This window comes from Sarcophilus harrisii, chromosome 5, assembly GCF_902635505.1.
Source record: "Sarcophilus harrisii chromosome 5, mSarHar1.11, whole genome shotgun sequence".
NCBI lineage: Eukaryota > Metazoa > Chordata > Mammalia > Dasyuromorphia > Dasyuridae > Sarcophilus > Sarcophilus harrisii.
This window is the reverse complement of record NC_045430.1, coordinates 267,819,916-267,887,015: the sequence shown is the minus strand read 5'-3', so window position 1 is coordinate 267,887,015 and position 67,100 is coordinate 267,819,916. Positions and strand designations below refer to the sequence as shown.

Sequence of the window (67,100 nt, the reverse complement as noted above, 5' to 3'; positions counted from 1 at the left end):
TTTGAAAATGTGGGTCTGCACATTGTGGCCCACTTTACCCACGGGATTCACGGTAGGCCTTTGTGTAGACCAGAGTTTTCGAGTGTTTAAAAGTGTTTTTAATATGTTGTTATCATGGAAATCATTCTCCTGGTTCTGCTCACTTCACTGTGTATCAGTTCAGACAAATCTTCTCTTTTGTTGTGTCTTAACACATTTATATGCCATAATTTGTCCAGTTGTTCCCCAGCTTTGGTTCCTAGTGCTTTGCTGTGACAAAAAGAGCTGCTATAAATGTTTAGGATGAATGTACATCTTTCTTCAATATTTTTGGAGGTTACGACCTCCTAGCGGTATTGACAGGTCAAAAGTCACTATTTAATGACTTAGAAAGCAGAGTTCCAGGTTGATTAGGGAGCACATGCTAACGAGGGAGACAATACTCCATTATCTTGGCCAAGAAACCCTCCCAATGGGGTCACAAAGAATTGGTCTGGACTGACATGACTCAATAACATGAGTAAATGGGTATATAGACATTCAGAGGAGGTGGGGCTGGGCTGGGTTAATCCCAGAGACTTTGGGGGGTTAGTTGATGTCATGAATAATGAATGTTTTTTTAATCATGGAGAACAAATTAGATATGAAGACCTTTCATCGGGCACGAATGCAAATTTTAAACTAGAAACTGCAGGGATTTTACACAGCAAAGAGTAAACTGAATTTCTGGATGTCCTGTGGCAAATCACAATCCTGCTGCCCCAGTTTCCTCAGTTAGAGAAATGAGAAAGAATGAGATTCAGCCTCAGAGGGGCTGCTTTGCATATTAATCACAACTGTAGTTAACGATTATCAATATTTTGAAAAGATAAAGGAGCAAAATACTGAATTTGTTGGCTGGCGGGGGGGGGGGGGTCTTTCCATCAGGATCTCTTGGGTACAGAAAGAAGAGAATCACTAAAGAGAGCAGAAAAAGGGAGCTTGCTTTGTACAGGGGAATCCATGTCTTTTAGACCCCTTTTCTGCACCTCCTTTTCCTCCTCAAAGCTCAGCCAATAAACACACCTTCCACAAAGGGTAAGAATCTCCTGTTACTTGCCTGGGCTATGCCCCTTAGACAGTAAACTTTTTTCTCTCCAAATTATGTTCCACATATACCTGACACACAGTCTTCTGAACAGAGCTTCCTCTCCTCTCTTTTGTTCCTCCCCTCACTCCAAAATATTCAGTGGCTCCCTATTACTTCTGAGATAAAATTCAGACTTAGACTTATATTGGGAGCCCACCACAATCTGCCTCTTATCTGTCTTTCCAGTTTGATTCTATATTACTTCCTTTTGCTTCCATTGTTCCAGTTAAACCAATTTATTAATCTTCCTCCTCCCTGCCCCCCACCAGGGCCTTCCATTCCAGGCCTCTGCATAGGAAGAAGCGGTCACCATGTCTTTATGATTCCAAGCCCAATGTTCTACCCAGTCATTGCACCTCCTAGCTACCTATTGATTGAAAGCAAGGGCATTTGCCTTTTTGACCGTGTACCCTCAGCACCTGACTGGGGCTGGCCCAGATTAATCTGAATTAATACTTATTGATTGAACCGAACATTCTGTGCAAGACGTTCAATATGGAAGACAGACTTTCCGTATTCAGATTCTGCTCTTTGAGATACGGAAACATAATTCCTCTTCAGACTTGTGGCGTCAGAGATGAGACTGGCACAAGAAACCCCACAATTAAATGTTCCAGTTATTACGGGTCATTAGATGCATTTGCTTCTCCCAAATTTAGGTATAAAGGAGAGCTTGAGATTAAATTTAAGCCAGATAAACCTCATTTCCCCAGTCCTTAACTAAAATAGAATCCTAGGGCTTTCTTGCTGGGTATTTTATTTCCATGAAATATACTATCATATTTAAAATAATAATAATTAGCTCCGTTCTTGAATCAAGAGAAGGATGAGGGTTTTAGATTAATCCTACTGGATTCGGATGTAGAAGAGTTGGGTTTAAATCTTAGTTTTTCTGTTTCCTGTAAAATGGAGATAACAATACATCTCCTTGCTATTGTCAAATATAACAAAATGCTTTGTAAATCTTGCAAAGTTGTGTCAATTCTAGCAATTGTCACCGTGTTTTATTTCCTATTTGAGATAACTGTGTATGTTTCAAATCCCTTTACTTAAGGCTGTAAGCTCCACAAGAAAAGGCTCTAAAGTTTGTTCTCATTTGGATCTTACTCTGGGTCTCTGGATAGTGCAGGTGCTTAATCAGTGTTCAATGACTTGCTGAATTCATTGAATTAAACCCGGAGCTCTAAGTTTTTGCAAAGGTTGAGATGTAAAAAGAAACAAGCGTGGTTTCAGGTCAGCTTCTCAGAGCTCTGGTGTAATGGGCTGAGGTTTGAGTTGATGCACTGAGGTCCCAAGTACATGAGGCTAAATAGTAATTGGACGATACTCTATTAATATACATGATTGGATAAAGAATGGTCCCTGCCCACTCTCTGGGCAAGTCCTGATGTAGTATATAGGAAATGACAATTTTGATGGGTGGAGACAGAGAGACAGGAAGGGAAGCTGGGAGAGATTGACCTTGGTTCCATACTCCTAGCTGCTGGTCGTGTGGCTGCTGGTCTAGCTAGCTTCTTGACTCAGCTGCACACATTGCTATCGCCGATTCTCTTCCACCTCCGATCCTTCTTCACTGAGAATAAAGATAGACGATTTTCCCCTAACCTGAATTCCTGCCTCCTGCTGATTTAAAAATACACGGTCTTCACACTCTGGTTCTCAGAGGATGGACTTCTCCTCCAGGTCCAGGAAGGACCGATTTTTGTGCTAACTGCTCATGGAACACCAGGGAAAGGAAAGCAAAGCGCAGGAAGCCAAGGCAAGCTTGGGAGAGCATCGGACAGTGGTTTGCCTCCTGGAAGCAATGCCTTGGATTGGCAAGCAGGCCCCTTAGGCCTACTTCAGGCCCGCTTCAGGCCCCCTTAGGCCTGCTTAGGACTGCTTCAGGCTTCCTTAGGCCCGCTTAGGACTGCTTCAGGCCCTCTTAGGCCTGCTTAGGACTGCTTCAGGCCTGCTTAGGCCTGCTTCAGGCCCTCTTAGGCCCTCTTAGGTCCACTTAGGCCTGCTTAGGACTGCTTCAGGCCCGTTTAGGCCCACTGTCTCTGCCTCAGGATTCAGACAGGAGCCAACAGTCCCACTGGGGCCCCGGGTGTGCAGACAGGAAGCTCCTTATCAGAAGTGCACAAGTGAGTGCTGAGCTGGCAAGTCTGAGCCAGACTATCAGAGAACACCCCTGGGGCCCTCCGAGGCAGCCCTTGCCCATGACCAAGCTCAGGACAGTCCAAAGTCCTGGGCCCTCTCTCAGCTGATCATGGAGGAAGCAGAACGCTGCCAAGGTCACTCACTAGAATCAGGGTCAGCCCCGTGGAGCTGCCGGGTTTCACTTGGGCCAAGGAGTAACCCAGGAACCAGGAAGGCAGGCGGCCCCCGGCGTGCTTCTGACAGTTCAAACAGTTGATCAGGTGACTCTGGCAGGCTCTGGGTGCCGAGGGGTCCACCTGAATTAGCAGAGGGAGTTTCCCCCCTGGGAGTTCCTCAGGCTCCAGATCAGGTGTATGTATGTGTGTGTGTGTGTGTGTGTGTTAGTCCTCCTGTTGTTTCTCTGGTTCATTACAATTTGGGCCGGGCCAGGCCAGGGCAGAACCTCCTGAGCAATGGGAGGGAGGCGCGGGCTTACCTTGGGAGCTCCACTAGCCTCTGTGCTAAGGGAGACAAGGTCCTCTGATAGACTCTGCCTCCATTGGCTCACCTGCCCCACAGGGCAACCCGGGGGAGGTCCTCCAACTATGAGGTGTCCTGGGAAGCCTTTTGGACAGCTCCTTCCCTTGACTGATCCATCTGGGTTCAAGTGCCCTCTTGGCCAATTATTAGCTGTGTGAACTTAGGCTTGGTTTCCTCATCACATGGGAGAGAGAGTCCTTTGCTCCAAGGTCAGAGCAAAGATGGCCATGGTCAGTTCTGATCCAGGCTGACCATGGGTCTGACCTCCTGTGGCCATCTCAAGGGCCGCCCGGCCTCATACTGCCAGAAGCTCACTACAAATTCACTGGAAGCTCGAGGCTCCCTTTGTTCAGGCAGTTCTGCCCCGGCCCGGCCCAAACTGAAGTAACTCTCAGGGGGGAAACTCCCTCTGCTAATTCAGGTGGGCCTCGCGTATTTGAGAGAGCTTCTGGGGCACCCAGAGCCTGCCAGAGTCACCCAGTCAGACGTGTCTGAACCGTGCCAGAAGCGTGCTGGAAGCTGGTGGCCAGCTGCCCCCTCCCTTTGTCGCTATGTTTCCCACCTTGGACCATATTTCCCGGGCACCAGTTTTTAGCCTCTACCTCCAGCTAGGATGGAAACTCCATCCAGGAAGCAATCATCCTTGAATCTGCGAGATCTAACCGTTTATTTATCAAAGAATACTTACCAAAATGCAAGAGGTCCTTGAGCCAATGACTGGAAAGATTTCAGAACCAGACCACTTCTCCAGCCTGTAACCCACCATCCTCCTCCTCCTCTTTTTCCTCCTCCTTTTCCCTTCCTCCTTCCCATCCCTCACTACAGGACTTGGCTCCTTCCCCAGAGGGGGCTCTTCCACAAGAGGAATGGACCCGGCTTGGCAGTTCTCTAGGTATGGGCCTAAAACCTCCTGCCCGTGAGGGGGACAGGACAGGCCGGAAACCACCTGATCCCCTTCATAAGACTCTCCTGCCTTCATTTATCTATGGGTTGGGGTGAGTCTAGGTCACTGACCTAGAGAGAGGGAAAAAAAGCAATTGAAGTTTAAACACACACACACAGAGTTTCTCTGTTTCCGTCTCTCTGTCTCTATTTCTCTCTCCCTGTCTCACTCTCTCCATCTGTCTCTGTCTCCATCTCTCTTTTTCTGTCTCTTTCCATCTCTCTGACTATCTGTGTCTCTCTCACACACTTTAATTTGAGAGAAGTTTTCTCCTTTTTTTATCCCCTCAGACAGAAAGGTCATTCCATCACCCGCTGTCTAAATTAGGAACCGGGTACAAAACAAGAACTTTGCAATAATAATGACTACATTTGGTGCAGACAGAGAGAAGAAAAAGAAACCCTTCTTTGCAGGGTGGGGGGGGGGGGCAGAGGGGCTGGGTGTGAAAGCACACGCGGTCTACGATGTATTGATTTGATTTGACTAAACTGTTTTTCCCTCTCTCTTTCTCTTTCTCATTGTCAGCTACAAGAGATCGTTCCTTGGGGAGAGGAAGGGAGGAAGGAAGGATATATTTGGAAATGGAGGTGATGAAAAAAAAACCATATCAATAAAAATGGAAAAAATAGAACAGGAAACCAAAGACTTCATTCGGCTCTATTTTTCTGCCCAGAGAGGAAAGGGAGAGGAATAAAGAGGGAGGTAGAGGAAGAGAAAGATGGAAAGACAATAGGATTGAAAATGATTCAGCTGGAGGACGAGGGCAGTGGGATCTTTGGTGTTCACTCCTTCTCAGTGGGAAATCAGGATTCACCATCTTTTTTTTTTTTTTTTTTTTTTTAAATTCCTCTTCCTACACTTTATTTTTAGAGACTGGACTTTGCCAGTATTAAACAGTGTCAGTGATTGGACCTTAATCGCCATTTTGAGGCCAATTCACAGACCTCTAGATTGAACCATAGGGGTCAACTCATTTAACCCTCTCATTTAATAGATGAGGAGATTGCTGTCCAAAGTGGTTCCACAGCTAGTGGCAGAAGCTGAATTCAAATCCAGGACCTCTGATTTCAAACCCTCTTCCTTCCCAATCTTGATTTTCCCAGGGCTCTCCAAGGCCGAGTATTTGCTCAGGGTCAAACTGTCCCAATATGTCAGAGCTAGAACTTGAACCCAGGGCTTCCTGAAGCCAGGGCTGCTCTCCACTGCTCCCCCTTTGTTTCTTGCACTCCTACTTTCTTCTTCCTTCTCTCTCTTGTTCCCAAAGCAAAGGCTATTCTCTGAGGTTTAGCAACAATCAAGCTGCTCACATCCTGAGGACTAAACAAGCCAAGTCCAGGGCCGGACATTTGCCTCCCTTTTCCGTTCCAACAACACACACAATTTGGCCCAGACTTAGGTCCAGGGCTCCATTCAGAGGCCGTACCAGACAGTTTAAGAAGGGACAAATGGTAGCGTTCAGAGCCTTCTATCCTATCACAGGGGTGGGGGGGGGGGTGGTCCTGGGGGCTTGTGGAGAGCCGATACACACCCATACATTGGCTCTGCTCCAGAAACAGGTGGAAGGAAAGGAATATAGCTCAATAAATGACCAACTTTTTTTTTTTGGGGGGGGGGGGAGGCAACTAAGTGAATTGCCCAAGATCACACAACCAGAAAATGTGGTTGAATTTGAACTCAGCTCCTGTTGACTCCAGGCCCGGTGCTCTGTCCACTGCAGCTGCCCCTGACTACCTCTCTAAAGCCAAGGGGCTACAGACATTGTTAGGGAGCCTGGGTTCCGAGCTCTGCCTCTGACACTACCTGACTCTGTATCATAATTTATCATTAATGTTTAACAGATGGGAGTCTCAGTTCCCTCATCCTTAAACTCAAATGGCCCAGCAGTCTCTCTCCTGGCTCTCTCTCTTACAGAGAGCCAGCACAAAAGGGGGGAAAGGACCCACAGGTGCACAAAGGTTTGTGGCAGCCCTTTGTGTAGTGGCAAGGAACTGGAAACTGAGTGGCTGCCCATCAGACGGGGAATGGCTGAATAAGTTCTGGTCTACAAATGTCATGGAATACTATTGTTCGGTAAGAATGATTTCAGACAGGTCTGGAGAGACTTACAGGAACTGATGCTGAGTGAAATGAGCAGAACCAGGAGATCATTATAAGGCAACAAAAGGATTATGTGAAGATCAGATGTTATGATCTTGGCTCTTTTCAACACAGCAGTGATTCAAGGTGACTCCAAAAAGTTGGAATGGAAAATGCCATTTGCATCCAGAGAGAGGACCATGGAGACTGAATGTGGCTCGAAGCACAGTGTTTTCACCTTTTTTTGTTTGCTTGCTTTTTCTACCTTGTAGTTTTTCCCCTTTGGGGCCGATCTTTCTTGTAGAACATGACAAATATGGTGTTCACTCCTCTGCAATGGGAAATCAGGATTCACCATCTTTTTTTATATGGGAAATATGCTTAAAAGGGTTGCATATATTTAACCTATAGCAGATTGCTGTTTTGGAGAGGGGAGAGGTAAGGGAAGGAGGGAGAAAAGATTTGGAACTTGAAGTTTTACAGAAACGAATGTTGAAAACTATGTTTACATAAAATACCATCGAGGGGAAAAACAAAGAATCGAGGCTCCTAAAACATTCCCCAAACAAAAAACAAACTCAGTAGCTTCTAATGCTCTTTTCAGCTCCAGACCCTGAGCACAGGCTCCATTCAGGTCCTCTCTGGGTTATCTTGGGCAGGTCACAAGCTTCCGGACCTCAGCCTCCTCATCTGTAAAATGGAAGGAGCATAGACCTAGACGGCCTCCGAGTCTCCTTTCAGTCCTAGGCCCAGAATTTGGTGTCAGAGGATCTGGTGGGAGCTCAGCTGTACATTGGGGGACTTTGCGAAACCAGGAAACTCCTCAAGCTTAAATTAGATCCAGGCCAGCTGAAGGAACTTCGAATCCAAGGAAAAGCCTTCTCCTCTCTCAGCAGTCAGGGAGGCTGACGGGTGAGGGGGAACTTCCAGGACTAAAACCTCTTGGAAAGCGTTGCCCAGTTCAATGACTGGCCCCAATTCTGGGGAAGTCGGCTCTGATCTCTCCTGGGCCCGAGAGGGGGCCATTTGTCTGGCCAAGGGTGCCCCCTAGTGGGAGTGCTGGCCACTCTGGGGTTGGGGCTGCAGGGTTGGAACAGGCCTGGGACCAGCCGATTCTCAGCTAGAACAGTTTGCGTGTCCAGCTTTCCCATCTATCGCTGTGCATCCCCCACCACACACACACCCCCACCCACAAAATGGGGCGCTCCATCTGGGACCAGACCCAGCAGGGGCCTTAAAGGCCGAGTCCCACCTCATTCCCCATGAGCTTGGAGTCCGTTTTCTATCCTCTGCCCCCGTAAGTCACAACTCCACATGGGGCCTCCTAACTGAACACGGGGGGTCCTGATATTGTATTTACTACCAATGAATGACCTGCCTCCTATGTCATAGGCCCACGTGGCCGGAGTAACAGACATTTCTCAGACAAAAAGGGATCCCAAGAGGAAGAGGTTGAAGCAGCCCTGGTCTACACCTGCTGCCTTTTTTGGGGGGGAGACAAAACTACAAAGACAGATTCAGGGATAAAATGTTTATTTTACCAAGCTTTTAATCATACGCCCATCTACAACAGATAAATATGATCCACAGAGAAGTAATGAATGGTTAGTAAGCTTAGTAATGGAAACCAAATTCTCCTTGCCCACAGGCCCCTTGTCACTGCACCCCCTCCCTTCCCCATCCCTCATCAGGTCTACGCAGGGAGACTCCATTATAAACAAGGCCCTTCTCTCATCCGGCTCCTGCTGCTGGAGGCCACGCATGGGGCCCATCCCCAGTGACCCTCGTTAGCAAGAGGCGTCGGCGGGTCCCAGCAGGTCGGCAGATGGCTACGACCCGTGGGACCACAGCCAGAATCCCGAGGGTCTGCCCCTCTCCAGGACCTGTGGCTCTCGTATTATGTTTAAGACTTAATAAATGGACTTTAGAGAGTGCGGGATCGGGGCCTGTCTAAAGAAAAAGCCACTCAGTATAACCCAGAGTAAGAGAGACTTTCACAGAGCGCCTCCCAGGCCCCCACAGTGGAGTCACCCAGGAGACCCCCTGGCCAGTGGACAGCCCTTTGGGATCCTAAAATGCCGATTTTTGGTAAGAACGTACAAAGTTGTAAAAGGCTTCCCACCGGCCAAGTGGTTTGAAGTTAATTAAGAGACAAAGAGCACTGGGTCCACTTGGGGGAATTTCATGTGCTTTTCACAGGTGTTGTGTTTCTGATTCCAAAATGCCCAGTGATATCTGGGGGGGGGGTTTTTAAAAACCCCCAAACATTCATCTACAATCATTTTCAGCGATAGCAAAAATAAAGAACTAATGTTTCTCAAAAGTGATTGAGCAGGCCCTGGATGCTCCGAGACATTCACATGTTTCCTTACCATTTGCCAAGTACTAGAGGGGGAGGGGGACGAAGGGACCGCATCAGGCCCCCTGGCTGGGCCCGCTCCCATTCGAATCCGGGAAAGAACAAAATCACAGGTGGGACATAATGTGCGCATTCGCCAGGCTGATCCCTCCTGGGTTCCGTTGGCTTCTGGAGTCATGGCAATGCATCCTAAGGAATCTGGGGGAGAGCTGAGCAGAGAATGGGGCCATCACAGAGCACGGTCTCTCACAGGGACCAAGGAGGAGGCAGGGGAGCCGGTTCCAGATCGCCCGAGCTCCCAGCAAGCCTTGGGAAACGCAGCCGGGGTTATGCCAGACTTGGGGCCATTCCAATATGCGTGGTGGCCATCGCTGGGCCCCAGGAGCACCTCGGGCCTCACCTGCCTCCCCTCATCCCTGGTGGGCAGAGTGACTGAGGTGGGAATGAGAAAAGGGGAGAGATGGCCAAGGTCATCTTCTTGGGCCTCCTGGAACTGCCACGGCCTGGTCGTTCACAGAGTCCCGGTTCCTGGTGCCAGAGGCCCAAAGTTCGGGGCCTTTCATCCAGACTTCTCCCACTTCAGTCCTGCTAAAAATCCCCCTGGGAGTGTTTTCACAGCTTTGCAGACACACACACACACACAGGACAGCTTGACTAGTGACTACGCCAAGGTGGGGGGGGGAAGGGGCGGGGCGGGCGCCTGGTTCTCCACCAAGCCTCCAAAGGTGGTGGTCCCAGACCCTTCCCTGGAGGGCCGGACACCCACACTCCACGGTGGCTCGGCCTGGAGACCACGAGGTTAGTGAGCCACACACAGCTGGCCGGGCCTCGGGCCCAAGAGGGCTGGGGGAAGGCAAGTGGGGAGAGGGCCCCGGGCCCCCAGCAGCCACGGCCACGCCGCTGGACAGAGCAGAAAGGCGCCGAGCTAGGTTAGCGCAAAGGCAGGAAACTGTAGAAATAGAACAATGGAGGTGGCAGACCCTGATTAAAAACGTTCTTTAAAAAAAACCCAACAGTGTTAATAAAAAACGATGCTGGCTTTGTTATTAGACTGGGAGCTCCTTGGATCCAGGGGCCGTCTTCTGTCTTTCTTTGTCACTGCCACTCCCTCCCTGCTTCCCGGTACCTGGCACACAGTAGGTGCTTCGTAAATGTTTCTTGATTGGACCTGACTGCACAAGGTAAAATTCTCCTTATATATTTGGTGCATTGAACAGATAAATATTCTTCCTTTCCCTCCCACCACAGTAATGCTGGTTAATTGGTTTTTGTTGTTGTTTCGTTAGACAAAAGTGCCCTCACCCCAAGATTTAATGTTAATGAGTTCGATTTAAAAACAAATAAGAAGAATCGAGTGAAGACAGGCCCACTCTCCCCAGCTACACCACAGGTCAATTCCAGAAGATGACCCCCAATCCAGGGGCGGCTCTGGGAGGGGCACCCGCAAGACACAAGAGGCGCTCACACACGGACACCTGGGAAATTGGAGCTGTGCAACATTCGCATGACTGCCTTAGTCCCGGCCAATGAAATGAGTCGCAGAGCCTTCCAGCACCGGACCACCCCCATTCCCTTTCAACCTGGGCTAGAAAAGAATGGACTTGGAGAAATCCCCCGGTATTCCCGTCTGGAGCAGAATGTCAGGCAAGGAGAGTCTGGGATGAACCACCATTGCCGCCCGAGCCAAGGCTCACTGGGAGGGGCGGAGGCTGCCCTGCCCAGGCGGCGTGCTCCCCTTAGATGTGCTCGGGGTGGCTCTGCAGGCAGGAAAGCATCTCCTGGACCGGGAGGCCTTCGTAGCAGATCTGGTAGACAGCCGTGAACAGGGGGAACCTGGGGGGTTAGAGAGGGGATGCTGTGAGACCGGCCCCTCTGTGAGACTGGACCCTCCAGCCAGGTGCCCGGCAGTCGCTGCTGATCCCTGCCCACACCTTTTCTTGCTCTTCCCAGGTGCCGGGCGCATGAAGGCTCCACCTCTGGCTCATCTGAAGCCGGGGTCTCGGAGCTCTCCCCTCACATTGCCAGCCACCATCAGCCATGATAGACCCCGGTTCTGCCTCTCTTGCTCTGGTCAGTTCCAGTTCACCCGAGTCCCCAAGTGTCTCTGAATTCCTCCATCCCAGCGATATTCCCCCATTTCTTTTCTCACCCCTTCTGTTTATCCCCGGTCTCTGTGCCCAAGCTCCCCCATGCCCGGGAGGCTCTCCCTCCTTCTGGGCTCCTCCAGCCCTCAACTCAAGCACCAGATCCCTCCCTGTTTCTCCCCCTGCCCCAAAGCCAGGCACTAGGGCCTTCTCCTCTGAGGTTGCTTTCAGTCAGTCAGTCAGTCAGTCCAAAAGCATGAATTAAGGGCCTGTCACAGGCCAGGAGCCATACTAAGCAGGCAGCCCCTGCCCTTGTAAACATTAAGGGATGACAGTGTAAAAGAGGGCGAGGGGAGAGCCAGCAGACAGAGCTTTGGGACGGAAGGACGGCCCCCTCAGCCTGGAGGTTCCCTTTTTTGCATTTCCCTCCATCCTGGCATTTAGCACAGGGCCGGGCACCCCGCCATTTATCTCATGTGGAAAACAGGATGTCCATGGAAAGACCGCTGGGCCACAAAAGGGAGCGATGAGACGCCTCCTCCCAGCTCTCTGCCAAGGTCAGGGGTACCTGGGCCCAGAGAACAGACCTTGGTTCACAAGGGCCAGAGGCCTCCGTGGACACCTGAAACCTAAGTCACGTCTTCTTAAAAGGCTCAATCACGTGTGTTTAAATTTCCTTTAAAAAGAGTAAGTTGATGAGAGAACAAAGCTCTTATTCCTGGGCCACTCTCTGTAGGGGGTGAGGGGGAAGCCAAGGCAAAACCGACTTCTCGAGGGAATCCAAGGGAGAGCTGGGAGGACACAGAGCCAGGGCAGCGGCACATTGGCCGTAGCAGAGGAAAGGCAGGGGGCCCCGGGTTCAAGTCAGGCCGATGCTCCCAGGAGAGAGCAGGGGTCTGACTGCATTGGCATAGGGAGGGCAGGATGGCCAGGACTGGGATGAGCCAGGCCCCCTTTCTCTTCACCTAGATCAGCAGGAAAGTTTCCCTTCTCCTCATCCCTCTCCCCGCTGCTGCCCCATCATTTTATTAAGGCCGTGTCTGACCGCACCCCCTTGGGCTCCAGCATGTTCAGGGCTTGCCTGCTGTTTTTTTGGATAAAAATACACGGTTTTCAGCCTGGCATTTGGGCAACGATTCCCACAATCTGTTCCCAAACAAGTGGGGCTCAGAACAGAAGCCCAGCCCATTTGTTCTCAAGGTCAAGTGCTCCTATTTAGGTAAAAAGTTCATGCTCTGGAGGAGTAAAGCAGCACATGTTGTGGAGAGAGGGAGATAGAGAGAAAGGAGGGGGAGAGGGGGGGAATGAGAAGGGGGAGAGAGAAAAGAGGGGGAGAGGGGGAGGGAGGGACGGAGAGAGAGAGAGAGAGAAAGAGAGAGGGAGAGAGAGAGAGAGAGGCAGGCAGAGAGCTTCTTTTCTGCTGGCTGTTTTTGGCCTTTGTAGCCTATCTCCAAGACTGCACAGCGTCAGACAAACAGCAGGTGCTCGATAAATGCTTGCTGCCTGACATATAAAGTACCAAGTAACGTCCTAGCACCAGAGACCCTAAAGCTTCAGAGAATGCCCCCATACTCCCCCAACCCCGGGGAGACAGAACGAGGCCGGTGGAATCCAAAGGCATCACGTGTGGAAGCGCTCGCGGAGACACAGACCATCCCCTCAGCCTTCCCACAACTTCCCCAAACGGGGAACCCAGGGCGGGCTGGGCCCCAGCACATGACCGACACTTACTTGTCCAAGAGCCCCTTCTGCTTGAGGATGCGATACACTTCTGCAGAAGTCGGCGGTCCCTGCAGTTTCTGGCCATTTAGCATGTCTCTCTCCAACTCCTCGATGGTCTTAAAAATGAAACCATGACAGAATCACCCGAGATGCCCTCAAGTCCTGGCTCGCCCCCCTCCCCCACACCATGCCCCAACTGCTGGGGTTCAGAAAGTGCTCGCCCAGGCTGCCTCCCCCTGGCCAGGACCCCTTTGGGGACTCCTGGAAACAGACCGAGAGCGGAGCAGCCCCCACTACCTTTCCGGTCTTAACAAACGCTTCAGCTATCCTCCGGTTGCGGCCCCCGTAGCAGGTGGTGATCAGGTCAGCCACGCCGCAGCTCTCCAGGAAGGTGGCCGTGGACACCTGCCCCTTGCAAAAGATCCTGGCGAAGGCGATCATTTCCATGAGCCCCAGGCGGATGACGGCGGCTTTGGTGTTGTCCCCACAGCCGAGCCCATCACAGAAGCCGGCTCCCACCGCCACGATGTTCTGGGGAGGAGGAGAAAGTGCCCTGTTAAAAGGGGGTAGTATAACAACTCCAAAGACTCAGCTCGACTAGCCAGGAGGCAGTCGGGGAGCAGGGGGAGACCCGGGAAGGCTTCCTCTCCCAGCTGCTGTGGGAGGTATGTGGGAGGAAGAAGGGGGTGGGGAGGGCTCGAGGGAAAGGCAGCTGTGCACAAACACGGCCCATGGGCTGTCCTGTGTCAGGACAGGGGAGAGAAGGCCTGTTTGGCCCGGCTGCCGAGCTGGAAGAGGAAGAAGGGCAAAGCAGGATGGAAGGGCGGGCTGGGGCCTGCTTGGGAAGACCTTTCAATGCTAAATATTTTCTACTCCAACCTAAATGAAAGGGGGCTCGGTGAGACACTGCAAAGTGAGGGGCCAAGATGGCTTCTAAGGTCCCTTCCAGCTGGAAATCTATGACTGTCTGATGTACAGGATTTCCAGGAAATTTGATGGTCCCAAAGAGGTTTCAGAAAGGGCCTGGATGGATAAAAGGAAGAAAGGAAGGATGGAAAGAAAGGAAAGAAGAAGGGAGGGAAGGAAGGAAGGAGGGAAGGAACTGTTCATCTGTTGGTTAATTGAAGAAAACTGTTATATGATGGTGAGGAAATAAAATTCCTGAGCAGCTGGTACACAGTGAATAGAGCACTGGGTCTGGAATCAGAAGACCTGAATTCAAATCCAGCCTCAGACACTTACTCCCTATGTAAGCCTGGGCAAGTTACCTTACCTCTGTCTGCCTCATTTTCTTTAACTGTAAAATGGTGATAAGTGAACCTACTTTGTAAGGGTTGTGATGAGCAACAAATAAAAGAATATTTGTTTAAAGAAGTAGCACGAAGCAGGGGCTATAAAAATGCTAAGTCTCATCTTTCTTTGCCAGCTGTAAGAAGAGATAGGACTGAAAGCACGGGAAATTTCCATGTTTTTCCCGTGTTTTCCCAGTACTGAGCACATAGTAGGCACTTAATATTTCTCAACAGATTAGGAGGAATTCAGAGAAACATGGCGAGGCTCCTGTGACCCAACGCAGAGCCATTATGGATCCAAGGAGGATCAGAAGGACAAGTTTCAATCAACAATGGAAATGGAAATCCCAGTAAAAGGCGGGCATCCTCACGCTGCTGCTGCAGCGACCATTCCTGGGCCTAGGGACCATTTGATGAAACTTATTCCCTCCAATGGTTGCAGAGGGAGGAGGGGGAATGTGCAGTAAACAGCAAATGGGAGGAGAGAGGCTTAACGAGCGACGGAGGGGCCCAGGGAGCGGGTGGGAGAAGTGACCTTGTGGAGTCCACCTGCCCTGCGCCCTGTGCAGCCATGGAACCCACGGTATTGAGTGGCAGAGCCAGGATCTGCACCCAGGTTTCCTGCCTCCAGAGCCAGGGGCCTTTTCTGCCACCCATGTGTCTCCCCTCTGGCTGCTCACCCTCACTTTAAAGGGAACTCCCCACTTTGAGATGGCTCCTTTTATCAAATGCATCTGGCAAAGGATGAACAAAGCCACAGGCCGAGAAGCAGCCTGGCAGATGTCTCTGGCGTCCTCCCAGCTGTGAGAATTCTCATTATCCCGGCGGCAGCTAAATCTGTGGTTTCTGGACTAAAATGATCACTCTTTTCAGCAGGAAGTTGGACTCGGGGCCTCCCTCATCTGCTGCAAGCCACGGGGCCGATCAGCCCGACCCCCGAGGTGGCCATGGTGATGTCTGAACCCAGAGGGGAAAGAGGCCGGTGACCAAACACCCTCAGGCTGCCATGTCACAGGTGGGCGAGGCCACAGCTCGTGGCGAGCGGATGCCCATCAGCCGGGGAACGGCTGCGAAAGCTGTGGTGTATGAAACTCATAGACTATTATGAACAGGCTGACTTTAGAAAGGCCTGGAAAGATTTACGTGGAGTGATGCCAAGCAAAACAAGCAGAACCAGGAAAACTTTGTGCACAGCAACAGCAAGACTGGGTGATTATCAACTACGACAGACTTGGTTCTTCTTAGGGTCAGTGATCCGAGGCAGTCCCACAAACTTTGGGTGGAAAACACCGTCAGCATCCACAGAGAGTACTATGGAGACTGAATGTAAGTCAGCACTTGCTATGTTCACTCTTTTCTTTTTCTTCTGTTTTTTTCCTAGTACTTTTCCCCTTTTGTTCCGATTTTTCTCTCCCAACATAGTCCATGTAGAAATAGGTAAATAGGAATCTATCTATGTAACCAAAAGGGTTGTTTTACAGCTGGAGAATGGCTGATAAGTTCTGGTGTACAAAGGTTATGGCACTGTATTATTCTATAAGAAACAACCAGCAATATGGTTTCAGAAAAGCCTGGAGAGACTGACAGGAACTGAGGCTGAGGGAAGTGAGGAGGGCCAGGAGATCATTGTACAGGCAACAGCAAGATTATACAATGATCGCTTCTGATGGACGTGGCCCTCTTCAACAATGAAGTGATTCAGGACAATTCTTCTGCTCTTGTGATAGAGAGCGCCATCTGCCCCCAGAGAGAGGACTGAGTGTGAACCACAATTAAAAAAATCTCACTCCCCCCACCCTTTTTGATCGGATTTTTCTTGTGCAGCAGGATAAAGGTGGAAGTATATATGGAAGAACTGCCCATGTTTAACACATATTGGATTGTTTGCTGTCTAGAGGAGGGGGTGGGGGGAAGGGAGGGAAAAAATCTGGGACACAAGGTTTTGCAAGGGTCAATGTTGTGTTTTGAAAATAAAAATCTTTTTTAAAAACAATAACACAACATTGCTGAGGAACTGCTTGGTGCTGAGCACCAAGGACACTGTAACTTAACATAACCCTCCAGTTACATAGAGAGCATCATGGGACTGTGGAAAGATGACAAAGTAATAAAACCTAAGTTCAAACTCTCCCCCCTCCCCCCCTAAAAAAAAGGTGCTTTATGTGTAACTAGAGGGGAAAAAATGAAAAAAAAAAAGTTATTTCATTCTCTTGAGGCCAGTACCAGTCAACTGCTATCCAACAGGGTGGTGCCTTCCCCATAACTACTTCCTCCCTACAACACTGAGCCCCAGAGGAGGGGATTCTCAGTTCAACAATACTCAAAGTGGCCAAGGAGGACTTCTTTCCTTGATAAAGCACAAAGAAGAGCGGAAAGAGGGGTGTTGGCGCACGGCAGAAAGAGTTCTGGACCGAAAAGGAAGATGACATGGAACCAAAGACCAGACCCAGCTCTGGAGAACCCTGACAGAGCCTTTAGTTTCCATGGCTACACACCAAAGAGTTCAGACTCGTTACTCTGAAGGGCCCTCTCAGCTCCGACCTTAGTTCTGAAGGTCTATAGGGCTCTACCATCTTTGGATCTCACTTTCCTGGCCCTAAAAGTCCAATTTGGGTCTATCACCTACAGCCTTAAAAGACCTGGCACAGCTTCACCCTCCATGGCCCTGCAGGCTCGTGGCCCCAGTCTGGGCCCCTCCTTGGTTCTAAAGTACCAGCCCAGCCCTCACAGCGTTTGCCTCTTGGCTCGGAGCTCTGGGCTCTGAGGGTCCCTCTGGCTGGCAGAGTCTCGGGGAGGCTCCCATGGTTTCTCTGTGCCCAGAACACACAGGCCCACAAAGGCTTCCCACTGGCTCTCTTGCTGTCAGGGTCGGTAGCCAAGCCACTGCCAGGCTCTTTGCCAGCGAACACTGCCCATCTGCTTCCAGTCTGCCCGAGGGCCGTCCGGGGGAGCCGACGCTGCCGCTCGCCGGGAGCCCCCCTCTCTCGTGGCCCCCTCAGTCAGGCTCCAGCCACAGCATCGCTCACCAGCTGCATTTCAAAAAGGGCCTTGGAGTCTCCAGGCAACACTGGGCCCTCGTCAACATCAATGGTGCCCCCTGCTGCCCACGGCGGCACCTTAATGAAGTGCCACCAGACAGACATTTAAAAGGGGCCAACGAGGTCCGGCAGCCCGGGCCGCCCTGCCAGTGGGGGGGGGGGGGGGGGGGGGGGGGGGGGGGCCCCCCCCCCCCGGGGGGGGGGGGGGGGGGGGGGGGGTAGGGGGAGGTGGGAGCCCCCCGACCCGAGGGAGGGGGAGGCTGGCCAGGGGCCAGAGGATCGAAGCAGCACAAGCAGACCCTTCCCTTTGCACAGGGGAGGGTATGGGCCCTTCTGCTGGTCTGAGCGGGAACTGGCGCTTCCCCCCCCACCCCGGGCTCTCCCCTTGCCCCCTTCTCCCTCCCCAAACAGGCGCAGGAGGCAGAGTTCCCACTTCTTGGAAGATCAGAGACAGGAAGGACTTCTGGGGAAGTCTGGCGTGGAAGCGGATGAAGCACCCGCCGACCACTGTCACCCGTGGCCGACACGTCCTTCATTTTGCTCGATTCTCCTGGGGCAGGGCGAGTCACTGGGAAGTGACAATGGCGCCCAAGACCCAACCAAACACTTTGCACAGAAGACCCCCTTCCCGACAAAGGCCGTCCCTGCCGGACCTCGGACCTGGGTCCCTTGACCCAGTTCGTGCCACAGGTCCTATTGAAAGCCCCTCCCTCGCTTGGCCGACGCCCCGATGCGCTTCAGTCCCTCTCCTCCTCTCAGACTTGGGGTGGGCAGCAGCTCAGCATCCCCCGTGCTGGGAGGAGATGGGTGGGAACGAGCCCGGGGGCTTCTGTTCCTCTCGTTGTTCATTTTGGGAGAGACACGCGCCCCCCCCCACGAGAGTCAGGCCCCAACAGCTCGGGGCCTCCAGCAGCCAAGAGGGAGGCTCCTGCCGGGCCTCCGGGCCGTTACCCGGGCACAGGCGGCACCCCCGCTCGCTGCGCCAGGAGCCCCCGGAGCCCCCCGGGGTCCCTTACCTTGAGCGCCCCGCAGAGCTCCACGGTGTCGGCGTCGGCCACCACGGTGATGCGGAAGTTCGGGGTCTGCAGGAGCTCCTTGAAGAGAAGCCCGTTCTCCAAGACCTTGCTGCCTGTGCGCCAGGGACAGAGAAGGAGACATGAGCCGCCGGGTCTCCTTAACAGTCCCTACAGTCCCAGGGACACGGGTCGGCTTCCAGGCCCGCTACAGGTATGGCCAGCAGGGGGCGCCGGGGGCGCGAGCAAGTCACAAACCGGTGAAGGGTCAAAATGGCAGAGAAGGGGAGGAGGCCGGGCAGAGGCTGGGCCAGCGGGGTGGGGGCACAGGGGTGGCGCAGGGGGGCGAGCTCGAGACCGAGGGGCCGGCCTCCTCCCCACCCCCGCCGTGGGGGCGGGGGGGACATGCCCATATCCCCATCCCGGTGCTTAATCAGAGGCCCAGCTTAGCTGCGAGGTCTCAGTGTCCTGGTCTGTGAAATGGGTACCAGACTGCCCCATTTCCCTGCCCGATCCACTGGGACACCCTCTAAAGCCCGCTCCGAAGCTGGCGGCCTGAGGGTCGGGGAGCACCCGGGGGCACCCAGGGTGCCCAACCCCGCTCGCGCCCTCAGTCCGGGTTTGCCATCACCAGGCTCCGGAGGCACCGAGACAAAAGCCAACGACGCCCTGACCCGGCTTAAGTTCTACTGGGCATGAAAGGGTCTCCAGAGCGACGGCGGAGCCACTTATGGAGAACTGCGCGGGTGCCAGACGTCCCAGGAAAGGGTCTCCCAGGAAAGGGTCTCCGGGTCTCCCTGCAGCATTCTCTGGGCCGATGCCGCCTCTGAATCCACAACCCAGAAGGCCCGGAGGCAGAGCCAGGAGGGCTGGGGGGGAGGGGTGATGGGGTTCCAGAATGGCAGCTCGGCCTCGGGGCAGGAGCAGGGACCTTCCAGAGGAAAAGGCCCAGCAGGAGCAGCCGGGAGCCGGGGAGGCCCTCAGGGCACCGTGGGAGGGAGGAAGGAGAGCAGGAAGCCAGGCTGGCGCCCATCAAAGCCAGTGCCCCTGGCCTGGGCTGTTTCATCCTAATAATTACCCAGGGACAGGTTACCCCGGTTTTTGAGGCCAGGGAACTGCTAACAAGGAAAGGCCTTGGAGCGATCCGCCAGGGTGGTGGGGGCCACTTGCCCTTACCCCTGACCCCCTAGCTGGGTGTGGCCTGGAGGTTTGAGAAGGGGTTGATCGGCCTGGGAGGGTGGGTTCCCTGAAACCTTTTAGCCTCTTTGGGAGGTTGGGCTGGTGCTGATGAGCTCAGGCCTTGGAGTGGGGCCCCAGCTGTCTCCGGAGCAGCGTCTGCCCCCGAGGTATAAAGGGACCTCCCTGGGAGCTCCAGGGTCAATGAGGTCCTGGGTCTGCTCCCTCAGGTCATCCAAATAAGAGCTCCGGCTCCCAGAGCAGCCCTCACATGTCCCAAGGCAGGCTGGGCCAGGGCTGCTGAGAAGGCCCCTTGTCCCCCACCCCAAGGCTCCCGGCCTAGCAGAGCCATCCAGGTGGGCTGGGCCCAAGACCGCCCCCTCCCAGGAAGGTCATTACCGGTCCTTCTCCGATGGAGCTAGCTCCTGACCTTAGGAGGATCCCAGCAGAAAGAAGATGACTTTCAAGTCTCTTGAAAACACTAGATTTCATAACCCAAGGAGGTCTTGGGAGGATCACAAAGTTATAGGTTTGTGGGTCCAACCTCTTCATTTTACAGATGAGGAAACTGAGGTCCAGAGAGGTTGGGGTCATAAAACCAGTGCCCATGGCTGGGTCTTCCTGCCCAGGGCTCCGGGGGCTTCATTCATGCAACCTCCCCAGCCTGCTTTTCAATGGGTCTGCTGACCTCCTCCCATCCTCCTCCTCTCTGAGGCACAAATGAGCCTCCTGGGGAAGACGCCCCAACCCACCGCCAGGCTCAGGGGGCTGCCTGAGGTGTCTCTCTGGCTCCCGACTTTTCTTGCTCCTCTAAGAACCCAGAGGTGTCCCACAGAGTCAGGGACCATCAAGCTTCCTCAGCAGCTCTACCAGTCATAGGGAGCCAGAGCCCTGTGCCTGCCCCTTCCCAGGGGCCTTCTGCGGCAGAGCTGCTCCCCTAGGGATCTCCTTGCGCATATTCTGGGTTCCCTTCCCTGGGACACATCCCATGCCCAGGTAGAATGTAAGCTCCCCCGGGGGCAGGGTCCCTTGGGTTTTGTCTCTGAATCATTTCCTCTCCATCCCCCCAACCCAAGGCGATGCCTGGAAGTTAGTAGGGGCTTAACAAGCGCTGACCGGATGGAAGGTTGGGGAAGGACCCGGTTTGAACCCCAGACTCCTCAGAACCCGGACTTCAGTTGCCACCCGTGCCCTTACCGATGGTGGTCTCGCAGAACTTCTCAGCAGCCACCTCGTTGGCGATGTTGGCCCCCATCAGCACGCTGATGTCGATGCCCATCTTCTCTCGGATGATGTCCGAAATGAGCTTGAGCCCTTCGGGGCCCTCGTCAATCCCCTAGAAACGGACACAAACAGGTCAAGGCAGAGCCGGACAAGCCCGGCCCGAAGGCCCCCAGTGCCTTGTCTCACATCTGTGTCTCCTCTCAGGGAACGAGGCAGCCACGGAACCCAGAGCTTTTCTCCTTTGCTCCTCGGGAATATTCACTGGTTTTCCTGAAAACCAGACATGGGTTCGTTTCCCTTCCAAGCCCCTGACACTCAAGACTCTTCTCCCCACACAAATACTTGGAGCCTCTATCCGAGGCACAGCTGACGTGTCCCAGCTCAGGGCGGCCGAACAAGGTGCCCAGGACCCGATGGAGAGGCTCCAGCACGCGCGGCAGGGGGAGGTTGAGATAAGGAGAGGCCCAGATGAAGTGACGCCAAAGGCACTGGCTACAGTGGGTCAAGGAGGGAGGCCCCAAACCCTGGGAGCACAAATCACGTCTGTGCACACGCATCTGGAGAAGGGAGGGGTTGACCTTTCTAGTTCCCCAGCCCCTAGCAGAGTGCTGGTACACAACAGGTGCTTAATAAATGCCCGACTCATTTGTGCTTGGCCACTTTCCATTGACCCCATTTGCTTGTGTGCTGTTGGAAGAATCACAGTTTTGTTCCCATCGCTCAGGAAAGTTTTGGGGGTCAAAACTCAAAGATCTGAAGACCCCAAAGAGGGCGTGTAACCGGGGGGCCAAAATCAGAGAGCAAAGTCCACATAACCCACGGCCCTTGGAAGCCCCTTCTTGTAAGAAAACAAGAGCTTCCTTTAGGGGTCGTAAAAGTAACGCAAAAACAATCATCAGATAAAGGGCTCGAACTTTAACCTCGGCCCAACACCCCAGGAGAGAGAGAGAAAGGCGCCTGCCGAGAAGCCAGCAGTGAGCCATGAGGGCCCCTCCCCTTTATTGCCCCCCCACTCCACTGCCCCACCCTCTCTCAGCCCCCTGCCCCTCCCCAGGAGCCTCCTCCAGAGCTGCCTCCTCAGAGGTCCCAGCAGGAGGCCTGGGAACATGATCTAACTGCCAAGTTTTCTAGAGCTGGAAAGGATTTGGGTTCAAGCCGGGGCGTGTTGGAGGAGCCGACTGCTCGTTCCCAGAAGGCCAGCGCCGGCAAAAGGGACAAAACCCCCTACGGGCCCTGGGTGCCCCAAGCACCTGCAAAGCATCCGTGTGTGCCGGGCACCTGGGACACAGGAAGAGCAGATGTGCAGAGGATGCCGGAGAGACAGGCAGGGGCAGAGGGGGCCAGACTCGGGGTCTCGGGCCAGTGACCGCCCCGGGCTGCACCCAAACGTGCGGTCTCCGTCCCCTGAGCTGCCGCCCCCCTGCTCAAAGACCCCACAAGCCCAAGGGAGGGGACTTTACTAAGGACACCCAGGCCAGCGGGTGGGCAGATGCCCCCTTGGCGGCTTCCTGGCTCAGACCAGGGTTCCCAAGCAGGGTGAAAGACAGGTACTGGACCATGACCCGGTGGTGGCCATCTGCACTCAGATCGGTGGGACTGACCACGGGTGCCTCGGCTGCTGACCCCACAGTCAGCTTCCTAGATCCCAGTTCCAGTCCTGCCTCTGATGGCTGGGGGTTGCGTGACCTAGACCCGGCCCTGACCGCTCTGCAGGCCCGGAGCCCCACCTACCTTGATGAGGGTGATCCCCAGCGCCTTCTTGGGCACCCGCCCGGAGATCTCATCGCAGATCCTGTGGATGAACTGGTGAGGGATCACAAAGACCAGGATGTCTGCGTCTTCAACAGCGTCGCTGAGGCTGGGGACAGCGATCTGCACGGGGGAAGGAGAGACACCTGAGGGAGAGCCCAGCTTCACCCAAGCCCCACAGGGATGCTCTGGGCCCAGCTCCCCCAAAGAATGACCCTGGATGGGCCTCAATGCTGTGGAAAGAGTGGGAGCAGCAGCCTTGGGAGCAACATGCGCCCGTGCCCCACACCTGAGCGTGCCCTCCTGCCCCCACGTGCCCTGGCCCCCTCCCTTGTTGGATAACCCTCCGAACACCTGGGGCTTCAGCCCGCTGTCGTCCCCCCCCACCCTCAGCTGGAGCTCACCACTGCCTGGCCTGAGGAGGACTCTCTGACCCCAGCCTGGCAAGGGCGTGGCGGCTCTGGGCCCCTCCCGCATGACCATGACCTTGGGCAGCCAGGACATTCCTGCACTTCACGTGGATGCTGTTGGGGGGACAGCACCCAGGCTGCCAATTCTGGGTCAGAAAGCTCCAGGCAGAGGAGCCCCCGTGCGCCATCTGTCAAGCACCAGGACAGCCCAGCCCCCAGAAGGTGGGTCCTTGGCCCAGCTCTTGATGGGAGCCCACAGAACTGGCACCAGAGGAGCTGTGCCTTCCCAGCCCCACACCCGGAGCTGCTCCTATGCTCCGAGACGAGGGAGTTGGGAGCCTGGCCCAGACCTGGGGCCCACCCGGCCGACAGGCGGGCCCCGGCGGGTCTAGGACCAGCCACTCGGGGGCAGCTGCTTCGTCAGTTCTGCCCAGAGCAGTCACTGAGCTGTCGCCCGCAGCGGGGGGTGGAGGATGGGGGGGTCACTTGCCTTCAAGGGCCGCAGGCTGGGCCGGGACGGCTTTTTTAAAGGCCAGAGTGGGAAGGCCTGCTCATTTGGGTCCGGCTTTCCCAAGACCCAAACCCCACCGAAACACCAACTGAGCCCAGGGAGGCACCCCAACCCCCACAGGACCGAGGCACAGTCTGGGCAGCCGGCATCCAGAGGAAGGACGGATGTACAGACAAAGCCAAAACAACCCACAGCTCCGACCACCCTGGAAATGGGAAGGAGTCAGTGGAAGCAGGGAAGAGCCAAGTGTGAATCTTGCCTCTAACACCTGGCCTAGTCCCATGACCTCGGGCAAGCCCCCCGTTTGGCTCTAGGATGCGCGTGTCCCAGCCTTCCAGAGCCCGAAGTCCCTCTGCACCCAGTGAGGGCTCAGTAAGCACAGAGGTCAGAGGGTGACCCCCAGGGAGCCCACGGCTGACTCACCACATTTTCGGGCAGCTTGTGCCCAGGGAGGTACTTCACATTCTCGTGATCGTTATTGATGATGTCTGTCAGTTTCCGACCGTTCACCGTTTCCTCAAAGACCCACATCTTGACCATCGGTGCAAACTTCTGATGCTTCTTGACATTATTGCCAATGATTTTGGCCACGGCTGAGCCCCTACAGGGGAAGGACAGATCAAGGTCAAGGTCAGCAAAGCTGGGTCTGGGTCTGGTCCTGAACTCCAAACCCAACCAAGCAACGTCACCCACAAATTGGACCACATCTCCTAAAGGGCCGAGTCCCGGAAACTCCCAACCCAGCTGGGGGTGAGCTGTCACAGGGACGCGGGCTCCGCGTGCTCTTCCCTCCCCAAACACAGGCCCCTCCTGGAATGGAGACCCTTCCAGGGCCAAGTGTCATGGGGTCTCCTAGGAGACTCCCTCAGGGGCAGCAAGGAGGGGCACAGTGGGCATGGCCAGACCAAAAGCCCAAGGCCTAGGGGCCCATGAGCCCAGAGCCCCTCCTGCTGTGGAGGTCAAGGCCGAGAGATCCCCAGAAGCCTGAAGTCCCACTCAGCAGGTAGCCTGCCAGGTCTGGCAACAACGTGCCCAAAAAGCAGGGGTGATGGGAGGGCTGGAGCCTCTGGGCTTGGCCCCTAAATGGCCACTGTGTTTCTGGCCTTGGCGTGGTGGGGACAGAGATGGGAGTGGGAGGGGGACACAGCACAAGGATCCCCTGGGTGAGGCTGGCAAGTGTGGAATAGCCTTGGGCAGGCAGCACAAGCTCCCAGGGGCACCCACACAATGGCAAAGGGTCTGCCCTCCCAGGGAAGCATCCATGGGGGGGGCAGCTTGTGGGCAGCCCTGGGAGGGCGCCCCCTGATGAGGGGGGTTGGGCTCAGAGCAGAGCCCCCAAAGCCTCGCAGAGCTGACCCGACCGTGGGGGAAACAACGCAAGTCCCACAGCCTGAATCCAAGACCTTTCTCAGGCCAGTCCCTAAGCATTCCTGTGCCATGTCCCACGGGCTAACTCGGGGGCTACAAATTTGGTAAAGGAAGCCAGCCCCTGTCCCCTGGAGCTTCCAGTCCCACAGGGGGAGGGGCAGGGGCCCGACGGGCCAAGCAGGAACTGGTGGCTGGCAGGGGCGGGCATCCTCTACCCTCCAATCACAGACACGGCTGGCTGTCAGAAAGCAGCAGCGAGGCCCTTTATGCTTTGGCTTCAACAAGCATTTATTAAGCACCTGCTGTTCCAGCATATTATTAGGCATAAATTTGGCACCAGCACTGGGCCAAGCACTGGCTTCTGACCGAACTGGCTCACATCTCACCAGGGAAACCAAACGTGGGACTTCTAGTCCGGAAAGCCTCTCCCCGGACTCTCTCAGGGCAGGCCTGAAGCCGACCACATCGAACCCCAAGGTCGGCGCCTGTCCCCGAGGCCGGAGGGTCCCACGGGCCCCGGCCCACTCCTGAGAATGAGTCCAAACCAAATTCAAACTGACTTTCTGATTTTCCTGTGTGGATGTGTTAGTAAGGAAACATTTACAAGCATGTGGTTTTCTAGATCACTAAGTGATTTGCAGGGACCTTTTGCAGACCTCAGGGGTCCCCATTCCTGTCTCAGTGCGACCCCCGGGCCAGGTCACACAGCCTCTCCAGTCGCCGTTCAGCCCCAAGTGCGAAGGTCCAGAGGACCCTAAGGGGCAGGAGACACACATCGGCCTTCCGAAGAAACCAGTCCCCCAGCCCTCCTGTGCCCCCCAGACCCTCCCCTCTGCCGGAGAAAGGCTCCTTTTCCTTCCAGGCCTGACTAAGGCCTTCCTTGGGAGCAAGTTCTCTCTGCAGCCATCTGTCTGAGGAGCTTCTTTACACTGTGACACAGGGGGCAGCTATTGTATGTATAGAAATGCTAGTTTTATTTCTTAAATTCAGAATAAATTTAATAATTTTTTTTTTTTTTAAAGAGCATATTCAGGGACAGATCAGTGAATAGAGCACCAGCCCAAACGTTAGGAGGACTCGAGTTCAAATCTGGCCTCAGACACTTAACACTTCCCAGCTGTGTGACCCCGTCCGTGCAAGGCACTTACCCCCAAATGCCTCAGCAAAAAAAAAAAAAAATGAAACAAAAAGCAATGAGACAGTACAGATGCAAAACTGTGTTGAGTGAACATGTACACAGACACACCCAGGTGCACGTGCATTTATACAGATGTTCACATCTATCCTCTAGTGCTTCTCCATCCCCACCTCCTTCCTGCCTAGAACATGAATCCCCCAAAGGCGGGACTGGCTCCCATTTCACTTTTGGAAAACAGGGGGCCTTCTCTGTTTTTCCTCTCACAGAAGTGTCTAAACCCCAGCCCTGTTCTGATGATATGGGACCTTCACCTGGCCCTGGAATAACAGGTCAGCTCGCCACTGTCCAAGTTCACAGGAAGTGGGGAGAAGGCCTAGCCGGGCCTGTGGGTTGTAAGCCTGAGAATTCCCTTTGCCCCAGGTGCCTCAGAAAGGCCTGGGGACCCCACCCCCCCACCCCATTGCATTCCTTTTCATGAAACACTCAGAATGCTCCTTCCTTGCCAGAATCTCACAGCTGCAGGGATCTCAAAAGCCACAAGACAAGGATCGGCTCAACGCCAGCCCACGAGCCACCCTCCCGGACCTCCGGCGCAGAGGAGTCGCTGTGTCCGAAGGCGGCCCCTTTCAGGTTTAAATCCAGATCTCTGCCCTCCTCCTCTCCAATCTCTCCCGGGTCTCTGGGGCTGGCCAGGAGAGGTCTAATCTCTCTTTCATGTGCCAGCCCTTCCCTCTGGACGTGCCCAGAATTCTGCCTCGGGTGCCAGATGGGGCGTGCCCAGGGCACAGGACAAGGGGATCATCACCGTCTTTCAGCAACTTTCCAAGCCCTTAACAAGATTAAGCTGTGCATGTTCGTGCACAGTCCCGGGTGCCTGCCCCGGAGCGGGCCCTAGTTAGGACTCAGGGAGCACCTGGCAAGGAAAGTCCCAGCTTCACTGAGGCCCCTGGTGGGCAGGGAGGAGGTGGCGTGGGGGCGGCCAGGGCAGGACAGTTGGGGAGGGCTGGAACATGGCAGCTACAAAGGGAGGGACAAAGAGGGACGCCAGGAGCACAGCAGGAAGGCCACTCTCCTCGTCCTACAGAAAAGGAAACTGAGTCCCTGGGATAACACAGAGTCTTTGGGTTCCCAATTCATTTTTGTTTCATTCTTCTGAGCCAAACATCGGCCATAGGCCTGAATTCAGTGGGTGAGGAGAAGGGCTGCAGGAAGTTCACTCCAGCAGGGGCAGGAAGGACGGGGAGCACAAGAAAGGAAGAATCCCTGCTCTGGAAGGATGAGGAGCACAAGGGAGGAGGCATCCCTGCTCTGGTCAGGGGTCTGAGGAAGGATGGCCTACCATCTTGGCCAGGCCTGGGAGCCTGCTGGTCCCCGCAGGTGGTAGCTTCAGACCAATGGGTGTCCTACACTGGGGAATCCTACACTGGGGCGTACCCACAAAGCCCCTGAGCATGCAGAGACCCACTGTGTCTCTGGCCAGGTCTCTGACACCCAGAGACCCCCAGAAGTCTTTTCAGGCTCCAGACAGAATCGGGCACCCAGGAAGTGCTTCCTAAGTGCTCCTGGGGTTCTCACTGGCTTTCCAAGCCCTACTCCCAACTTCCTAGGTGAGCTGGGATCAAACTCTTCCAAGCTCAGATTATATCGCCCCAATAAATGGGGACCATTCTCCCTCACCAGAAGTGTTCTGCTTGTGACAGACTGAGGTCATGGGCCTCGGTCTGGTCTCAGCTCGGCCACCTCAAAGCAAAGGGGCTCTGGTCACCCCCACTTAGCTTTTCTAGGCTCATCTGAAAAAGAGGGGATCAGGTGACCTCCAAAGTCCTTCCAGTTCTCTACTGTGGGGGGAGGGAAAATTCCTATTCTTTGGCCCCCCCCAGGTGCCAGGCTGCCCACTTCGCCTGGGCAGGATCTAGTCCTTCGGAACATCCAATCAGGCCCCACCTCCAAGTGTCCCTGCCTATCACGCCCCCTCCACCTGCTCCCCAGCAAAGCTAGGTTTTCCTTGGCCCAAGCCCTGAGAACCCAAGGTCACTTTCAGCCATCAGAGCCATGGAGGAGGAATGGTGATGACGGCCGACTTGGAGGCTTTCTCCCATGTTCACGCAGCTACTCTGTGTGAGGGCCAGCTGGGAACCCAGGTCTGGGGCCAAGGCCAGACTGCCGTCCAGAGCCCTCCTGAATATGACATTGACCTTGAGAAGTCTGGAAGCCATGACACAGGACTAGTGAAGGAAGTGGGGAAACAGCCCCCAGAAGAGAAGACAATAAAACATTCGGCACAGTTTCAGGGCCTGGCATACAGCAAGTGCTTAATAAACATCTGTGGGGGATCAAGGAGCTTCAGGGACCAATGACTGGGAAGCTCCAAGGTATAAGGTTCCATTTTAAAAAAAAGCAAACACTTTCTAGCAACCACAGAATGAGTAACTGTGAACGGAGTGAGTTCCCCGTCCCCGGGAGTGATCTCCTGTCAGATATGTTAGAGACTGGAAGCAAGGTTGACCTACTCAGCCCGGGAGGCCTCCAACTTTTACACGACTAACTGGACCCATTCACTCTCCTGGTCTTTGCCAGTGCCCAAAGATTCTGTGGTAACAGGATTTATTTTCCATAAGAAAAAAATTTAGAATGGGCAATGAGCAAATAAAAGAATCAGTCCTTGCAATGATATGATGGTATACTTACAGAATCCTGGAGAAGCAACTAAAAATTACTTGAACTAATTAATAACTTTAGCAAAGTTGCAGGATACAAAATAAATCCACATAAATCAGCAGCTTTTCTATGTTATTACTGACAAAGTCCTGCAGCAAGATAGAGAAATTCCACTTAAAATAACCATAAACAATATGCAATATTTGGGAGGCTACCTGCCAAGACAAACCCAGAAACGACATGAACGCAATTACAAAACATTTTTCACATGAATAAAGTCAGAGCTAAATAACTGGAAAAATATCCATTGTTCATGGGTAGTCCAAGCTTAAAAAAATGACAATTCTACCTAAATTAATTTACTTGTTCAGTGTCATAACAATCAAATTATTAAAAAAGGTATTTCATTAAGCTAGAAAAAAATATCACAAAATTCATCTGGAAGAACAGAAAGAATATCAAGGGATTAATGAAAAAAAAAATGCAAAGAAAGATAGCCTCGCTGTGCCAGATCTCAAACTTTATTATGAAAATCAATCATCAAAACAAGAGTGGTGGGTCAGGGAACAGACTTAGTACACAAGAAACAGTAATAAATGACTCTCATAATCTACTGTTTGAGAAGCCCAAAGACTCCAGCTTCTGCGATAAGAACTTAGTATCTGACAACGATCATTGGAAAAACTGGAAAACATTTGGCAGAAACACACCAGATACCTAGATAAATAAGGTCAAAATGGGTACACGATTTAGACACCAAGGGTGATAGCACAAGCAAATTAGGAGCAAAGGATAGTTTAGCTGTAAGAGCTATGAAAAAGGGAAGAACAGTAGAGAGAAAGAGCATTAGGAAATGAGAAGTACTTTTGATTATATTAAATTAAAAGCCTCACTTCTCAAATCTATGGAGAACTCAAATTTATAAGAATACAAGTCATTCTTCAAGTTAAATGATCAATTCAATTCTGATGGACGTGACTCTTTCCAACAGTGAGATGATTTAGACCAATTCCAATGATCTCGTGATGAAGAGAGCCATCTGCCCCCAGAGAGAGGACTTGGGAACTGAGGGTGGATCACAACAGAATATTCTCACTCTTTTTGCTGTTTGCCTGAATTTTATTTTCTTTCTCATGTTTTTTTTTTTTTCCTTTCCGATCCGATTTTCCTTGTGCAGAAAGATAATTGTATAAATGCATATCCCTATATTGGGATTTGACATATATTTCTATATGTTTAACATATTGGATTACTTGCCATTAGGGGAGGCGGTGGGAGGAAGGGGGGAAAAATTGGAACACAAGGTTTTTCAAGGGTCAATGTTGAAAAATTATCCTTTTTGCTTTGAAAATAAAAAACTTCGATGGATGTGGCCCTCTTCAACAATGGGATGAACCAAATCAGTTCCAATAGAGCAGTAATGAACTGAACCAGCTACATCTAGGTTAAGAACTTGGGGAGATGACAAAGAACCATTACATAGAATTCCCAATCCCTCTATTTTTGTCCACTTGCATTTTTGATTTCCTTCACAGGCTAATTGTACATTATTTCAGAGTCTGGTTCTTTTTGTACAGCAAAAGAACTGTTAGGACATGTATATTTATATTGTATTTAATTTATACTTTAACATATTTAACATGTATCAGTCAACCTGCCATCTGGGAGAGGGGATAGGGAAAAGGAGGGGAAAAATTGGAACAAAAGGTTTTGCAATTGTCAGTGCTGAAAAATTACCCATGCATATAGCTTGTAAATAAAAAACTATAATAAAAAAAAGAAACTAAAAAACTTCACTTAAAAACAGATAAATGATCAATGGATATGACAGGCAGTTTTCAGACGAAGAAATTAAAACTATAGTCATATCAAAAATGCTCTAAATCACTATTAGAGAAATGCAAATCACACTTAACAGGTTGGCTAATATGACAGAAAGAGGAAATGACAAATGTTGGAAATCTGGGAAAATTGGGGCACTAAAGCACTGGTGATGGAGTTGTAAAGTGACACCACCATTTTGGAGAACAATTTGGAATGATGCCCAAAAGGCTATAAAACTATAAAGATATTACAAAGGGAGGGGAAGGACTCACATGTGAAAAAGTATTTGTAGAAGCTTTTTGTAGTGGCAAGAAATTGGAAATAGAGTGGATGCCCCTCAATTAGGGAATGGCTGAATAAGTGACAGTATATGAATGTTGTGGAGTATTATTGTTCTAGAAGCAACAATGAGCAGCAGGTGGGTTTCTGAAGAACCTGGATAGATGTACATGAACTGATGTGACAGCAACATTGTGTGGATGATCAACACGCTGATTTAACTTTTCTCAGCAACGAAGCGATCCAAGGCGATCATGATAGATAATGCTATCCACATCCAGAGGAAGAACTCATGGAGTTTGAATGTGGATCGAAGCAGACTATTTTCACTTGATTTTGTTTTGTTTTTTCCCTTTTGTTCTGATTTTTCCTTCACGACATGACTAATCTAGGAAAATGTTTAATATAATTGCACATGTGTGACCCATATCAGACTGACTGCCATCTTAGGGAAGGGAACTGGAATTAAAATCTGGAACTCAAAACCTTACAGAAATGAATCTGAGAACTATATGTACATATAATTGAAAAAAGATAAAAGTACAAAAAAATAATGTTTCTCAGACTTGAGATTCACATACCTTTAAAAAGAAATTTCCTTCTTACCCAAACCCTTCCTTTTAGAGATGAAACAACTGACCCCCAGAAGTGTTAACTAAAAGGGGTCAGGATTTGAACTGAGCTCCTCTACCCTCCAAGTTAGGGTCCTTTGTACTACTCCTTGCAACTCAGCAGAGAAAGTATGTCCAGCCTTCTTCTAGAGAAGTCTTCTTGATATAAAATGCAGCATTTTTTTCAGCCTCCTTTGAGGGTCGAGATGAATGGAGCTTGTGCTTTGGTCCTGGCTTTCCCTTATGGATGACTATTAGATGGGGACACCCCCCCAATTCCATTAAGCACCCTGGCAGTCAGTGCAGATACCCTGGGGTAGACTATAAATTGGGTTGGGAGGGGAAAATGACATTTTTATTTTAATTAACCTCAAACTAAAAATTAGCATTTCCTTCCACTGTTAAATAAAACATTATCCTCAGAAAAGGCTCCAAATGCTTCAACAGACTGCCAACCAAAGGGCTCCAGGACCCCAAAAAGCTGAAGAGGACTTGGGGCAGAGCTAAAGAGATGACACCCCATTTTTGAAGAGTTTTGAGTTGCCCCAGTCCTGCCTTCACTATGCTGTCATCAAGTTGTGTCCTCTGTTAGGAATTAGGGAGACTGAAGAACACCACCTTAAATCTAATAAAGGTCCCAGTGCTCAATCCCATATTAGGAAAAGAGGGAAACAAGGACATTTTAGAGGGATAGGGAAACTTCTTGGGGAAGGGAGCAGTCGTTCCCTAATACTTCTCATCCTTCCTGCTACACTGCCCAGGATTGGCAGTGATCTTGCATTGTGATCATTGTTAACTATGACGGTGTTGTTATTAATAAAAATACCTATTTTTGAAGGGTAGAGAGCATGCTCACTAATATGGCCATTAATATCACCCGGAGAGAATTCCCACTGTTCAGATCACCGATGCACCAATATGCCGTGCTAGATTATTCAGCAGAAATTCTGTTCTTGATCCAGGAAACCCTCCTGGCATCAGTACTTGCCCCCCTCCCTCCTTTCCAGGATTCTTGCCTCTCCACACAGCCCCAACATGTCCTGCCATCCAATAAGGGCTACAAGGCCCTCCCTCCTGTGACCTTCCCAGGCCTCCCCCTGCTGGGAATGCTCACCCCGCCGCCGCCCCCCCCCCGGCCTGGATTTTGTCATGTCTCAGTGAAAGTGCCCCCTCCTTTCCCTGTCTTCCTCCATCTTGGTGACTCCCTCTGTGGATTCCATCCCACTGAAGGCAGCTTGTCTGCCAGGAGCTCCCTAAGAGCCCTTCTATGTATTCCCAGAGCTTAGCACAGTGCCTGGCATACAGGCAGTGCTTAATACTTGCTGAGACTATCGGAGGGTCTGGTAGGGGAAAACGAGAAGACATTGGCGAGGCAGAGTTCAATGGCCTACACAGCCTCTCCAACTCTTGGGTATCTGAGTGATGGCTTCAATAGGCATGAAGTAGGTGAGGCTTTTTCCCCCCAAAAGAGGGCTCCGTCTCCCAGTCTTGTGTCTTCCATCTGCAGGGAGAGAGAAGTGGGGCTCCCCACAGAACAGAGAAGTTCTCTCCCTCCAAGCATCGACATCTCGTTCATTCATGAATCTGGACAGAAACTGCAAATGTGTTCTCTGCTCTCCTGGGTATTCTCAGAGAAGATGGACACCTTCCCGCACCACATCCCTCCATGCACTTGGGACAGGATCCATAGGGGCTGCCTCTGGCTCTCAGGCTCCTTTTTTGAGGATCCCAACAACCACAGCTCCCCTCTTCTGAGGGGACATCTTCCAGCTGAGCAAGTAAGGCACAGAGTAACCACCTGCCCATGCTTACGGAGTAACCACCTACCCATGCTTAGCTATCTAGCTATGGGCAAGCCAGGATTAGAAGATGGTTGTAGAAGAAATCTGTTGCTTCTGTTCTTTTACCATTTTAAAAAATAGCTTTTTATTAAACATGTGCAACTCTTTCCATATTGATCATGCACACACACACACACACACAAAAAAAAAATCAGATCGAAAGGGAAAGACGACAAGAAAAAAAATAAAAAAAGCAAACACGCCACCATCACATGCTGAAAACATTATGCTTTGATCCACACTCGGTCCCACAGTTCTCTCTAGATGCGGATGGCTCTCTCACAAGTCTATTGGAATTACCCTGAGTCATGTCAGTGCTGAAAAGAGCCACATCCATCACAGTTAATCATAAGAAATCTATTTTGAGGATAAATGAAGCATGTTTGTAAAACAAAACAAAACACTTTAATAACAAACACATTAATAACACTGTGCCTGGCATACAGTAGGTGCTTAATAAATGTTGACTTAGTGACATAAATACCTCACACTAGAGTGCTTGAAACAAAGAAGCCAGGAAGGCCATGGGTGGGGCCATTATCCTTCCAGGTAGTCCACTCCTCCCTCCTCCCTCCCCGGCAGGCCTTAAAGTTGATATCCTCTCTACTTTCCTCTACTTGGTTCCTGTCAATTCTCACTTCCCTACCAGCAAAGGGCCTGTCTCTAGTAAGCATCCTAAGGCCTAAATTGCTGCTTCTGATCGGTTAGGGCCTAGGAAATCAGAAAACAAGAGTTCAGCTCCTACTTGCCTTTCATAGTGATTTCACATTCACTATTAATCCTTACCAGGCTCAAGCAATAGTTAAAGAGAATATAATTTTCAGCAGGATGAATACAGAGAGGCTTGGAGAGACTTACATGAACTGATGCTAAGTGAAATGAGCAGAACCAAGAGATCATTATATACCTCAACAATGATACTGTATGAAGATGTAATCTGATGGAAGTGGATTTCTTTGACAAAGAGACCTAATTCAGTTTCAATTGATCAATGATGGACAAAAGCAGCTACCCCAAAGAAAAAACACTGGGAAATGACTGTAAACTGTTTGCATTTTTGTTTTTCTTCCCGGGTTATTTTTACCTTCTGAATCCAATTCTCCCTGTGCAACAAGAAAACTGTGGTTCTGCACACATACATTGTATCTAGGATACACTACGACATATTCAACATATATAGGACTGCTTGCCATCTAGGGGAAGAGGTGGAGGGTAGGAGGGAAAAATCGGAACAGAAGTGAGTGCAAGGGATAATGTTGTAAAAAAATTACCCTGGCATGGGTTCTGTCAATAAAAAGTTACTATAATAAAAAAAAAAAAAAAAAAAAGGAGAGAGAATATAATTTGCAGATGAGGAAAGAGACTCAGCAGTACCCACAGCACAAGGTAGGCCTTGTGCTAAGTTTGTTTTTAATTCTTATTTGATCCTCCTAACAACCCTAGCAGACAGGAGTTATTCCCACCTTATAATTGAGGAAACTGAGGGAAGAGTTAAATGACTTGCCCAGGGTCACATAGCTAATGCCAATAGCATACCCAGAAATTCTTAAGCCAGGATTAATTATGAACTTTTAAGATTTTGTTTAATATTTTAATAATTACTGCAATACAATAGTTTCCTTTTTAGTTCTATTTTATGTGATTAAAAATGTTATTCTGAGGAACCCACAGGCATTCAGACTGCCAGGACACAATAAGATGAAGAATTGCTGCAGTAGACTGAGATATCTATTTTCTGAATAAGCTTTTTGTTTTCTTTTCCCCCCATGAAGCTGTAATATATAGAGAAAACAGATTGTTAAGTGAAGAAAAAATCTGCTTTTCTTGAATTGAATGTTAAAAAAAATAACCATAGAGATAACCAAACTGGTCATTTTCAATTGTCAATGTTCCTTTCATATCAATTATTTTCACCGACACTGAGACAACAGACTGGGCAATTTTACAGTAATGGGGTTACTTTCATATTAACAACTTTCACTTGCCCAGACACAAGGAAACCCTGGTCACTTACCCCCCCCCCCCCCCGCCCCCCTTACTGTTACTCAGTTAAGTTAGATTTAACTTTTCCTTCTGGTCTTTGGGGAGAGGAGCTGGTGATGAATGCAATCTCTATTTTAGTAGGATAACTTGTTGGGTTCAAACAAAATGTGGCAATGATTTTTTTTAAAAAAGTTGTTGCATTGGAACATCATGGCCAGCTAGTGTTAGAGCCGGGCACGAAACTGAACAAGGTAATCCAGTTTGCTGAAATACAATTAACTATAAGAAATAAAGAGTATGTCAAAACTTGGAAAGGTCCTTAAATTCTTGTGATTTCCCCAGGACCACAGCTTCTCCTTATCTTAAGTCTTATCAAGAGTTAAGGGAGGCTTGGGAAGTTAAATGAATCACTCTTGGTCACAAGGCCAGTGAGTAGAGTTCAGGGGCAGGATTTGAACCCATGAATTCCTGATTCTAGCATGCACAGTGCCATTTGTCCACAGAAAAGAAACAGAATGTCAGTAGTGGCCCTGAGTGACAAATTTGGGGGAGTGAAGTTCATGGGCTTCACACTCTCTTGTTTAAGCAACAAGCACTTAGAAAATCTCTACTCTGTGGCAGGCCTTAGGATGGGGTCTGGAGATAGAAAAACAAAGAATGAAACAGGCCCGTTCCATTTCCAGAAGCAGGGGGGGTAGAGGGGACACCTACTGGAGTAGGAGAGCTGGGGGGGACAAGGCAGTCTTTCCTGGCACTCTTGTCAAGGGCACTTTGAAGGAAGCATCTGTGATTTGAGGACATGAAGGTGGATGGCAATATTTCTATTGTAAAGGGTCTGGCCACCTAGCAGGATCTGAACTTGGATGTGAAGGCTTCCTGGAACTCACAGATGCCCTCACAAGTCCCTCCTTCCCAGGGTCTCAAGTTTCCTCATCTGCAAAGTGAGGGGGTTGTCTCTGAGGCCTCTTTCAGTCAGAGGACACTTTCATGACAACAATTCTGTACACTATTGAACCAACTTCTGTGGCCTCTCTACACACCTTAGAACGAATCCTTACAAGGTGATAAGTTGCTAATACTGATGGAAACAATGCTCCTGTTTATACCTTTAGAGAGCTCATAAGTATCTAAGTACTCAATGGAGTTCACCCGTTTGGGAGAGTTCAGGGTTTAGAAAAAAACACCGATTTCACACCTCCCTTAGGGCCAGAGAGCACTCTGGGAGTCACTTTGCTGACTATTATTCTCCCAAGCCCACTCAGTTGTTCAGAACATCTCGCTAATGAGAGCGCAGCATGGCCTTGATCCAGACCGACTGCCCAGCTCTGCTCCCGGCTGGCTCTCAGACCCAGGAGAGCTTGAAAGAGTGTGGGTCAATGATTAACGATTCATTTCCACTCCTAGAAAATCAACTCAAATGACACTCTCCACTGGATACTGCCGTGACAGCTACTATTGGTAAATAAAACTTACTTTTAGAGCACTTCAAAGATCCAAACTCTTTGCTCATAATAGCAGCAGCAGCAGTTAACATCTATATATGGCTGCAATGTTTGCAAAGCACTTTATCAACATCTGATTTGACCCTTACAAGGAAGGGAGCATTTCTTAAGCAGGCACTGTGCTAAACACTACAAATATTATCTAACAACTCAATCAAAGCAGAGACAGAAAGATCTTGCCCCAGAAATTTATTTCATCTCTTCACTTCCTCATCAGTAAAATGGGGAGGGAAATATCTCCTGAGGCTATTGTGAGGATCAAATGAGATCTAATCTAGAAAAAGCATTTTATGTACATTAAAATATATTTTAATAGATATATATATAATATAAATATTATATAATAAAATATTATATAGCAAAATAATAAAATGCTACTACTTCTAGCTACTAAAGTAGCAGATGGCTCTAGAGGAGAGCCCAACTCTCCCTCACTTCGATCCAATTCACTTGTATGTTATAGCATCACCTTCCTGATGTCATGGCTTTTGAGGATGAGGACAAACAACTAAAGTAACTATGCTACCTACTATAGAAATGCTATTATTATCAGGTGAACCATTTATTAAGCACTTACTATATGCCAGGCACTTGGGAAGCAAATATAAACAAATAGCAAAATGGCCCCTGCCCTCAAAGAATTTCCATTCAAATGGGGGTAGATAGTCCATAAAGGGAAGAAAAGCTCTAGGGGCATTTGTCCTTGGCTAAATAGAGAAGAATTGAGTCCCTGGCAAGATTAAGACAGAAGCTCACCTCCCAAAGTCAGGGGAAAGAGTTCAAAGTTCTACTGACAGGGAGAAGAGAAAGATGAGATGATCAATAGCACTTACAACAAGTAAGTAGGCAGAGCAAGTTTTATACTCATTCTACAGATGGAAAAAACTAAGTAACTTGCCTAACACTAAAAAAACTCCAATTCCTACCACCATTGACCCACAAGGGATCTCACAATATTGATATGACTTAAGGAAACCTGACCAACCAATTCCACTGCTCATTATTCCCAAATTCAAGGTTATTTGCTAGCCACAGCCTCCAATAACCTCTCATTTTAGAGATAAGTAAACAGCCCAGGGACATAATGAGTTACCAGCCAAACCAGGTTTTAATTCCAAGTATCTTCCCCCCCAATTCTCCTTGCGCCTTACTATCTTTCACAAGTGGGAGCCACAGGACTTAATACTTCTGTGTGCTAACAAACCCATAAATAATCCTGTCTAAAAGGAGGGAAATCAGTGCCCTTTTTTCTTTCTCTACAATTAAGGTAGGGCAATGCTATGGAGGGGACTTTTGGGGAGGAGGATCAGGAAAGGAGGATGGTAGAGATCTAGGGCTGTGAGGGACAGCTGAGCAGGGGAAAATCTGCCCAACTTCTCCCACAGAAGAGTAAAGGGAGGTAGCATGGACTCAACCTTCTTTTCTCATCTTGTGTGCTTTCCCTTCCTGTGCCCCCCTGGCAGCTCGGATCTGGGGGCTCCAGCTTCATAACTAGGAGCACTTCAGTTAAGTCCCATCTTTTCTCTGAATCTCGGTTTACTCATCTGTAAAATCAAGGTGCTGGGTTTGGAGTCAGGAGGATCTGAACTCAATAGAGCTTCAGCAGTTCCTAGTTGTGCACCTCTTGAGTCACCTGACAGCTCTCTGCCTCAGTTTCCTCTGCTGTAAAAAGGATAATGGCACTACTTCCCAGGTCACTGGGAGGATCACATAAGTTAATACATGTAAAGGGCTTTGTATAAAAGAGAGCTATCTACACTGCCTTCGGTGTCCTCACATCCCAGGTCATTCTACCTGGCAGGAATTGGCAAATGGGTGTTATGAATCTTTCCAATTCTGCCTGACCTTTCACTTAAGAGGAAGTGGGCCCTGAACCATGTTCCTGAGACTACAGGGAAATTCATTACAACAGTCCCAACTGCTCTTTGGTCTCCTGGGAGCGGGCAGACCATGCCAGGCACAGGGACAAAAGGACTGAGAGGGTGGGGCACATACTCAAGCCAAGAGAAGGTCAGCACTCCCCAAAATCACAACTCCTCCCAGGTCTCTGGATTAGGTGCCAACGAGCAATGGGCCCAATCAGGCCAATCAAAGTTCAACTCCTAATCATCCTGCCCTCTGGCTGCAGCAGGAAGTGTCTTGAACCCTGGGCAATCTGAAGAAGCCTAAGGGCTCTCTTTGCATATGCTTTAACCCTGGGCAATCTGAAGAAGCCTATGGGCTCTCTTTGCATATGCTTTTAAATGTGCAAAATAAATTCCACCACATTATAAAGGAAACCAGTTACCCTGAAATTCAGTTATCAATTAAAAATTAAAAAAATAAATAGCTAAGCCACAATGGACTCTGGATTAACCACTCCTGCTGTTTAGGGAAAACTAGAAGGCGTCTAGTTCTACCTTTTACAAGGAGGCCTGAGGATAAGATCCCAGATCAGGGTGTGTAAAAAATCTTATTCTGCTAACCCTATTCATATGGATACACACCCATTCATACACATTCAAATTTTATTCGATCATTTACAAAATTCCTACTATGTATGAGATTCCCAAAGTCATGAAAAAGATGCAAGATGGGGATGATCTGGTGTTGCGGCCATTGGGACCATCTACCTTGGAGGGGCTCTGAATACTTGTTTATTTCCCCCCACACACACACACACCTTGCTGGGGTCAAGGTGGGTTAAGCCACCAGATGGCCCTCATTGCCTGCTTTACTTCCCTGCAGACAGTAGGGCAGCAGGGATCAAGCATTCATCTGGGAGGTGAAAAGCCTAGGCTTTCATCACCAAGTCAGGGGGGTCTCCAAGCTCTGAGGCCTCTGATGAGTCTCCTTCCTCTTCTGTGCAACAGTAACAACAAAAGTATCCGCCTCCCAGGGCTGTTCTATGGACAAAATGCTTTGCAAACCTAAAAGGCTTTTATGAGAACAGGAGAGTGCTCCGTAAAAAGGTGGCTGGAGGATGGAAGGTGGGGCACTGAAAAGGATCTATGGGTCAGCGGAAGACTGGACCCAGGAGGCAGCCTCTCAGCGTGTTATACAGCGAGACTCTTAGCAAAGAATACTTGGCATCTGGTGTCAGAGCCAGCATGGAAAGAATAACAGAGTAAACATTGTCTTCCTGATATGTGGCAACAGGGAAGGGTTCCCTGGCAAGCCCCGGGGCACCTGCTGCCCAAGCAGTCCCATGCAGGAGGGGAGTTTGCAGAGTCAAACTCAGATCCGAAGGGACCTCAGAGGTCAAGGAGTACATTTCCCAGACCAGGAAACAGAGGCCTAAATTCACTCACACAAGTCTGTACTTGAACCCAGACTGTGCTAAGCTGGTGACAAGAAGACAATAAACCTCAAAAAGCCTGAGGAACTTAATTACACGGCAAGCAGGAGAGGCCCAAGGGCACTGATAAATTCATATCGAGATACAAAGTAATTTCAAAGGGGAGACAATGTTTCCAAACGGGGGAACAGAGAGAGAAGGAAAAGTGCTCAAGGCTAGAGAAGAGGGAGGGGAAGAGAGGGCGCTCCAGATAGGACTTGGACAAAGGTGGCAAAGTGGAGAAGCCCCTGGGGGGCCGGTGGCCCAAGAAAGGGCCAGCATCCTGGGCAGCCAGAGAAGGGGGTGAAAAAAGGAGAAGGAAGCTCCGCAGCCATAGGGAAGCTGCCACTTTCCCCCATTTTTTTGCCCTTGGCCTCCTCAAGTCAGGCCTCGAGGCTCCGGAACTGGGAGGGGGAGGCCAAGAGTCGCAGGAGAAAGGGGGAAGGGACACAGCCCGGTTCCAAGTCAACCGCCCTCCCTCGTGGCAGGTCCCCAGCTGCGTGGGAAACGTCTTCCTGCAGAATCTGCTGTGGCGCCCCCCAAGCGAAGTCCCACCCGACCCCAATGGCCGGGACCCAGGGGAGCCCCTTCTCTTTGCCATTCGTATTCTGGGTCCCACCCCCCCCCCCCGGGGCTCCTTCTCCTCGGGGAGCGGGAAAGGAGCGGGGACTGGGAACAGCTCAGCTCCCACGCAAACTTGTCCGCGCACCTCGGGCCCGCAGCCCCCTCGGGGAGGGGGTGTCAGTGGCCGCGGGGCCCGCGCAAAGGGGCGTGGGGTGCAGGGGGTGCCCGCCCGCCCCGCGGAGTGCAAGGTGCTGCCCGAGCCGCCAGGCCCAGAGCAGCAGGGGGTCCTCTCAGGTGCGGCTGCTCCCGAGAGCCAGGCTCCCCCCGGGGGTAGCCGGGGGTGCCGGGGGTGCCGGGACTGGAGGGAGGAGGGGGGCGGGAGCCCCTGTCACCGACGTCCCCGGCAGGGCGGGGGGAGGGGGCTCTCCGGAAGATGCAACTAACGTCCCCTAGTCCTGCAGGCGGGGAGCAAGAGCGGGAGCCCGGGCGGCCCCCGGGGCCCCCCGGGGCGCGCCGCGCGTGGGGCGGCCGGGGCCGCGCGTGGGGCGCCCGGAGCCGCGCAGCTGCCCCCCTCCTCCCCCGACCACGCTCACCAGTTGCCCGAGCCCACGATGCACACTCTGAGGGGCGCGGCGGCCATGGTCCAGGACCGGGAGGCGGCTCCGACGGCTCCGACAGCGCCGACAGCTCCGACAGCCGCGACAGCGCCGACGGTTCTGAGCCGCCACAGCAGCCGCCGGGCCCAACCCCAGCCCGCCGGCCTCCAGTTTCCCAGGGCCGCCCCCGAGCAGACGCCCCGCCCGCGCGGCCCGCCTAGCCCAATGGCCGCGCCGCCCCGCCCCTCCATGGCCCCCCCGACTGACGGGCGGAGCCCCGGCCTGCGCGGACGCGCCCCGCCCCCGCAACGCCCCGGGGCACGCTGGGATTTGTAGTTCATCCCTACGGGAGCCCGCAGGGCGGGCCGGGGAAGCTCTTCTGGGGGTTTGAGGGGCGGAGGCAAAACAGTGCAATAGGGTGGGTCAGCGTAGGGGCTCTAGAATCTTCGTTACCATCACCCTCATCAACTAACAATATTATTAACAATAAAAACTCAGAGCTTCGAAGTTGGCCAAGCGCCACGACTGTATAAGCTCATTCTATCCTGACACCAACCTTGGGAAGCTCCAGGTCTGACGCCGTCTCGCAGGGGGCACTTGGCCGTCTTTGTAAGTTGTCTGACAGATGAGGAAACTGAGGCAGGCGCGGCTGAGTGCTCAGACCCGGAGTCCGCAGTTAGGAAGCGCCCGAGGCTGCATTTGAACTCGGCTCTTCCAGACTCGGGCCGCCGTAGGAGCAAGTCGCTCGGGGTGTCTGTAAGCCGTCGTTTGCAGATAAGGAAAATGAGGGAGGCTTCTGCCCGCCAGGGTTATTGCGAGAATGGAAAGAATCTTTGTCAATCACTTTACAAACCTTAAAAAATGTTAACTGTTGTTAATCACACGTTTTTCATTCTTTGTATTTTCACTGTGTTTCTTCAGTTCTACCTCAATTCGGTCAGTCCTTCCCTGCTCCCCTAATAGCTTATTTAGATTTGCTGTTTCACCCAATCATTCTTTAGGATGAGATTATTTAGTTTCCAATTATTTTTTGTCTACTTTCCCCTGGCTTTTTGTTGAGTGCAATTTTTATTGCATCGTGGTCTGAAAAGGATGCATTCACTATTTCTGCCTTACTGCATTTGAGTTTGAGGTTTTTAATGTCCTAATATATGGTCTATTTTTGTAGAGGTTCCATGAACTGCTGAAAAGCAAGTGTACGCCTTTCTGTCTCCATTTCGTTTTCTCCAGAGGTCTATCATATCTAACTTTTCTAGTATTCTATTTACCTCTTTGACTTCTTTCTTATTTATTTTGTGGTTTGATTTATCTCATTCTGAGAGCACAAGTTGAGATCTCCCACTATTATAGTTTTGCTGTCTATTTCTTCTTGCAGCTCTCTTAGTTTCTCTTTTAAGAATTTAGATACTACACCACTTGGTGCATATATGTTTAATATTGATAATGCTTCATTATCTATGCTACCCTTTAGCAGGATATAGTGCCCTTCCTTATCTCTTTTAATTAGATCAATTTTTGTTTTTGCTTGATCTGAGATCAGGATGGCTACCCCTGCTTTTTTGACTTCACCTGATTTTGCTCCAACCTTTTACCTTTACTCGGCTTATAGCTCCCTGCTTCAGGTGTGCCTAATAGCTTATCTAGAGAAAACCCTTAAGCAAATGGATTTTCTTACAGTTCCCCCAGTGGGGATAGGGAGTGAGCTCCTGGGAATTTTGTTCTGGTGAGTTTGGTGAACTAACCTTCCCTCCCCCCCGCAATTCAGAACTTGCCCTGGAAAAGTGGTCTAGGCTGGGTATTAAGGACCCCTTCTTTAGATTAGAAGCCCAGCCTCATTTCCCCCTGAGTTCTTCTGCTCCTAGTTCCCAGTTAGAACTACTCCTTGATTGGTTGTTGGTTACTCAGCATTCTGAGCGACTCCAGTGACCCCAGCCCCCTTGTTGTCCCTCTCATTTAACCAGTCATTTTTTGACTCAGCATTTTCTCCAGCTGTCCCTGACCTGGAATCCTCCTCCCTCCCCATCCCCCTTCAGTCCCTTCTCCCGCCTGACTTTGCTAGTTTCCTTCAAGTCCCACCCAACATTCCATCTTCCCCGTCCTCCTCAATGATAGTACCTTACTTGGGAAATATCTTCCATTTATACTGCTTATGTTTTTTTTTAAATAAAGCTTTTTATTTTCAAAACATATGCATGGATAATTTGACAACACTGACCCTTGCATAGCCTTGGGTTTCAAATTTTCTCCTCCTTCCCCCAACCCCCTTCCCTAGATGGCAAGCGATGCAATATATGTTAAATAAATTAAAATATATGCTAAATCCAATAAACATATTTATATAATTCTCCTGCTGCACAAGAGAAATCAGATTTTAAAAAAAAGAAATTAAATGAGTAAGGAAACAAAATGCAAGGGAACAACAATAAAAAGAGTTAGAATGTTATGTTGGGATCCACATTTAGTTCCCACAGGCCTGTCTCTGGGTGTAGATTGCTGTCTTCATCACAAGATCATTGGGACTGGCATCAATCATCTCACTGTTGGAAAGAGCCACGTTCATCAGAGTTGATCATCATATAGTCTTGTTGTTGAAGTACACGATGATCTCCTGATCCTGCTCATTTCACTCAGCATCAGTTCCTGTCAGTCTCTCCAGGCCTCCCTGAAATCATCCTACTGATCATTTCTTACAGAACAATGATATTCCATAACATTCATATACCATATTATATCTTGTTTGTCCATAGTAGTTTACAGGTTGTCACCTCTGTGAGACTGTGAGATTCTTGGGGATAGATATCATGTCTCTGCCTTTCTTCATATGTCCAACTCTTGGCATCTTGCCTGGTACATAGTGGGTGCTCAGTAAATGCTCACTGAATGTCTATCTAGCTTATCCTGCTGAATACCTACTATGTGCAAATAGCCAAGGTCACCCACAAGGGATGTTTGAGTTTAGATCCTAAGTCCCTTGACTTCAAACTTGGTGTTCCTTCCAATAAACCAAGCTGCCTCATTACTAGAATTTCAACAGGGGCTCTTAATCCGTGGTCCATAGATTCCTTGGGGTTCCCAGAACTTTGAAGGAAGAAAAAAATGACACCTTTATTTCAATAGAATTCGGTTCCTTTGTAATCCTCTATATTGTGTTTGATACATTTAAACTCAGTGCTCTGAGAAGGGGTCCCTTGGTTTAAGCAAGCTGACAAAGGGCTCCAGGACACCAATTAAGGGGAAGATAGAAAGACCCTTCAATCAAATAGCTAAAGCTTCTAAAGAACCTTTAGTGAGAGGCCCGTATCTGGACATGATAAAGTTAAGATGAACTCTGGCAAGAGCTGATCCCATGTGGGATTTACATCTGGTTGGAACTTTAGGGATTTTTTAGACCAAAGTTCTCCAGTTTGGAGATCTCTCTTTACACTCTTCAAAATGATTGAGGATATGATTGAACAGGTATAATCTATATCAGATTGTTTGCTGTCTTGGGGGAGGGGAGAGAAGGGAGGTAGGGAAAAAATTTGGAAAGTAAAATCTTACAAAAATGAATGCTGAAAACTATTTTACTTTAATTGGAAAAAAATAAAATACTATTGACAAGATAATTGAAGACAGACCCCCAAAGAGCTTTGGTATATGCAGTTCTATGTACCAATATTTACTATATTAGGAATACTAATCGATTTTAAAATATTCACTAAAAATAACAATAAATCCATTGCATGTGAACATAATTTTTATGAAAAATAACTTTTCAAAAGCTCAAAAATTATGAGGACATTTTTTCCTTTTTAAATTCAAATTTTTTTTTTGTTCTGAATTTTCTTTCTTTTTCCTCCACCTCCCGCATACTGAGGCCAGAAAAAACAAGACCCATTGCAAATATGTATCACATGCTTGTTTTACACATCTTTGTATATCTCTTTAATAGTTAATAGAAGACAGCTGGGTTCTTCTATAAATTCTTTATTCAATCTATTGAGATAGGTTGAATTAAAAACAAATGTGACTTCACTCAGATATATAGTTGGAAAAGGAAGGAGATTTGGAAGGTATTTTTAATGGGCAGAAGACATTTTGGCATTATTATGAAAATCATTCTGGCCCCACAGACAGCCTGAAAGGGTCTTAGGGTCCCCCAAGGGTCCAAGGCCTACACCTTGAGTATGCAGATCCTGTCCAAGCTCATCAGAGATCTGTGCAAAATCACACAGGTACTTAATATCCAGAGCCCGATGTTCTCTGAATTAAAGTCCAGTGTAGATTTAAAAAAAAAAAAAAAATTGGTATATAGGAAGAGGGGAGGGAGGGAGGGAGAGAGAGAGAAACAGAAAAAGAGAGGCAGAGGCAAAAAGAGAAGGAGAGGGAGCCATGGGATAGGGGTAGAGAGAGAAGGGAGGAGGGGAGGGAGACAGAATCAGACTGAGACAGAGAAGGGAGAGGGAGAGAAGGAAAAGAGGGAGGAAGGATGAGAGAAGGAGAAAGAGGAGAAAGACAAAGGGAAGAGGGAAAGGGAGACAAAGAGAACATTTTTAAAGCTTATTATGTGTCACACACTATGCTTAGGGAAACAAATATATTAGTTTCTTAAAGAAGGAAGACAGCATAAAGAGAAACTATAAATAGAGGGAAGAGTACAGCTGTTTAGGAGAAGGGGGGAGAGGAGGAATAGGAGGGGAAGGAGAAGTTGGAGACATAAGTTCAAATCCAGTGAAGTAAACATGGAAGGCACTCCTTGAATTGGTGGCTCTAGGGGAAAAGTTAGCAATTAGAAGAATAATACCAAAGGGCAGAAGTGTCTCCAGTGTGAAAGGTCTGGAGAAATCCAGAGTGGAGTAAAGTATAAGGGACACGTCTACATGGAATAGATAATACACTGCCCTTCTCCATTGCCCTACATCCCCACCCTTGGCAAAACTTCAGAATTCAGCACTGTTCAAAGATCAATACCTACAACACCATTATAAACAATTTGTCACATTTCCCAAAAGATTTCCAAAATCTTGGGGATTTGTTTTATTCATTTTTAAAGGTTTATGTCTTCTATTTTCATACCCTGGACATTTCAAAATATACATTCCCTCCTTTACCATTAATACTACATCATAGGGAAAGGGACCCACATGTGCCAAAATGTTTGTGGCAGCCCTTTTCGAAATGGCAAGAAACTGGAAACTGAGTGGATGCCCATCAAATGGAGAATGGCTAGATAAATTATGTTATATGGATGTTATGGAATATTATTGTTCTGTAAGAAATGATCAGCAGGGTGATTTCTGAGAAGCCTGGAGAGACTTACATGAACTGATGTTAAGTGAAATGAGCAGAACCAGGAGATCATTGTACAAGGCAACAAGATTATACAAAGATTGATTTCGATGGACGTGGCTCTTTTCAACAATGAGATGATTCAGGCCATTTCCAATGGCCTTATGATGGAGAGAACCATCTGCACCCAGAGAGAGGACTGTGGGAACTGAGTGTGGACCCCAACATAACATTCCCACTCTTTTTTTATGCTGTTCCCTTGCAAAGATAATTGTATAAATATGTTTCCAAATATTGGATTTAACATATATTTTAACATGTATAACATATATTGAATTGCTTGCCATCTAGGGGAAGGATGGGGGGGAAGGAGGGGAAAATCTGGAACAGAAGGTTTTGCAAGGGTCAATGTTGAAAAGTTATCCGTGTATATGTTTTGAAAATAAAAAAAGCTTTAATTAAAAAAAATACTTCCTCAGAACATAACATAATGAATTAGATCCCCATTTCAGAGATCCTGAGTTCTCATCTGATCCCATTGGGTAAGTTTGGTGAATAGCACTTTCAAACTGCGCTAGATTATCTTGTTTTCTGCCCAGCTCTGGGAGGAGTAGCATTGAGGCTGAACAAACTAAACTATCCATTTCGCAGTACTCCCAGATTTGAAGCAACAGCCATGTATGGAAACTGCAGGGGAGTCACTGAGAAGTTGGGCAGAGTGGTAAATGTTTTATTATTCCGTAATTTATTGCTTGTATGTGACTTGCACAAAGAAAATCAGCTGATAAACATTAAGCTGCTACTATATGCCAAGTGCTGTGCTAAGTGCTAGAGTACAAACACACACACACACACACACACACACACACACAAAAAGAAAGAAAGAAAGAAAAAGATTTTTAAAAAAGGAAAAAGAAAAGAAAAAAGAAAGAGTCCTTGATCTCAAAGAGCTTACAGTCTAATAGGGGAAATCGCTACACAAAAGGAAATTGAATAGAGGAAGTCAGAGGAAGAGAAAGACCCAGATTCTGCTATGGGGACATGATGGAGCTGAGAAGTCCCAAAGTAGTTCAGCTAAATAAAAAATGAGGTGTTCTGAGCTGAGGTCTCTCCCTACTTGGAGGTTTGACATACACAGTCCTACTCTCCAATCAGTAATAATATTGAAGTCTTGAATGAGGATGTGGTTATCCCAGTAACGTCCTTCCTGGGGCATAAGGTTTGGGAGGAGGGGGGAGTCAGTCTCAAAATGAAATATATTGCCTTGAGAAGTCATGGGTTCCCCCTCAGTGAAGGGTCAAGCAAGCTCAGGATGATCCCTTGAAACGTGTGTCGTAGAGGGGAATTCTCGGGCAGGTAAAATAGGGTAAATTAGGTGGTCTTGGAATTTGCTTGGGACTCTAAGATTCTGTGAAGGTGTGTGGTTCATTCACCAATTATCCGGGAAGAATTTTCTCCCCAGCTCCTGCCAGGACTGTACTTAATCACAGCCTGGACAAACAAGTGCCTTTCTCTTTATTAAAACATGCATCTCCTTGCCCCTGCTGCTAATGAGATGCTGTACAAATAATCTGCCGAATGCAAGATTGGCTCTCTGGACAGCCATCTTCTCAAATGAAATTGCCTGCCTTCAATATTGCTAATGACATCCTGGTGAGAGCTTCGCGAGCCTTTGGCTGGAGAAATTAAAGAAGCCTCATCAAAAGAAGCAATCAGGATTTTCCTGTGACTTCCCTGATGTGAAGATCCCAAGTGAGGAGAGTTAGACTGGGGAGACTGCAGGGAGAGAGTCCCAAATAGAGGAATAACGGGCAGAATGGGATTCAGCCGACCAAAAAATCATTAAAACGTGAAAGAGGAAAGAGGGTGCTGGATGCTCTGATGAAATGTGATGCATCTCATGGAAAAAGGTTTATATCCTGGCATTGGAGCCTCCTGTGACTTGGTAACTGTGAGCTCTTCGCTGAATGGTCTTACTCCGATGTTTTCACTTGACAATGAGAAAGTTGCCCTAAGTCATCCCAGCTAGTACCTTCTCCTTCTAAACCTATGATGGGGCCATCTCCATTCCTCTCAGACTCGACTCAACTCAAGCTCTGTGTTCTACGTGAACTTTTCTTGATTGCCACAACTATCAACTATCAGAGAGCAGTTACCTCTCATTTATTTTGGAAATATACATACATGCACATACATGGACACACATGTATGTACATATGTACATGCCTATACAGATACACATGTTCATGTACATGCAAATTAAAATACATAATAATTCCTATAAAGAGAATATACGTGCATATATGTGTGGGCAGCTAGTGGCTCAGCTAGAATACCAACCAGACTTATGGGCTCCCAAGGGCTCAGCATTTCCCTCCACCACGCTCAGGCCAGTTTTCGGCCTCTGACCCAACCATCAGCCAAGTTCAGAAGCGGGCCCATGCCCTGACCTGCAACTCCTTCCTGATGCTATTCAATAGGTCCAGGGAATGGCTGGCAGATCCCCTCCTCCCCCTCAGCCTCCTTCCTTCTTCCCTTCTCCCTTCCTCTTCCCAGCCCCCATACCTCCAAGCCCGAGGCATCTCAAATTTCTGGCCCCGGGCCCCGGGGCTCCCTGTTTTGCTGTAATAGCTAGTGTGGCAGGACCCCCTCACCCCTCACATGGGCACAGGGCAGAGGCTACCACCACTAAGGAGAATCCTGGTCCAATGGGCTCTGGCACTGGGGGGACATAAGGCATCTCCTTTAATGTCATCACAGGCAATGCTGGCTACACTGACTTCTCAGATCAGGGAAGATCAAGATCTCCTAGAGAGAAGCTGGAATAGAATGGGAATCTCAGAGCGGGAAGAGGCCAGAGGCAGGGTAGCCTAGCGGAAAGAGCTCCATATTTAAATTCAAGAGGACAGGGGCCCATTGGGCCAGTCATTTAACTGACTTCTCTGAGTTCTTCATGTCTAAATTGAGAAGAATAAAGTAAACTTTCTGGGGGCAATAATTGGGGTTATATTAAAATGTAACAACTGAATTTAATATAATTAGTTTCCTTTGTATTTTAGATATTTGTTGCATTAAAATTGTATATATTTATTGCATTTTTATGCAATAAAAATATTATTCTCAAGAAGAGTCCATAGCTTCTCCAGACTGAGCACCTCAAGGGTTCAGGACTCCAAAAAATTTAAGAATCATGCCGCCATGGAGGTCCCTTCTAACTAGATAGGGAGAGAAGGGAGAGACACAGAGACAAAAAAGACAGAGAAAGACACAAAGAGATAGAAAGACAGAAACATAAATGCAGAGAGACAGAAAGAGAGAGATGGACACAAAGAGAGGCAAATAAAGACTGCCAGACAGGGAGGGAGAAACAAAGACATAAAGAGACAGAAAGGCAGAGATACAGATGCAGAGAGAAAGACTGTAATGGGCTGAGGTTTGAGCTGATGCACTGAGGAAAAAAAAAAAAAAAAAAATTACCCAGTGCGAGCAGCTCCACTATCTTTAGATAATCGCCAGGTGATGTGGAGAGACCCAGAAAGTGGTGAATGGAAAGGACCAGATAGGCTAACTGCTTTGGGGAGAGGGTTTGCTTGTATCTCTACAGGTGGAGAAGGAATCAGATGGGTGCCAACGAGCCATATTCGCCTTGTCCATCGCAGAGAGACGGAGCAGACCTTTGAAACAAAGGAGAAGACCCAAGAAATATCGGGTGGTGCTGTTGCTGATTGTGCTCACCATTGAAAGAGCGTGGCAGTTATGGCGTTTGACTCATGGACATCAAAGATTGTCGGATTTCAAAACCCTCAGGAATCATTGGATTCTCTGAGCCATAGGACTTGAAAACCCTCAGGAATCATTGGATTCTCTGAGACATAGGACTTGAAAACTCTCAGGAATCATTGGATTCTCTGAGACATAGGATTTGAAAACTCTCAGGAATCATTGGATTCTCTGAGAAATGATAAGACTGTTACAACACTTCAAAATCTGCTGGAATCATTGGATTCCCTAACACATAAAAAGACTTTTTCAGGACTTCAAAAACTCAGGGGGATCATTGGATTCCCTGACATGTGAAACAATGGACAATAGATTGGTTTTGGACTATCTCTTGGCTGCTGAAGAAGGTGTATGTGTGACTGTTGTTTACATACCCACCTTCTAGGACTTCTGGTGATCTTTTCCAACACCATGTTGATTTATATTGTTTGCTATTCTGCTACTTGTGTGTACAATTCATGTTTGTTACACCACATCAAGCCTGCACTGACTGAGGGGAGGGTCATCCCTAATAGCCTCTGCGTTATTGCTATGTGCTTGTGTAATACCTCCCATGCTGATGGGTTTGTGCATAATAAGACCCTTCAGCCCAGAAACCCGCTAGCAACCTCCATTTCCCTTTGGTGCTTTTCATCTCCCTTCCTGAGATGTCAGGGAGGGCGTGATCATCTCCTTTTTAGTGCTTTCACCGCCTTCCCTGAGAAGTTAGGGAGGCTGTGATCACCTCCCCTTGGGGGCTCTGACCTCCCTGAGGAGTCAGGGATGGCATGACCACCGGTGTTCTAAAATAAAAGAAAGCGGGAAATGTAATGGGCTGAGGTTTGAGCTGATGCACTGAGGTCCCAAGTACATGAGGCTAGATAGTAATTGGGCTATACTCTATTAATATACATGATTGGATTAAGAATGGTCCCTGCCCACTCTCCTTGCAAGTCCTGATGTGTTGTATAGGAAATGACGATTTTGGGGGGTGGAGGCAGAGAGGGAAGAAGACAAGCTGGGAGAGATTGGGCTGAGTTCGAGACTCCAAGCTGCTGGTTGTGTGGCTGCTGGTCGAGCTAGCTTCTTGACTCAGCTGCACACATTGCTATCGCCGATTCTCTTCCACCTCCGATCCTTCTTCACTGAGAATAAAGACTGACGATTTTCCCCTAACCTGAATTCCTGTCTCGTGCTGATCTTAAAATACACGACCTTAACAAAAGACACAAAAAGAAATTAGAGATGCAGAAAGACAGAGATAGAAAGACAGAGAGAGACATAAAGAGATAGAAAGACAGAGCTGTAGATGCAGAGAGACAGAGAGGAATGGACACAGAGAGAAGCAGAGATAGAAATAGGAAAAAGAGAGACAGAGGTAGATGAATAGCTGGGCTAGGTAGACGAGTGAATAGATGGGCATCTCAGACATCGGCTTTCCTGACCAGTTGCCCTCATTTTTAAGGCCTTTGGGCCCTTCACCAAGCCCCCAGCTAGTTCATCTTTGGGAAATGTCATTGTCTTGTTTAAGACCTAATTACCTGTTCTATCTCATCAGCTCAGGTGAACCACTAAAGTCATTCTTTAAGGAGAGGGTGGAGGGTGCATCTCCTCAGACTTCCCTTCCCCATTTCATTGTCCTCATTTTTTAAAATTTTATTTTAATAATATACTATTTTGCAATTCATTTTTAGCTTTTTATTTTCAAAATACATGCATAATTTTCGATATTCACCCTTACAAAAAAAACCTTATGTTCCAAATTTTTTTTCTCCTTCCCTTTCCCCACCCCCTCCCTTAGACAGCAAGCAACCCAATACATGGCAAACGTGTAATTCTTCTCTATATATTTCCACAATTATCATGCTACACAAGAAAAATCAGATCAAAAAGAAAAAAAAAAAAAAAGGAGAAAGAAAACAAAAAGCGAGTTAACAACAAAAAAGGTGAAAATACTATACTGTGATGCACATTCAGTCCCCACAGTTCCCCCTCTGGGTGCAATTGGCTCTCCATCACAAAATCATTGAAACAGTGAAACACCTCACTGTTGAAAAGAGCCATATCATCAGAATTGATCATCACATAATCTTTTTGTCATCTCCTGTTTCTGCTCACTTCACTCAGCATCAGTTTAAGTCTCTCCAGGCCTCTCTGAAATCATCCTACTGATGGCTTCTTATACAACAATAATATTCCATAACATTTATATACTACATATATATATATATAAAACTGAGGGATATCCACTCAGTTTCCAGTTCCTTGTCACCACAAAAAGGGCCACCACAAACATTTTGGCACGCGTGGGCCCTTTTCCCTTTTTTTTATGAGCTCTTTAGGATACAGGCCTAGGAGACACTGCTGGATCAAGGAGAATGCACAGTTTGTTAGCCTTTTGGGCACAGTTCCATATTGTTCTCCAGAATGCTTGGATTCAACATTCATTTTAATAAAATTTTGAGCTCTAAATTTTTTTCTCCCTCTCTCCCTTAACTGTCTCCTCCCCATACTAAAAAGCAATCTGATATAGGTTATCCATGTACATTCTTATTGAACACATTTGTATATTGGGAAAGAAAAATCAGAAGAAAAAGGGAAAACCATAAGAAAAAAAAAGGAAAAAAAAAGGTGAAAATAGTATGCTTTGATCTGCATTCAGTCTCCATAGTTCTCTCTCTGGATGAGAAACATTGCCCTCAGTTTAGATCTTCTTGACTTCTGCACCCTCCTCTTCTGCAGAGCACCTTCTTCCCTCCTCATTCTCACTCCAAGTTTTCAACTTTCTTTTACATGTTCTCTTCTACTATTAGACTGCGAGCTCCTTTAGGGCAGGGTCCTCCTTTTGCTGGAGCTAAACACAGGGGATATTCTTATCCTGACACAGGTAGGTTCTTATTAAATAATTATTATCTATTGACAATAGATTCTAGATGGATAGATTATAGAGCATTTATTGAGTGCTTGCTGTATACAGCCAGGCATGGGTCTAAATTATTACCTATGGAGCTCCTTTGGTTCAATCTCCATTGAAATGAAGGTACCTAGAAACCAGGGGAGCAATGACTGGATCTTTGGGACCTTTACCAGGGAAGCTGATGTTTGATTCCGACTCTGGATTTTGTGAGAGCACTGTCCAGAAGTAGATCTGGCCTTCTTTCTGAGGTGAATCAAGGCTCTTCTATGGAAGTTTGCTAGGAAAAAAAGCACAATGAGTTAGTCTGGTCTTGGAATCCCAACTTAGTGCCAGAAGGAACCTCAGAGGCCATCTAATCCAATCTCCAACAGCCAGGGAAACTGAGGCACAGAGTTTGGTTAACTGGATAGTCCAGGAAGTGAGGGCTGGTGTCCTTTGAGTTCATATCCAGCTTTCTTCCCAAACCACCAGGCTGCCTTTTCTTTTTTTAAGAATCTACTATGGGCAAAGAGGTAACATAGTCTAATGGACAGAGAGGAGCTTAAAGCCTGGAAGCCCTCAGCTAAAAAAAAAAAAAAAAAATATATATATATATATATATATATATATATATATTCTAGAGAATGCAATTAAGTGGAGTCATAGATAGAATTCTGGACCTGAAGTCAGAAATAATTATGTGGCTCTGGACAAGTCACTTATCTGTTGTCTGCCTCAGTTTCCCCATCTGTAAAATGGAAACAAAAATGCTTCCCACATGATTGAGATACTGTGGAAAGGAGTGCTTTGCCAATCTGAAGGCATGATATAAAAATAAGCTCCCATCACAATGCCCTCTGCTGCTTCTGAATATCATTCTGTGGGTCCCTCTTTTGAAGCAATTACTGCATTTTCCTTCATCTTTTGATTATTCGCATATTTTGCTTTTCAGTCAAAGATACTGTAAGTCCCTGGAGGGCCAGAACAGGGGTCACCAAGAAAGGGACCTTCCTTAAGTCCTGAGCTGGAAGGGAGCCTGGAGGGCAACTAGCCCATCCCCTTCATTTTATACTGGAGGAAAGGGACCCAGAGGGCAGACGTGTCTTGCCAGACTCACAGAGGTAGGACCCTGAGTCTCCCAATTCGCTCCTTCTTCCACTGTGCCACAAGCTGCACCTTCTTTGCAGTTTTGCTTTGGAGCCTGGTATGTGCCATCTTCCCGCTTGCTCAAGGGCTCAAAGAAGGCCCAGACTCCAATCCTGTGCCTACTTATGACAGGCTCCCCTGCTCCACCTTAGACAAATCACTTCATCTATAAAACAGCGCTATTTACTTCTACTTTTATAGACTATTTCCTCATCTGTAAAACAAGAGGATTGATTGATATTTTATAAGTGTTTTCCTCATCTATAAAATGAGAGGCCTTGTTCTAAATGATCACTAAGATCCCTTTTTGCTTTAAATTCAACAGCGTCTGCAACTATCTTTCTTGCTCAGATTCTAAGAAGCTTATTCTTTTAATGTGATTTTTGCTTCTAACCCTTCGTACTCAGGAGGAAATTTGTTGCCCATGATATAGTTCTCCTAGTGAGTTATTAAATTGGCTTCCAGGCCTAAAGCAATAGGGTGAGCCTGACAATGGCATTGGCCAATTTTCTCTGTGCTTGCTCCCCGAGCTGCTCAAACCATCCTGGGCTCAGACCCTCAAAGCTGAGAAAGCAAAGTCTGAACTACCAAAGAGCTCATGTGCAATGGACACCTTTCCTGACTGTGATCATATAATAATGTTCCCTTTACCACCAACTAGGAAGGACATTATTTTGTTTCTGGTTTTCTTTTTTAAAGCCTTTTATTTTCAAAACATATGCACGGATAATTTTTCAACATTGACCCTTACATTGCCTTGTGTTTCAGATTTTCCCCTCCTTCCCCCCACTCTCTCCCCAGATGGCAAGCAATCCAATATGTTATACATGTTAAAATATATATTAATCCAATATGTGTAAACATATTTATACAATTCTCTTGCCGCACAAGAGAAATCAGATCAAAAAAGAAAGAAAATGAATAAGAAAACGAAATGCAAGCGAATAGCATAAAAAAGAGTGGAAATGCTATGTTGTGATCCACATTCAGTTCCCACAGTCCTGTCTCTGGGTGCAGATGACTCTCTTCATCACAAGATCATTAGAACTGGCCTGAATCATCTCATTGTTGGAAAGAGCCACATCCCTCAGAATTGATTGTTGTATAATTTGGTGTTGCCGTGTACAATGATCTCTTGGTTCTGAGGACATTGTTTTTTAAATAAATATTCCATTATTTTAAACATTGCTGTGAAAATCCCCATCCCATCCCCCATTATCACTCCTCTGCTATGAAACCTTTTCTTGCAACAAAAAAAAATGTAGTTCAGCAAAACAAAACCGACCTACTGGCCTTGTCAGATCCCGAATACCTCATTCCGTAGTAAAAGTCCACCCCCTATTAAAAAAAGAGTCCATCCCCCTCTGCTAAAAGGGAGGAAACATTTCTATTCAACTTTCATTGGATCCTCCGGTGCTAAGACTGGTCACTCCATTCATTAAGAGTTCTGATATTCTTTGGGATTCTCCTTCCATAAAGAAATGCTAAAGCTAGGATTCCTCACTTAGGGCCTATAGACTCTCCTCAAAATGTGGTCTCTTTCCAGGGAGAAGGAAATGGCAAACTACTCCAGTATCTTGGCCAAGAAAACCCCCAATTTGGCCGTGATTGAAGATGACCCAACAATAGCAACCGATTTCAAGAGATTTGAGTACTTAGACCCAATTTTTACCAACCTGTAGGTGAAATTTAGCATTTCCTTCAATTATTTGTGATTCTGAGGAGGGTCCCAAGGCTTTACTAGGGGGGTTCAGGCCATACAATCAAGGAAAAGAAGCCCCCATCTAAGGAGGTACCAGGAGCTGAGAACAGCTCCTCTTCACCAGCTTCTCCTTCCATTCCCAGAGCAGAATTCTAATTAAGGGACCCACCAAATCTCATTTAGTCAAGTTGCTCCTGAAACAGGCCTGACTATACTATAAACCAGTGACAGTTAAAAGCGGAATGATTCAGGGCAACAATACCTTTGATTAAATCCCCTGCCAAGGGCTTGAAAGATGGCTGGGCTGCCATCGAGCCTGGGGAATAAATACACTATTTGCAATGAATCAGGGCTGTGGTTGGAGGTTAGCCAGGATCTGTGACTCAATGTTCTGTTCAATACAACCTGTAATGCTGGGCCAGGAAAGCTTCCCTTTTAAAGGGATGGTGGAAATAAGATGGGTTAAAAGTGCCCCAGGCTGGGAGGGGGGATTATGGGGAGGGGGGAAGATGGCCAGGGCCTGGCTCCTTACATGGGTGATCTCAGCAGAACCTGTACACTGGTGATATATATATATATATATATATATATATATATATATATATATATATGATATGGTGTCTTTGTAGAGATCCTCCATGTCTTTTTTTATTTATTTGTTTGTTTATTGGACCTAAGCCATCCTTCATGACTGAAATGACCTCCCTCACTTCTACCTAGATCCCTCATTTCCTTCAATGCTCAGCTTTTTTTGCTACCTCTTCCTGAGAAGCCTTTATTGATCCCTTTGGTTGTTAGCTCTCTCCCTCCTCTTCAAATGACTGGGCAGACACTATTCAAACAGTGTATCTCTTGTCATCTAAGTCCCTGGAAAGCAGGGAGTGATTCCCCTTGTGCTTTTGGTTGACTTCTGTATATCTAGTGCTGAGGGAGCGCCTTACTTAGAATAAGTGCTTTTAAAATGCTTGTTGGATTGGTTTGAGTGTGAAAGTGTTAGGAAAATCACAGCTTTCCATTTTAATTAATTATACAATTGGATTTGTTGGAACAAAGGATGTGATCTGGTCTATTTCTGAAGCAGGAGCCGATAAAAGCAGATTGTCTTCACAGTGTGTGGTTCAGACAGCATTTAATAAAAAAAGCTGGAGAGATCTCTAAAAGCAAAGCAAAGTTTCTTATACGATCTCTCGAGAATCGGGTGACCCACCCATCGAGCAGACAATCCAAGGGAGGAGGCACCGTAGGGGGCAGGGTCAACACTTTTTATCCCTAACGCAAATACCCCCTCCCACCACTGACCCTCATCCTTATTGGCTGAGGATCTTACATTCTAAACTACCCAAGAAACTGAACTTGACCAATAAGTACATAGTTGCCCATATTTGACCTAAACAGAAAGACACCGATGTCATAGGAGGATAACAAGGGGACTTAAGTATGCCTTTAGGGGATAGCAGGGAGGGGACTTATGTATGCCCTGGACTTGATGCTTAAAGTCCTTCCGGTCTACTTAAACTTTGAAGCCTTACTGGATTTTCACAACTGTCTTGAAAGATCTCACCTCATCTCATTCAACAGTTTGGGCCCATTTGTTCCAGCTAGGTTTCAGGTATTACTTAAGACATGGTTGTTGGTCTCTTCTTTAACACTAATTACACTGTGTCTCACCCAAACATGGAATGCCCTCCTATGGTTCTTGGCTTTCCCAAGCAATGGATCTGTAAGCCCCAATGGTTCTTCTATACCTGTCTTTCCTGCTTTGTAACCCTGAATCAAGGTTCCCTGAAATTCTTTTTATGCTTTAAACATGAATAATTGTGACGTATGAACATACGTGTATAAAGCTTAGTATTGTTATTCAATTAAACCTATAGTCAAATTAGACTGATATATATTTAATGATATACATGTATAATGATATACATTAAATGATATATATTTAATATATACATTTAATGATTACTGTTTAGTAATTATGTACAAATAATAAGCAGGTTCCATGCATTTTAGTAATCTTGGGCAAGTCACCAGTCAGTTTGCCTCAGTTTCCTCATCTGTAAGATGAGCTGCAGAAGGACATGATAAACCACTCCAGTATCTCTGCCAAGAAAACCCTAGATGGGATCACAAAGAATTGGACACAATTGAAACTACTCAACAACATTATTTTTATATAGATAAAGCAGACTTTTAATTTTTCTCTCCATTTTTTAAATTCTCAAGTATTTCCAGTTCATATCCATGATGACAATTTTTCTTATACCTATATGCTATCATCTTCACATTCATTAAAAAAAAAAGATCCTGAATATTATCCTCCAAAAACTTAGGTTCCTTGCCCTTATTACCCTTAGTTCTACCCCTATTACACTCAGCCCCCAATACTCTTAGCTTCTATTCATGTTTTCCCATCATGTCTGTCCCCTTCTGTACCTCCTCCATGATTCTAAGGGGTCTTAGGTTACCCCTTCCTGCTCTCTGCTATAAAAGGATATTTGGAATGCCCAATGGTCTTTGACAATCAAAGTTCTGGGCCATGAGTTTGTAGATTTCCTAATTAGAATATAGACTCAATTTACTATTTTCCTTTTTCATTAATATAAGCATTCAGTCTTATAAATTTACCTTCAACTCTAGGTCTTTCTTTTATTACATCAATCATCATTAATATTATTAATCAATATTATTAATATGTGGCATCTGTTTGGCAATATTTTATGTTATAATTGTTAAATTCATCTTTTCTTTTCCACCATTCTTTATTAAACCATTATTTGATTTGTCAGAAGAGAACATTAGCTTTCTTATTTTATTATTTGTATAGTGCTGTGCAAACTGTAGAGATAATATAGTTATGGAACTATAAAATTAAATGTAAAGTGGAATGTAAATGCTAGTGATTATTTTTATTATTAATAATAAACTAGTCTCAAAATAACCATACTAAAGAAGATTCTTTTATCTTCTATTGCTAATCGCATCAATATTTTACACAAAATGGGCAGGTGTGGATGACTTTCAATCTTCCAAATTGATAATGTCACAGACCATTAAACTTTTTAAAGTATATCTCATGTTTGAATCTCCCTCTATCAAAAATAGAAGCATCACTTTTGGACCAAATGTCTCCCCTCCTCCTCTGCCTTTCCCTCTTTTTTTTTCCCTTTGGTTTTATGTTTAAAATATTCAGTGATTTCACCCACCCAACACACTGAATATTCTTGTTCATTGAATGCTGATTTAGCTCAGCATAAAAGTATGATTTCTTCTAAGTTCTAACCTTTTGGTTTGAAAGCCTCATGATGCTTTTTGAAGACTGCTTTGAAGAACGTTTTTTTAAAGAAAAAAATTGTAAATTCTTTTCAAGTTGTTTTGATTCACAAATATCCATCTCCAACTTCAACTTTGTACTTAGTAAGGTGTGGAAAGTTTTTCTGGATGATTTACCCATATTTCTTGATTTTTTATAGGTCATATGTCAATTTCACTGTTTCGTTTCTAGTCCTTTTGGAAAAACCCTGCTGTGATCACAACTGTTGCTTCTGTATATAGCACCTCTATCTTTCTTCTTGCAGCTCAGAAGACTTTTTCCACTGATGCTGCCATACTGAAGTCTGGGGAAAGTTGAATTATAAGTTGTTCTAGGTCATGGTTCTATGAATTCTTACTTACTATTAAATCTTATTATTAAATCTCTAGGGTGAAAGCCCAGACAGTTTCAGCCAGTGAGAAGGTCTATCACAGCAGAACAGCAACTGAGACCCTCCATCCTGGCTCAGGAGCAGAGTAGATCATGGGACTGCCTCCAGTCCCAGTCCGTGAAACCAGGTTGTAGTCTGGAAAAAGTAGCCAGGGCTACCGCTACTGTGAGGATGCACAAGGGACCCCTGTATTCATAGCCAAAGTTCAGAGCTACATGGAAAGCTGCATCCCAGGAGCAGAGTTTGACCTCAAAAGTCACAAAATAGGGGGAAAAAAAGAAAATGATCAAGAAAGAGAAAATATTCTTTACTACAGAAAGCTACTGTGGTGACAAGGGAAGACCAAAACACCAATTCAGACAAAATGTCCACAGAGGCTTCTTAGAGTGAGACTGGCCTTTCTTGAAGTCCTTCTACTCTATTTTAAGCTGGGTTAGAACAAAACCTACAAAGGAGGAAAAGGGTGGAAAGAGACAACAAGAGTACATACAGGGGAGGAAAATAGGATAGAAGGAAACACAGAACTGGTGATCATAACTGTCAATGTGAATGGGATATACTCTCCATAAAAAAAAGAAATGAATAGCAGAATAGACTAAAAACCAAAATAATACAACATGCTGTTCACAAGAAATAGATTTGAAACAGACAGATGCATACAGTGAGGATAAAAGGCTGGAGCAGAATTCATTATACTTCAACCAAAGCAAAAGAAGCCAGGGTAGCAATTCTGATCTCAGATAAAGTAAAAAGAAAGAATGGATTTAATTAAAAGAGATAAGGAAGGAAGCTTGTTTAAGGGCCATATTTGTTTAATCTCAGAATTAGATAAATCTAATCAGAAAATAAAGAAGAAACTAGGGAGGTTGATTGAATCTTAGAAAACAGATATGATAGATCTCTAGAAAAAATTGAATAGGGATAGAAAGGAATATACCTTTTTCTCAGCACATGGAACCTATACAAAACTGATCTTGCATTATGGCATAGAAACCTCACAATCAAATGCAGAAAGATAGAAATAGTAAATGTCTCCTTTTCAGATTATGATGCAATAAAAATTATATTCAATAAAGGGCCAGGGAAAGACAGACTAAAAACCCACTGGAAATTAAATAATCTAATTCCAGAGATGACTCATGTCACTGGCCCAGAAGTCCAATATACTTTTGGGGTTTCACCCATACCCCATCATTCTGGTGACCTGGTATAGGAAGAGTTTGACTGTACCCACAACTTTAATACCTACAGATTTAAGATTCCAGTTTTCAAAGACTTGTCTATCTTTGCATTTTGTTTTCCTTTCTAGTTCCCATCATATCCACTTAGTTGCCAGTCACTAGCTATGGCTCAGTCTTTTTTTTTTTTTTCAATGGTACAAAACAGAAAATTTCTTTGATTTGATTCTCAGGAGAAGTGGGGCAGTCCCTTTAGCAGAAAGTCTGAAGCAAGGAAAGCCAATTTTACAGAAGTAATGAAGATAGTTATATAATCAAGGTTTAGAGAAATTCTATTTGCCCATCCATCTCATGTTAATCCTTTTAAAATCATTGGCCACCAATGCTATATAAATTATTTGATAAAATAGGGAATGAAGGAGTCCTACCAAATTCCTTCTATGACACAGACATGGTACTGATACCTAAACCAGGTAGGCTGAAAACAGAGAAAGAAAATTATAGACCAATCTCCCTAATGAATATTGATGCTAAAATCTTAAATAAGATATTAGCAAAAAGACTACAGAAAATCATCTCCAAGATAATACACTATGATCAAGTAGGATTTATACCAGGAATGCAGGGCTGGTTCAATTAGGAAAACTATCAATATAATTGGCCATGTTAATAACCAAATTAACAAAAACCATATGATCATCTCAATAGATGCAGAAAAAGCATTTGATAAAATCCAACATCCATTCCTATTAAAAACACTTGAGAGTATAGGAATAAATGGACTTTTCCTTAAAATAATCAGCAGCATCTATTTAAAACCATCAGTAAGCATCATATGTAATGGAGACAAACTGCAACCATTCCCAATAAGATCTGGAGTGAAACAAGGTTGCCCACTATCACCGTTACTATAAAATCATTGGCCAACTTGATCTTTACTCCTTATTTGTCGTTGGAATACAGGTAGGCTTTTTGTGGTACCAGGATCTTGGTTAAGCAATAAATGTTTCAAAAATGTTATTAAGAAAAAGTGTTCTGTCTTGCCTCAAAGGTAAATAATCAATTAAGCAAGAGGGGTTAAAGGTTTCTAAATTACTGAGCTAGTAACTAAGGGGATTTGGTCTGTTTCAGACTTTTTTTTATTATAGCTTTTTATTTACAAAATATCTGCATGGGTAATTTTCAGCATTGACAGTTGCAAAACCTTTTGTTCCAATTTTTCCCCTCCTTCCCCCCACCTCCTCCCCTAGATGGCAGGTAGAGCAATACATATTAAATATGTTAAAATATATGTTAAATACAATATATGTATACATATCCATACAGTTATTTTGCTACACAAAAAGAATCGGACTCTGAGATAGTGTACAATTAGCCTGTGAAGGAAATCAAAAATGCAGATGGACAAAAATAGAGGGATTGGGAATTCTATGTAGTAGCTCACATTCATGTCTCTGAGTTCTTTCGCTAGGTGTAGCTGATTCGATTCATTACTGTTTTATTGGAGCTGATTTGTTTCATCTCATTGTTGAAGAGGGCCACGTCCATCAGAATTGATCATCATATAGTATTGTTGTTGAAGTATATAATGATCTCCTGGTCCTGCTCATTTCCCTCAGCATCAGTTCGTGTAAGTCTCTCCAGGCCTTTGTGAAATCATCCTGCTGGTCATTTCTTACCGAACAGTAATATTCCATAATATTCATATACCACAATTTATTCAGCCATTCTCCAATTGAGGGACAGCCACTCAATTTCCAGTTTCTGGCCACTACAAAGACGGCTGCCACAAACATTCTTGCACAGACAGGTCCCTTTGCCTTCTTTAGTATCTCTTTGGGATATAAGCTCAGTAGTAACAATGCTGGATCAAAGGGTATGCACAGTTGGATAACTTTTTGAGCATAGTTCCAAATTGCTCTCCAGAATGTTTGGATGTATTCACAGTTCCACCAACAGTGTATCAGTGTCCCTGTTTTTCCCCCATCCCCTCCAACGTTCCACATTATCGTTCCCTGTCATTCTAGCCAATCTGACACATGTGTAGTGGTATCTCAGAATTGTCTTAATTTGCATTTCTCTGATTAATAGTGACTTGAAGCATCTTTTCATATGGCTAGAAATAGTTTCAGTTTCTTCGTCTGAGAATTGTCTATTCATATCTTTTGACCATGTTGGAGAATGGCTTGATTTCTTAGAAATTAGAGTCAATCCTCTAGATATTTTGGAAATGAGGTCTTTATCTGGACCTTTGACTCTAAAAATGTTTTCCCAGTTTATTGCTGCCCTTCTAATCTTGTCTGCATTAGTTTTGTTTGTATAAACAACTTTTCAATTTGATATAATCAACATTTTCTATTTTGTGATCAGTAAAGATCTCTAGTTCTTCTTTGGTCATAAATTCCTTCCTGCTCCACAGGTCTGAGAGGTAAACTATCCTATGTTCTTCTAATTTATTTATAATCTCATTCTTTATGCCTAGGTCATGAACCCATTTTGACCTTATCTTGATGTATCTTGGTGTTAAGTGTGGGTCAATGTATAGCTCAGTCTTGATCAGGTTAAGATCAATAGATACCTCTGGCTTCAGGCCATGGGATGTCCAGGCAAGTCCCTAAAGGAATTGTCCTAGGATGACTATCAGACTAAGAAATTATATATGAATACATCTGGGACCTGACTCATGATGAATAAATGGTTCATGGTAAAATAATCTTATACTCTGACATATTGATGAGTGTTATGATAATTACTAGGTCAAGTGTGAACTTCTGTAGCATTTCCTTCAGGCAATTTCAGCCACAGGGGACATTGCACCCAGAATATATGCACACCCTTAAATTTTATCTTTGGGAACATAATTCCTATTCATTTGTATTTCGAAATCCTTATTCACCAGAGTCAGCACCTTTCAAACCATAATCATTGCCCAATCACTGCTGGCCTGGAGGGTGGCTTTATCTCAAACCTTGGATTATTTTGATTTGATTCCTGCCCTCAGCAAAAATCTCTCTTTAAACTAAGAGTTATCTCCAGAAACTCTTTTCATTCTATACCTGAAGATAAAAGGAGTCCTTAGGGCAACTCTTTTTACAAACTGCACTAGGCTGTGCCCATTGGGCCCTTTCTCTACTTGCTTAGCTCCTAGTCTTCCAATCCAAGGGAACATTCCTCACATGTTTGGGAATTGACAGGTATCCCAGTTAGGAGCTGGTGGGATTATTCAAATTTTCTAAAGTTATAGAGTACCCTCTCTTCATGATCTTCAGGGATCATGTCTTTGGGTGGACATCAGATTTTAAAAGGGGGAAAGAGTCTACTTAAAATGAAAATATTATATAAATATAAAATGAATAAATATTGAAATGAAAATAGTTATATAAATATATATCATCTATTTCATATATATATATGAAAATATATAAATCCTAGGCAGTTAGGTAGCATGGTGGATAGAGTGAGCATTGGCTGGGGAATCAGAAAAACTCAACTTCCTCAGTTTAAATTAAGCTTCAGATACTTACTAGCTGTGTGACCCTGGGCAACTCACTTAACTGTATTTGCCTCAGTTTCTTCATCTGTAAAATGGGCTGGAGAAGCAAATGGCAAACTACTCCAATGTCTTTATCAAGACAACCCCAAATGGGATCATGAAGAATCAGATATGACTAGAACAACTTGAGCCAGAAGAAGGTCTGAATTACCCATCCAGCCTCCTTTTTTTTTTTTTTTTTTTACAGATGAAAAGACTGATACCTAAGAAGGTGAAAAGGTTATCTCAAGATGACACAGGGAGTCATATCCTTATAGAGTCCTAGGTGTAGAGCTGGTAGGGGCTCAGAGGCTATTTAGCCCAATCCTGTCATTTGGCCAGTAAGGAGACTATTAGTCTAGGCACAAAGGGACAAAAACCTGACTTAGGGCAGGGATCAAGGGGAGTAGATAGAAGGGTCAGATTCAAGAAATATGGAGGGAGAAACAACAGGATTTGGCAACTGATTTGCTTTGTGGGGTGAGGGAAAGGAAGGAATGGAAGATGACATTGAACTTTCAAACCTGAGTGACCCTTTTTCACCAAACCATTTTTGTATCCCCAATGTTTTCTTTTTCTCACACTATAAAATGTGTTTCTGGACCTTAACTCTCTAACATCAAATTCTCAAAACCTCCCTGAGGAAGGCAGATGGAGGGGGTATCACAGCATCCCCATCAGTATCCACTGAGCATCAACAATCCATTAGGCGAGATGAATTAGCTCCAATTAGAACCTGCCCAGGGTACACACTGATCTGATGGAGGGGAGTGATTTATTTGTTTTTTCTTTAGAAACTGCTGTAATTAGGCTGCCCAGTCTCACTTTGAGAAATGTTGTTCACTAGTTTTTCCCAGATTAATTGCAATCTCTAATTGATTGATCCCTTTTCCAGCCCCTCCTCCCCCCAAACAATTTTAGGGCTTGGGTAAGCCTGGAGAGTGTGGAGGAAACATTTAATTCCTAACCTGAAACGGGATGCCAAAAACATAGCTACTGGCCTGGCCAAGATAAAACATGAACCAAACAAAAAAACAACTCTGAGCTGCTGCATTTGTATCCCAGCAGATATTTAATCAATGTTTTTACCCGATTGATTGAGGATTGGTCGAGCCTGCTGGAGTTATCGCCCCACCGCCTTCCCATCTCCTTGCCAAAGAAGCATCAGAGATTCCCCATGAGCCTTTGGAAGTTACTAACCTCTAAGAGCCTCTTAAACTCAGGATGTTTTATTATTTTCATGATCATGAAATGCATGAGGATTAGAAGGCAGCGCTTAACTTTCCCTGATGGACTGAAATTTCAGCTGTCCATCATCTCTCCTTCAGACCACATGATTTTAGGGCATCCTCCTCAGCTGTCCTCAGTCCACACTCCCTCCCTGGAGACAGGAGACAGGCCATAGCTGCCCTCTGCTCTGCCCATTACACTCAGGGGAATTTTATCGCTTGGTGCTTTAGAGAAATTTAGATATTGTAAGTGGAACCTCCAAACCTCTCAGAGTTCATCACCATTTGTATTTTATGGCCCAGTTTTCTGCTTTATTTAAAGGTTTAATGGCATTCTCTTTGAAATTGCCTGCAAAGCAATTTCCAGAAATGGTTCATGGACTCTTTTTTAATGGGCGCAGTTAGAGTGTTTACTGCTCTCAGGAATATCATTCTTCTTCTTCTTCTTAATTATTTGTTGATCTCTGATGTGTTGGTATCTGGAGCTAGGTGAGCAGTTATCTTTTACCCTGTGGCTGCAGAAAGAATGCCCAGATGGATGTCAGAGATTGTGGTGGAGTCATTTCAATTGTGTCTGATTCTTTGTGATCCCATTTGGGTTTGGAGTTTTTTTTTTGGGCAAAGAAATTGGAATGATTTACCAACTCATTTTACAGATGGGGAAACTGAGGCAAACAGGATTAAGGCCAAGGTCATGCCATTAGGAAGTGTCTGAGGTGGGATTTGAACTCATGAAGGATCATTCCAAGCCTAGTAGTCTGAGCCCTGTGGTGCCACCTAGCTGGGCTCACTTACCTGCAATCTAATCATTGCTCACACTTTAATGTTCTTTTTTCAGCCAAATTTCCCTTTCCCCAGTTATCCAGGTTTGTAACCAGAGTCAGCCCCCCACTGTAAAGGGCTGAAACTCTGAGTAGGTGCACTGGAATCAGACAACCGAGCACTTAAGACTAATTACCAATTGGACAATACTCTAGTAGCATATGCTTGGAAAATGGCCCTTCCTACTATTCTGTGCTGGCTTGATCTTTTGGTGTATACAGAGAATTGTGGGAGGGACTAGGGGGTGGAGTAAAACAAGCCAGGGTCACTTTGGCTGGAGATGAGGAGAAGGGAGGTTGTGAAGAGCTGTTGTCCATTCCCTTCACTTCTCCCCCTAAAGATCAAGAATAAGGACCAAGGACTTTTGCTTTTGGGTCTTTAGCAACCCGGCTCTATCTACCTTTCCCATAATCTTTCCTGATCTTCCCCTTCCTGAGCTCTCTCTCCCAGGCCAGCGGGGCTACTTCCCATCCTCCATGTTTGGAATGAACTGGATCATTTACTCTGTCCCTTTGTCTTCCGTTTTGTCTTCCTTTAAACCTCCGCTCTAGGATCACTTCCTCTGGGAATTGGTTCTCCTGGTTCCCAATGGTCTCTCCTCCCTCAGTTTTCCTACCCATGGGTATCTTGTTCCCCAGTAGAACACAAACGTCTTTCATCTGTGTCTTGGAGTCCTCAGCATTAACCCTGGCTCAGTAAATCACTTAAATGTTCAGGCTGAGTCAGGCTGATTGGACTCTGGAATCAGAAAGATCTGAGGGTGTTTTATTCTAGGCTCTGCCCAGCACTGCCCTGCTATGTGACCTTGGCCAAGCCACTTC

At 47.0% G+C, this 67,100-nt stretch overlaps 1 protein-coding gene across 1 annotated transcript; it reads right to left on the bottom strand.

Annotated features, from left to right (window-relative positions):
* Nucleotides 1-8,304: 8,304 nt before the first annotated feature.
* Nucleotides 8,305-41,544, bottom strand: GPD1L (glycerol-3-phosphate dehydrogenase 1 like). Its single transcript, XM_031940432.1, has 8 exons — nucleotides 41,044-41,544; nucleotides 23,790-23,967; nucleotides 22,428-22,568; nucleotides 20,670-20,808; nucleotides 18,300-18,412; nucleotides 13,251-13,484; nucleotides 12,963-13,069; nucleotides 8,305-10,980 (listed from the first exon to the last, which is right to left on the bottom strand). The coding sequence occupies exons 1-8, from the start codon at nucleotides 41,385-41,387 to the stop codon at nucleotides 10,884-10,886; spliced, it is 1,353 nt and encodes a 450-aa protein (XP_031796292.1). The 5' UTR covers nucleotides 41,388-41,544; the 3' UTR covers nucleotides 8,305-10,883.
* Between the last annotated feature and the right edge of the window lie 25,556 nt (nucleotides 41,545-67,100).

What these genes read in the sequence shown, in the direction of transcription:
- GPD1L (XM_031940432.1), bottom strand. Translation starts at nt 41,387, where the DNA reads ATGAACTACAAATCCCAGCGTGCCCCGGGGCGTTGCGGGGGCGGGGCG. An exon ending in TGGGGATCACCCTCATCAAG is followed by an intron (nt 20,809 to 22,427) that starts GTAGGTGGGGCT and finishes GTCCGTTTCTAG; the next exon opens with GGGATTGACGAGGGCCCCGA. An exon ending in CGTTTGTTAAGACCGGAAAG is followed by an intron (nt 13,070 to 13,250) that starts GTAGTGGGGGCT and finishes TTCATTTTTAAG; the next exon opens with ACCATCGAGGAGTTGGAGAG.